Below are 72,089 nucleotides of genomic sequence, written 5' to 3' on the forward strand. Positions count from 1 at the left end.
ATAGACCCTGCAAGAAGAATTAGCCATGGAAGTTTCCTTCGACATCAGCCTGGAGAAGAACTTGTCATCTTGCTTGATTTGGAGACCTTTCTGAGGCTGCAGCTCAAGGTTACTACCGTCACTCAACATTTTGGAAACTGATTGTGGGTGTTAATTGTTTTTTCGGAAGAGTGTCAGCCACACTAAGTAGATCTCTAATTTTTAAAGGGGGCTTAAGATCCGAAGTTGAAGCCTGACAAAGATCAGAATAGAGTATTTCAAGGCCAAATGACTTGTTTAAGTCTAGTCTAGTGGGCATATAATTAAGGCTCATGCATATATATATATATATATATATATTGATATCTTTCATTTATTTTTAAAACTCTTGCTTCATTAAGATTTGTATCAAAATAGAGAATACCAAAGTAAATTAATTATTTTTTAATGTATCATGTTGATGTGTGGAAGTGCATTTTTAAGATCATTTGAAGAATGAATTAGGTTCAAGTTAGGGACGCCTTCATCTTTTTATCAAACAAAAGAAAAAAAAAATTGTAGCAAGAGCTTTGGAATGACTGGGACTTGTTTCAATTAATTTGTATCTAGGGGATTAATAATCTAATTGATATGAAATCTACTAAGAGGAACAGATCTGCGGTGGCTAAGACTGACTGGGAAATTTAATATGGTAGCTATACCTTAATAGTAATTTTTTTGGAAGAATCTGAATCATTGATGAGGAAGATTGATGTGGGTTAATGTGGACCGTCCATAATAATCTGAACAAGGAAAAACAGTTGAGCGTTGAGGAAGTTTGATTACGTACGGGTGAGCAAAAGCGTAATAAATGAGAAAGTTGCCGTAGCCAACGATTCAATCAAAAGCTTTTGGTTTGGGAGAAATATAGATAGATAGATGCTAGCTTACAAAAAATGGCTTGTAGATTGATTAACCTTCCAATGAAATGGTTTAGATTTCAAACACGAATTCCCTCTAACTAATAAATTCAGTTTTACAAGGAAAAAAAATTGAATTATCACTGATCTATATATAGTTTATTTGCACACTAAAATAAAAGATTAAAATAGTTAACACACACACATTTGCCATATTAATTCTGTCAATTGAATGATTATATATATGTACCAAAATCAAATTTATTTGCGAAATTAAAAAACTCGGTTTCGACGGTAAAACATGCAATTTTGTAAAAAATGCATATACATTTTAAAATATTAAGGGCCGGTAAATGCACGTTTTATTTGGTTCACATAAAGCAATTGAGGGCTGTCTATCTGGTTGCTATAGAAAAACAATTAGAACCACCAAGGTTAATTAATGTCATTGAAAATACAGTGGAATTAATTTTTGTGATACAACAATTTGGGTTTTATCTGTTTTCAAGATCGATAGTTGCGTATACATAGCTATCATCAAGCTATAGGATACCTAACATTAATGAATATTTGAGCGGCTAAGAAAAAGCAAACCCATATTTAGCCTCAATAATCCAATTTATTGGTAGCTATTTTTATCATAAAGAGAAAGATTTTAAAACACTCTTTTTATTAATAAGTAGAAAAGGATTTGAATTGGATCTGTTGAGTTTGAGATATATGTATTTTTCATCAAGTCAAATCGTATTTAATTTTTTGTGAAACAAATTGAAACGTGCAGCATGTTTTACATATAACACGTCTTATTCATTTGGGGTGACATCTGATTCCTTAGGTTTAGCATATACCAACACCTCCATACATTTCTAAAATTGCCTCTGTCCGTTATAATGTATTGCTTCATCCAACCGTATCTTAGTACCAATGTAATAACCAACTAAACTTTAATTTTGCTAATTAAATCATTTAAGGTAAAATTCAATTGATATGATAAAAAATGATATTAGAAAATAAAAATAATAAGATTTAAAATTAATAAAAATTATATATAAATTTGGTAAAAATAAAAAATATATTTTATGTTTAATATATAAATATTAATTATAATATTATAATTTTTATATTTCATACTATATAAATATATGAATTACTAAATATAACAACAAATGAAATACGAAAATATTTCAACAATAATTTTTTTATGTCTAGGAGAAATTTAAGATTGGGACATGAATTAATCTTGTTACCGCGTCTTACTGCGGATTCCATGGGAGAAGAAGGAGACCCTTGAATCACTTGCTTTGCTCCCTTGCCTTTGTTTATTTTAGTTTTTGTAATTAAATGTACAATAATAGTATTTTCTACATGATCAATTTTCCTTTTTCGTTTTGTTGAATTGCAGACCAGATTTTATGGGAAAGTCTAGATCATGGGCGACAAACCTAAAAGGGCAACTGATTAGCGTACGTTTTGGTCTAAAGAAACTTTTTTTTTTCTTGCTTTTTTAACCGCGGTTTGACTGATTCTTTCCTTACGTTATAAATGACGAATTAGAGTAGCTAAGGAGAAAAAGATTTTAAATTTGAGACATCTCAATAAAGATTTCAAATTTGAATCATTTTATTTCTTGTGTATATATAAAAGATTGATTAGGATTACTTTGAATTATGAGGTAAATTTACACATTAGCTTCATAGACTTTGGTTAAATTCTCCCATCAATCACATAGTCAAAGTACCCTAGCAAACTAATTTAATCACAACAAATAATTATAGGACCCATCACTTATATATGTAGGTTTTTTAATAATATTTTAATAGATTTTACATAAATTTAAATTACAATTAATTAATCGTTATACAATAATTACAATTGATATTTTTTTTTAAATTCAATTGCCTCTTATTATTATTTATTTTAAATTTATCTCAAGATTAATGCACTCACAACTGTTTTAAAAAATGAAAGCAATATATGAATGAAATAGAGATAAATAAAAAATTCTATTTCTAAAGGTGTTTTCTGTTATTTGCGTCAATTAAATTCAATCTTTTTTATTATTATTTCTTTTTTTGCAAGAAAAAAATCTTCCAAAAGAATCTAAAATTTGTTCTCCGTTTCACCTCTTAATTTGGTCACTAGTGCAATAACCGTCTTACATATTTAAGGTATGAAAACCAGACATAATTAGGTGGCTACTGATGAAAAAATAGATGCAAGTTTTTGGAAGGATTAGCTGCTAGTTAGCTTAATGATAATGAGGAATGATGGGATGGAAAGTGACCCAACCATACATGTCCTTTTTCACTTTAGGCCCGGCCTGCTTCATGCATTTCCATCACTTTAAAGACGGAGGCTTCCTTCCTTCGTAGCCTCACTTCTCCCCTCTTTGATTTATGTTTGAGGTGGAATTTAAATTTTATTTTAAAAAATTTTTTATTTTTTGTTTGAGATGAAATTTAAATTCATGACTCTTAAAAAAAATTAATTTATCACTCATAGTTGAACGGATATAATTTTATCATGATATGAACATATATTTTAACATTATATTGAATGATTAATGTTTGATTATCATGATCAACTTAAGTTATATACAAAACAACAAAATCTTTAAGTTTGATTTAAATTAAAAAAATAAATGTCAAATCCAATTGTTAAATTTTATTTATATAATAAAAATTCAAAAAATAAAAAATTTATATATAATTATAATATTTTAATTATATATTTTATTTGAGCTGAATTTATATTTTAATTTTTTTATTTAAATTTTGATTCAAAATTTAATCAAATTTAAAATTATGATCAAATTTATTTAACAAAATTTAATTTTTTTGTTAAATTCTTTCAAAATTTAAACAAATTTTCAAATTGTACAAATAATTTGACTCTTAGGTATAATCATAAGGTTGTGGTCAAGAGATATTAACTCGAACACTGTTCTCAACTATAGATAATATAATTAATATATGTAAGAAATTTGTTTTAGAAATATTATTTATGACATTTTGTCAAATGTCAACATACATCATTATCTTCAACTTTACGCAAACGTCGTCGTTTACTTCCTTGATTTGATTAGACCCAGCCTGTCATTCTCATAAAGCCTTAACAAACTGCAATTCCCAATATACCTTTCCTTAAAACCGCAATCAACGGCCAAAACCATAGATAAATCAACCCTAACATGCAAATCCAATCTCATGGTACCATGCTGATGTGTCAAAATATTATTGGCCCAAACTCAAAACCCTTAGCCACAAACTCTGAGTCAGCATCCCGACAACCAATAGCAATCAAACACGTCACAAAACTTCAACATTCAACCTCACTGAATCACAAAAGAAGAAAAAGAGAATCAATTTGCCACCTTTTCTCTCTCTTTCACCTAGTGGGACTATGGACACAATCATAACAAACTCGCTCTAGAATTCTTGATTTCTTATAATGTAGTTTTTTGTTTTCTCTCTTTTTCATCTTTAAAGCTAAAATTGCACACCCTTTAAAAAGGAGACCTTTCTTTTTGCATTACACTCACATTCACATTAATATTTTCACATTATTGTTAACTCTTCTAAGCTTAATTTGTGTGCATATGCAATGGCAGCAGAACCTCAAGACTCCCCCATGGAAGGGGTTCCAGGAACACCCGGGATTCAGGAGGTGAGGCCCAAGTCTGGCTCCGAGAATTTCGAGTTTTGCAACGAGACATGTCTTGTGCCGGACGGGGACTCGAACTTGGGAATAAGAAGGGTGAGTTTGAGGGCTGAGATTGATACCTCACCACCTTTCGGGTCCGTTAAGGAGGCTGTGACCAGGTTTGGTGGCAGCGGTCCTTGGTTGCCATTAAACAAATTTGGGGAGGCATGTGTAAGTATTTTAATTTCTGCTTTTGGTCTGGCTACGATGTAAGAAAGGTATTCTTTATTTTGTTGAGTAGTTTTTCTTAATGGAAAACATGCATGCAGTCCCAAAATATATAGTTTTAATATGTTCTTTTGTAGTTTAATTTATGAAGGAAGAAAAAAACAAAAACAAATCGTGGTTTCTTTGTAACTGTGCCACTGACATGGAGTCTTTTTTAAACTTAAAATTTGGTTAAGAGAATTGTGTTTTTACTGTAATTCTGCTCTAGTATTCTTGTCATGATTTCTTATCTTAATTTATTATTTTTTTCATGTTTTTGAATTATGTAACTCTGTTTTATGATAATCCTGAAGGCTGAATCTTGTTGTCTACTTGTTTAGTATATTCTTCCCTCGATTTCATATAATTTTAATTTATATTTTTCTTTCATGTTTTTGTAAATTGTAGATTTTATAGTTGGTTTGGAAATGGCATAGTCGCAGAGATTACTTGAGATGTCAGCTCCTCATAACTTTCGGATTTAGATGCTATAAGAAGCAGGGGAAATCATGAAACTTCGACCTGTTTCATAATCTTAGTTTGCAATTTGCATGTAGCGTTTATTCCTAATTTTGCATATATTTCTTGTTAATGTATTTCTGATGATTAGAGAATTCGTTATGAACAGCATGGAATTGAAGAGTTTGACATAAAAAAAGTGGAGGAACAAGCAGCAGAGCTGGAGAAGGATCTGATTGTGAAAGAATTGGAGACCCTTGATGTGCTTGAAGAACTTGGAACTACAAAAAGGATTGTGGAAGAGTTTAAAAGAGAGCTGCAAAATGAAGCTTTGAAATGCATGACCCGTACTCCAGAATTGAATTCAGATGAGCAGATGCCAGCTACAGGTATCAAAGAAATGAACAAGGACCATTATGAACAGATCAGAATTGGGAGTTCAAGCCCGTACTGCCCAGTTTCATCTCCTGATTTGATCTTGATGGAGTTGAAACAAGCAAAATTGAACCTTGGTAAAACTATCAATAATCTTGGGATGATTCAAACTTCTGTTGAGTCTCTAAATAAGAAAATGAAGAAAGAGAAAACTTTACTTGAAAAGACCCGTGAGAGGCTAACTTGTAAGTTTGCAGGGGTGGCATATCTAGAAGAGGAGCTAAAACGAGTGAGGGTGAAGCCACAGATTGCCAACAATGTGGAAGCAAATCATGGAAATTCTGAGAATTCTTCAACCATTTTAAGGCAGCCTTTTCACAACAATTCCATGCCTGAGCAGTTTAAGAAAATGGTTGATCCTGTAAAAACTGAAATTTCAAGAGGATTGCCACTGCCAGGGAATGAACAGAACAAGCCCTGCATAAAAACTGCTGAAATGAGGTGGGTTGCAGCCAAGAAGATGGAGGAAGCAGCCAGAGCAGCAGAGGCTCTTGCTCTTATTGAAATGAATGCCCTTACTGGAATGAAGGGTTTGTCAAGCAATGAGAACTCATCAGATTTTTCCTTGTCAGAGCCGGAGCCATCTCCTCGAACCCCACAAGCTCAAAGGGCAGAAGAGGTTTCAAACAGGAAAGTAATTCATGCAATGCACAAATTTGCTGAAGCAAGTCTCTCCAAAGTCACAATCCTGAGGAAGTTGGAGGAAGCTTCAGAAGAAGTTAAACGTAGTAAAGAAGTGTTGGAAGAGGCTCTTACTAGATTGGAAATTGCAAATAGAAAGCAACTTGATGCTGAAGAGGTTCTCAGGAGATGGATTCCAGAGCAAGAACAGAAAAAAAGGGTAGTGTGCAATGCCTCCAAGATCAACAATTTCCATCCACCTCATCCTCACCCTCATCATCATCAGCACCAGCATCAGCATCTTCCACGATCACCGCTATATGATCTGATGAACAAGCAAAACCCCACAGTGGATGATGAACCAAAGCCTGTTCTAAGGCCAACAGTGTCAATGAGGGATATCTTGAGCAGCAAACAAGTTTCTCCTGGAGAATGTGTTGTAAGAAGGCCTAATGAAGGCCATAGTACTGAAAGGCAAAAGGTAGCTTTGAGCCAAATGCTTCATGAACTAAGGGAAGATCTGACATTTCCACCAAAACCTGATCAAGAAGATCGTGGAGATGATCCAAAGCAGAATTTCACGCAGAGGAGAAAGTTTGGGTTCATCCAAATATCTCTTCCATTAGCAAGGCAAAGCAAGAAGAAACCACAAACTTTAAACAATGTGATCCAATAGGATAAATAGTTATCTTTGGTTATAAACTAACATTTTCTATTCAGTTTGCTTCATTTGTTTGTGTCGTTTTTGGGTGATTAATTTTTATGTTGTTGGCATCTTTGAATTTATTTGTTTTGAAATCTATCTCTGCTGTAAAGGTGTTTCTATAATTTGTATTCATGTATTCTGCAATCAGCCCTGAAATACTGATGGGGTAGAATCTCATGTTATCTTTATCAAAGGCATTGAAAATGGTGATGAATTCTTTTACTTGGCAGTATTTTCAATTTCGTTCCTCTAATTATTTTTTCAAGAATAAGTTTCAAATCTATCACTTTATTTAGGATGACTGACCAACTTTATAATCCAACTTTAAAATGGATTTGTTCAAAACGGTCAAGAGTTAATGGTTACTATTTTTTTAACCAAATAAAAAATATAATGTTAAAATTACACCTATCCGGAGATTATGATATATTTGATTTATTTTTAGATTAGTAGTGTTAAAATTACACCTATCTAAAGATGGATGACGAATTAATTTATCTTTTTGAATTATTTTAGATTTGGATTGGCTGCGCTTAGATTATTGTTTTTTTTTTTTTTATTAAATTCAATTACATCGCCTTTAAACAAATCAAATAATTTTTCAAATTCTAGTCAACTTTATTTAACTCACTCTTAATTATAAAAACCAACTAGAATTTGACATGTTAAATGTATCCTATATTAGTTTAGTCATTTAACAATGACCATATTTTCATTTTATTATTGAGCCTGAAGTGACAAACATGATAATATAAAAGTAATATATTACAATAAATTTACAACAAACAAATAACAATCAATAATAAAAAATGCAAAAAAAATAAAGTACATTAAAATTTATATGAAAAATCTTTCAATATAGAAGAAAAAAAAAATCACGGACTACCAAAAAAATCTTTACAATCAAATAATAGATATATAAAGTTCTGCTATAACTAAAATTAGAGCTAAAAAATAATTAGATAGATAATTAGAGAAATTTTATTAAATAGGTAACTCAGCAAATACAATTTGTATTTGTTCTTAAAGAGTTTTAAACCCAATTTCCACCATTTAAAATATAAAAAACTAAGTCGTGAATGTGCTGACAAAATTTCAACTCAATCTAATCACAGATCAACCTTCGTTCAACTCATCGTTCAAACTTGTAACTCTCTCTTCTAATTTTCCCTTTTCTCTCTTTCTTTTTTAGTTTCTCTTTTTCTCTTGGTTTTCGTACCATTCAACCTTTTCTCATGCCATTTAATAATAGCCCCACTTTTTTATTAAATGTAAAGCTTGCAGGGTTGCATAAAACAAAAGGCCTATGGCCTTTAATTGGTCCAAAAGAATGAGGTTGGACTTCACGTTCTTAACAATCTCCCCTTCTAGTCCTATTAGGAGGAGATCTATTACCTTAATAGTTTCATTTAGAACTTATCTTGGCCAAATAATCCATTATGGCCAAGTTACTATATAGCTTAAGCTTTTTCCTAAAAAATGTCTTAGTCAACATATTTATTGCACTCTAATTAGTACAGACTTTTTCTCAACTACATCTACTACTTCTCAATCACCGAACATAACTAATGACATCTAACATCAATGTGTTTTGTTCTAGCATGGTACATGGTATTCTTACTCAAATCCAAAATACTTTGGATATCACAAAACACCACATACTCTTTTTTATTCAACCCTAATTTAAGAAGAAAATATTTCATCCAAAGCATTTCTTTACTTGCTTCGATTGCTGTAATATATTCAATATTTGTAGTTGATAAGGCAATGCACATCTATAATTTAGACTACCAAGACACAGTTCTTCCTACAAAAGTAAACAAATATCCTAAAATAGATTTTCTACCATCAAGATTATGTTAGCATCAATAAACCTTTCTAGAATTAGTTGTGTAGTTCTATAACTCAGGTATATTTTTAAAATACCCTTCAAATATTTGAAGATCCATTTCATCATTTCCTAGTGAATCTTTTTCGGATTAGAAAGAAATCTCCTCACTATACCAATTATATGAGCAATTTTAGGTCATGTGCAAACCATAAGATACATTAAATAACCAACAACAAAAAAATAATAAATACTAGATATAGCTAGTTACTCTTTCTTAGTTATCAAAAAAGATTTTTTACTCAGATGAAAATGGTTGGCAAATAGAGTCTAACTGATTTAGTATGCTGGATGTTGAATTTAATAAGGACCCATTTAACATACGTTTCTAATGACAACCATAGCTTTTCAGCTTTTCTATCCCAGATAATATCCATACCAAGAATCTGTTTTATTGGACCTAAATCATTTATTTCAAAAGACTTAGACAGTTATTCTTTCAACTTGCGAACAATACCAGCATCTTATCTCACAATCAACATATCATTAATATATAATAAAAGAATAATAAAGTTACCATTAGAGAATTTTTTGACTTACACATAAGGTTTCGTTTTCATTTTTTAATAAGTATGACTCATTATAAAAGAATTAAACTTTTTACACCACTGCCATGAAGCTTGTTTCAAGCCATACAAGTTTTTTTTTCAATTTGCAAACTAAGTGCTCTTTCCTTTTCACTTAAAAACCCTTAGGTTGATTTATATAAATCACCTCTTGCAAATCGCTATGCAAGAATCAATATTGACATCAAATTGTTTAAACTCAAGATTTAAACTAGCTATTAATCCAAATGCCATTCAAATGGAACTCATTTTTACAACTAAAGAAAAGATCTCATCAAAATTGATGTTGAGTTCTTGAGAAAAATCTTTCACCACCAATTGAGCTTTATGCTTCACTAATTTATCACTATCTTTTTTTATATTGAACACCCATTTATTCTTTAATAGCCTTCTTATTTTTGAAAGTTTAACAAGATTATATGTACCATATTTTATAATGTAATCATTTTTTTCATTACTTTTAACCAATGCTCTCTATCTGGAGTAGTTTATACATCTTAAAAGCTTTTTGGCTCCCTTTCATTGGTAATAAAAATAAGATCTGAACTTAAAAACCTGGTGGATGGTTGATGCTTTTTGTTAGATTTTTTAAATTTGAGATTATACATTACTTGATGCTGAAGGTAGCTCCTCTTAGCTAATACTTTTTGGTTGAGAGGATGGTTTACCTTGTTCAACACTTTTTGATGGAGAAAACTATTTTTCATTTTTAAAACTGATTGTATTTAGCTCATCACTAATTTTGGCTAGCTCATTCATATCGCTAAGTTTTATCTTTTGCTCATTTTCTCTATCTATGGCTTTTCTAGGTGAAACACTTATTGATGTTGTAATATTACACTTAAAAGTAATTTATGTAGTTTTCACACTCTTCTTAAGGTGTGCTATAGTTTCTTTTTTTATGAAAGACCACATTTCTTATTATCTTTTTTTTCATTAGATCCCATAACCTGTAGTCAAATTTTTTATCATAATATATGACAAATATACATTATGTGGCTTTACTGTTAAACTTTGACTATTGATTTATTGACACATGTATAAATGCTTTACACTAAAAAATCTTTAAGTGAAAGTATGAAGCATATTTTCCTGTTCATACTCTTTTTAGAATGTTAAAGCCCAAAGAAATTAATGGTGATCTATTAATCAAATAGTAAGCTATGTTGACTATTTCACCCTAAAATGGCTTTAGTAATTTTGGGATCCTTAGCATACATCTAACTTTTTTCACAATTGTGTGGTTCATTCTTTTAGCTACATTATTATGCTATGGTGTTCTAGGTTTTATCATCTCATACTTGATTTTATGCTTTGAACAATATTATTCAAAGTTTTTGAATGTGTATTCTCCATCATTATTAGTCTGAATATACTTCAAAGGTAACCCTATCATTATTTCCACTATGGCATGGAATTTTTGAAAATGCTGCAGCATTTGACTTTTATTTTTCAGTATGTACAACTAAGTCTTATATGAAGCATCATTAATAAAAGTAACAAAATACCTGTTACCACTTAGTGACTCAACCTAAATAAAACCACATATATCAAAATGAATCAATTCTAATCTATTATTTCCTTTGAAAACTTTTACGAAAAGAAATTTTACGATATTTGTCATGCAAACAACGATCACATTAATTGAGAAACATATCTTTGATCAAATAAATAAGGGACTGCCATACCAAAATTTGTAACACCTTTTTGCTCATGTGTGCCAACCTTTTGTGCCACAGATTTGCTGAAGTATTATCCTCAATGGCATTATCTAATTGCCATTCAATTGCATTTATGTTTTTATACATTATGCAGTATAATTTTTCTATTATAACTATCATAAATCCTTTAATAAATTTTCACTGCTCATTTTTTTGCTAACTCTCATATCCTTCCTTATCAAAGATATTAATCACAATTAAGTTTGTTCTAATATTCAAAATGTGTTTGATATCCCTCAAAGTTAACATATAGCCCACATTAGTTTATACAATAATATCATCAATCTCAATAATTTACGATACACTTTTATTTTCCATCTTGGTGTAACAAAGTCTCTTCTTTTGTAAGTTTTAAACAACTTCTTCTTAGAAACATAATGATATGCTGTTACTATGTCAATTATCCATTCAATGCTGGTTTTACCAATACGATTACAATCATCATGTGTACAAATTAAAGTAATTGAATTATTATTATCTAAATCCACTGCTATAATATTGTCATCATCTAAACTCTTTCTTTTCTCATCTTTCTGCTCTTACTTTAAGATTTTTGCATTTTCATTTTATGTGATTAGGTTTACCACAATGGTAACACTTTATTTTATTTCTAGACTTGAATCTATATTTGTACTTGCTACGGCTTTTCGAATTCTAACCTTTGTCAACAATTCTACCTCTATTCTCTATGTTTGAATCTTTTTGCCTTGCTTTTTAATTAAACATATTGCCTTTACTATCTCCAATATCACATTGTAGTCAAAAGCTGAATTAAGAACAGTCACAACTACAATAATCCAACTATCTGACAATAAACCCAAAAAAAAAAAGGCTTTTATTTCATTATCTATTTTAAGCTCCATAGTAGTCTTTTGATTAAATATATCTTAAAAATCACTAAAGTACTTTGTAATCGATTGTCCATCATTGTAGTGTAAAGTTACAAGCTTTTTAACAAGCATAACTTTATTCATGGTTGTCATTTTCTAATATAATGTTACTAATTTTTCCTAAATAGTGTATGCATTTATCTTCTACGCTACATGATGAAATATGCTAATATCAACCCATTGTTTAATTGTGACCAGCGTTTTTCTACTTAGCTTCTTCTTGCTTCCATATTTCATATTTGTTGGTTTAGTCGAATCATCTAATACCGGTTCATACAAATCTTTGTAATATAAATGATCCTCTATCATTAGCCTTCAAATTAAATAATTTGATGATATCAATTGTATCATGGAACCTTTATCACCTTTTATGATCTCAAACAGAATTTACTTCTATCCTGGGTTGCTACTATATCAATGTCTCAAAAATAACCCTAGCTCTGATACTACTTGCTGGGCTTGAACCAACACAATAATGCAGAAGCTATATATTGTAATAAATTCACAAGAAACAGATAACAATCAATAATCAATAATATAGGAAAAATAAAACACACCAAGATTTGCATAGAAAACTTTCTAGTTTATAGAAAAAAATCATGGACTATTAGAAAAATTTTTACTATCAAATAATAGATATACAATGTTCTCCTCTTGTTGAAACTAAAGCTAAACAACAAATAGAGAGATAATTGAAAGGTATCACTAAATAGATGACTCAATAAATACACTTTAAATTTATTTTTAAAGAGTTTCCAACCTAATCTCTACTGTTCAAAATGTAAAACATTGAGTAGTTAACGTGCTGACAAAATTTCAATTCAATCGAGCCATAGATCGACGTTTATTCAACCTATTGATCAAACTTGCAACTCTCCCTTTTCTTTTCCTTTTTCTTTTTTTTTTGGCTTTTTTTTTTGGTTTTTGTGCCGCTCACCCTTTCCTCGTGCTATTGAACAATAGCCCCATTTTTTCATTAAACATAAGGCTTTTAGGGTTGTATAAAACAAAAGGCCAATGGCCTTTAATTAGTCCAAAAAAATGGGGCTAAACCCCAAGTTCTCAACATTTATTTATTTATGTTTTGTGAAATAATGAAAATTTATTATCTAAATCTTCTTTACCATATCAATTATACACTTGATAAAATTAAGATATGACACATAATCAACTACTTAATAATAATAAAATTGCCATGTCAAATTTGATAAAAAAAAATGTTGAATTATATATATATATATATATATATCCATATCATAATTGTTATAACATATAGATTCAAAAATCTATAGCTAGATTTAACAAATGAATGGAGTCGCCATCAATCTTTTATTAGGTGTGATTGGTCACCTCAGGAATCTATCCTTTTAAGGAACTCCTAAGCTTAGCTAATGATCCCTAAAAGGATAGGTTCGAATCTACTAACCAGAACAGGGTTCAGGAATTCGATTACATGTGGAAAAGGTTATAGCACCCCCACAAGCCCATCACAAGGATGGTACCATATTATTTCAAATTTATCCTAAGGTTTGGAGTCTAATGGTTTCAAATTTTATGTTAAATATTAAAAATAATTTTTAAGATTCTCCATCAATCTGGTAGAACTCTTAAAAAAATACTTTCTCACCTCAAGAGTATTCAAGAATCCCATTTGATTTCTTGAAGAGGCTCCGTCGTTGGAAAAATATTTTTTTATTGGAAATAAATCTAATTATTCCACCATTTGGGCTAAATTAGAAATATTTTTTCTTTTGAATTTCTAAAATTTTCACCATTTGGGTCTATTTAAAAATTTCCTTTTTCTCTTTTTTCCTTGGAAAGAAAATAATATGACAATTATTTTTATTGAAATTTCATTTAAATTATTCCACCATTTGGTCAAATTTAGAGAAAATTTCTCACTTAGAGATTTCTTAAAAATTTACCATTTGAAATTTCTAAGAATCTCATCTTTAGATAATTATCAAATATTTTCAATCCAAAATTTTATATGGAAAAGAATAAAATTACTTGTATTGAAATTTCATCTAAATCATTCCACAATTTGGGTCAAATTTAGAGGAAATTTCTAAGCTAGAGATTTCTTATGAATTTACTATTTAAAATTTCTAAAAATCTCATCTTTGGGTAATTTGTATTGAATTCCAAAAAATTTTCATATTTTTATGCTTTTATGTTTTTTTTTTTTTGAAAATAAATATTAATTATTGTTATTGAAATTTTATCTATACTATTCCACCATTTGGGACAAATCTAGACAAAATTTTTCACCTTAAAATTTTATAAAAATTTTCATTTTAAATTTTTATAAATTCCATCATTAGATAATTAATATTTATTCCCAAAATTTTTATTTTTATTATTTTATTTTATTTTGATAAAATAAAAAAACAAGTAAAACAAATAAAATAAATAAATAAATACCAAAAATCCGAAAATGGCTCGCTCAAGTTTGGGATACGGCTCAACTCAAGACAAAAATCACGACTCAAATGCGCGGCTCGGGATCTCAGCTCGGCTCAACTGGAACCCAGAAGAAGAAATGGGTCGCTGGTTCAGGTACGCTACGGGTCGGGTTGGATCTTGACAAAACACGCGGATCCTGTGGGTTTACTAATGCAAAAATGACGTCATTTTGAGAGGGTATATAAGGCTAAAGATTGATTTTTTTTCAGAATTCCCTTCTCCCCTTCTCTCTCTTCCCTTCTTTTCTCCTCTTTCTCTCTAAATAATTCTAGATTCCGATTGAATTCCTATCGCAATCTGGAAAAAGCCACCGGAATCTTCAAATATGGTCGAAAAACTCGTCGAAAAATTTAAAATTCATCGAAAAATTTCGTCGAATTTCAAAAATTTTCTAGAAAAAAAACTCCAAAAATTAAAAAAAAAAAAGCTTCTAAAAATCCTATACTGCCTTTAGACATTTTTTGCTTATGTTTTACCTCTCTGTTTTCTTTTTTTTTCTCTGTCAATGTGTAATTTATGGACCTATTTATAGGGATTGATTAGAAGAGTTTCTGATCAATCCTAACTCCTTCTGGGATTTGGATTCAATCTTTGAATCCAATCCCAACTCTACCAATTCCCAAATCACGGCCAAATTCATTCTAATTTTTTTATCCTATTCTTAACCGAAAATTAATCAAAATAAAAAGATAAATATATTAATAGATAACAAAAAATAATTAGATAAATAAAAGAAATAGATAAATAATAATAATAATAAATAAAAGCAGATAAATAAAAAAAATTAATAGATAAAAAAATAAAAATAAAATATATATTAATAAATAGACAAATAATAAAAATAAAAGCCAATTGGGCCTGCTAATTGGATCCTGAATCAGACCCAATAGGCTTAAGCCCAAATCCTATTAGACCAGGCCCAATAGCCTTAGGCCCAGACCAAATAGGGTGTCTACAGCTGCCCCTATTTGCACATTTCTTGTGAAACAAAAATTGTGCAAAGACATAGACACCCATTCAAGATTCAACTTGACATTTTTTGCCCTTTTTTTTTTTATCAAAACTCCTCTAAGTAGAGGGTCTATGACTTTGAAAAAATAAACAAAGCTCTTCTAAACAGAGGCTCCATGATGTTGAAAATAAATGGCTCCCATAATCAGAGGCTCAACGACTTTGAAAAATAAATGGCTCCTATAATCGGAGGCTCAACGACTTTGAAAAATAAATAAATTCTCTAAGCAGAAGCATCATTTCTTCAAAAATAAATGCTCCTCTAAACAGAGGCACAACGACTTTAAAAAATAAATTGCTCATCTAAACAAAGGCACCACGACTTTGAAAAGTAAATTTCTCCTCTAAACAGAGGCAACAAAACTTTGGAAAAAATAAATTGCTCCTTAACAATCATGTCCAAAGGAGTTATAGATCGTAACGGAAGGAATTTTGTAATGAGAACTCAATGATTCACAATTTGAGTTCAACATTCAGAGGTTCAGATTTGCAAGAATCTTCCAACTTCGTAAGAATTTACTGAAATTTGTTCTCAAAATTTTAGCTTCATTCAAATTTGTAATATCTCGATATTTGCATTTGCAACTTGCAAGACTCGCATCCAACATTTAAATATCCTTATTTGAATTTTGGAGATTCACATCCAAAAGTTCAAGGCTTTTCAAAGGTTCCCATTTGGCAAACTTGGAATTCATATCCAAAAATCCAAAGCTTTTCATTTGAATTTTGGAGATTCACATCTAAAAATTCAAAGCTTCTCATTTGAGTTCAAAGGCTCACATGCAATAAAACTTAGAGTTTCACATCTAAGTTCAAAGATTCTCATTTAAAACATTAGAAATTCATATCCAAAAAGTTGAAGCTTTGTATTTTGGAGATTTACATCCAAAAGTTTAAAACTTTTCATTTGTTCGAAGATTCATATTCAATGAACTATAGGGTTTCACTCTTCAAAGATTCTCATTTTAAAACTCAAAGATTTTCATTTAAGTTCTCAAAAATTCTTATCAAAATATTCACAATTTATTTTTCAAGTGACTCAAAAATTTGCATGAATGAATGTTATGACAAAAAATGCAAATGCCTTTTTAATGATGCAAATGCAATAACCTAGATTCTCATAGTATCATGCATGTCCAACAAAGTTTAATTCATCAAATTATGTGCATGTACTATTCAAGCAATGATGCCAACATGATACATATAATACAGATATTAATAATGTCATGAAATCCTAAATAATTGTGGTAATATGGCTCTCAAAACTCCACCATTTCGTATTTATTCCTTGTTCAGTTTCTTAATACTTTGGGATAAGTTTCATCAATCGATCATCACTTGACCATCATTCATGGGCTTTTCAACACTAATAAATTTCAGAACAAGTTTCATCCACCATCACTTGGTCACTACTCATAGGTGTCTCAATATTAACTATTCCGAACAAACTTCATCGTCTATCACTAGGTTATACTCATAGGTTTCTCAACCCTAACCACTTTATCCACTGATCCATATTATTTTCATCATTTAATCATAACTCGTAAGTTATGTCGACCAATTCATCACTTGGTCATATCACCTCTTCAAGTTTTTGCATTCTCTTTATTTGTTGGCCAACCCATCACCATTTTCATCATTTGACCATACTACATGTTATCTCAAATCATCTTTCTTAGGCTTCTACGATCTTTTCATTTTTTTTATCATCTTGGATTTCTTTTCAAATGAATACAAGACTATTTTAAGCACATATTCATTCATTTATTATCATTTCAATTCTTGACAAATACAATGTAATCAAGCATTTTCTCAATTCATTTTAGAGATGTGAGAACAAAAGAGCGAAAGGTGTATTGAGAAAATAAGAAATGAGTCTTGGTACCAAAGCAAATAGGGAAAGAAACAAGTTAGATGTATAACATTGGGGTAAATGAATATTCAAACAATTTTGAACATTAACTCAAGATTTTTTTTTTCAAAAACTCATTCCATTGATTGTCAAAATCATTTTGAGCTCATTAAACTTTACCCCAGCTTTGGAGGATCTTTAAATGTATTGATCTTCTATATATTTGAGCTGTTCATCTAACTTTCAGCTCAAAAATTTGGTCTACCCAAATTGCCCTTTCAAATTTTTAATTTGAGTCTTTCTTTTTCCTCCTTTCATCTTTTTTTTCTCTTTTTTTTTCATTTTCCCTTTTTATTTTCATTTTCTTTTTTTCACCTTTCACATTTTTTTTCTCATCTTTCATCCATTATTGATATCTCTCGCACATTAATCTTTAGGGCAATAGCATGATTCCATCATGAGCACATCTTTGCCCAACATATGATTATTCAATTCGAGCATTCACACTTGATCCAAATAGATTTTTCAAGGTTGTAATGTAGGCCATGGTATGGGGTAATGAAAGAAATGGATAAAATAGGCTCAATATATATGTTTAAAGGGTTTAAAACCAAAGGATCATCACTTGATGCAGCTTGACATTTTGCCCTACTCTATATCATTTCACTACTTTTCCATTTTTCTATCTCATTCTTCATAAAAAAATTCTCATTTCTTTGCCCCAAATCATTTGTGACATTTTTCTTTATTTTTTTTAAAATCTTTTAGACTATTTTCTTTCTAAAAAAAAAAAAATTATCCCCTAGTATGGAATGTGATCCTTGGTCAAGGTTTTTTAGAAAAGAAAATCACAGTAGGCTCAAAAGGGTAGCAATGAATGTTTTTTCAAATGGTAAAAGAAATATGGCTATTTTTCATCTCAATGTGGATACTTTTCTTGAACCTCATCTATTGAGCAAAAACAAGCTCATGGATTTGTAAAAAAAAAATTGCCTATCTTCAAGATATATTAATCTCACATCTGTTAGTAGCTGACTTTTTTTTTGCTCCAATAATCTCTTTAAATTAATGTGAATGAGTTCTCAAAATTAAATTTCAAAATTATTGCTACCATTGTCTAAACATTCATCATTCAGAATTCAATAATGGGAACAAAAGTTATGAAAGGTTACAAAGCATGGAACAGTAGTTGAATGAAGAAGAAAATGTAATGAAATACATTAAATTGCCTTTTATTGAAATGATAACAAATGAAATCCTATCGCCTAAAAGAAACCTAACATTACTCTAAAAAAAAATCCTAAAATGACAAGAAACTTTCAATTAGCCTTATCTCTATTCTCCAAAATTATCCCCCTATGTGATCAGGTGAAGAATCTTTATTGACATCTTGCCCCTCAATTGTGACTTTTCGGACCCTTTTTGACCAATGTGTTCTTGATTTTCACTTAGAGCATTATGATTTAGTAATAGGTTGCCACTAACATTAGGTGTTGTTGCTCTTTTTTGATTAAAACTTACCATTCCATCATTGATTAACCGTTACACTTTATGCTTTAAAACAATGCAATTTTTAGTAGAATGGCCAACAATTCCATAGTGGTAGTCACAATGGGCTATAGGATCATACCACTAAGGATAGGATGGCTTGAGCTGCTCCACACGGCTGGGGGCAATCAAGTGGCTATTATAGAGTTCTCGATATAACTCCATATAAGTCATGGGGATTGGATCAAATACATGTTTTTCTTAAGTAATCCATTGTTCTCGTAAATCACTTGCTGGGTTAGTAGGGTGAATTTGGGGTCTTGCCATAGTTTGAATCTTAAGGTTATATGTAAGATCTTGAAGGTTAAAAATTGATCGGTATGTGAATGAATAAGGTGGTTGTGAAGCTAGCTGGTATGGGTAGGATGATGCATTATTCACAGCAGGATAGTATGAAGAGTAACCTTGGGGTGGATAGAGTTGATAACCCCTAAATTGTTGCCTATCAAAGCTCACAACTTGAGCTTTAGTTTCTTTCTTTTCTGATGCCTTTTTAGTTTTTCCTCCTTTTAACTTGCCATTCTTGATGGTACTCTCAATAATTTCTTCAGAGATCACCATGTCGGTAAAATTTTTTGTTACATTCTTTATCATATTTTCATAATATGAAGATTTTAAAGTGCTGACAAATAGCATTGTAGTTTTTTTCTCAGTCAGAGGAGGTTGTACTTAAGAAGTAATATCTTTCTACCTCTGGGCATACTCCTTAAAAATCTCATTAGCTTTTTTCTCTAGGTTTTGTAAAGACAAACGATCAGGGGTCAAATCCATGATATGTCGATATTGACTGATAAAATCATGGGCCATGTCACTCCAGGAACGGATGCGAGTTCTGTCTAACTGGATATACTACCTAACAGTAAAACCAGTAAGACTGTCTTGAAAAACATGCATTAGTAGCTTTTCGTCACGAGCATGGGCTACCATATTTCGATAATACATGGTAATATGAGTTTTTGGGCACTTTATGCCATCATATTTTTTAAATTCTGGTACTTTGAACTTAGAAGGAATGATTACATCATGGACTAAGCAAAGTCCAACAGCATCAATTGAACCATAGAAACCAATTCCTTCCACAGCCCATAGCCTTTGTTCTAGTATACTAATTTTAGAGTTTTCTTGAGCTTTCACTTTTATCTTTTTCTTATCTTTTCCTTTCAGTTCATCCAGATCAAGGATTTGAATTGGTTCAACTACTTTTTCAGTAAAGACAGGATTCACATAGCTATAGTAATACCTTAGATTAGAGGCTGATGGCATTTCAGGATATGTAAGATATGTAAAGTGTTGTGGTAGAACCTCTTATGTATACTGAGCTTGAGGTGGACCAAAATCAGGTGGATATAAGAGGTCAGTCACTTCTTACGATGTAAGGCCTTATTGGCATGTGTTCTCTTCTACTCATTTCCCCTTATTTAATTTGTTGAGAGCATCCGAAATTTTACTTAACTTATTCTCAATCTTTTTCTAAGCTTTTTTCAGTTTTTCAAATCGATAAGAATTTTCTTGCTCCATTTATCTGGCCTTGGCTTTTGTATTATATCGGTGGATGGGGTTTTTATTGGATGGAGCTATCTTTGAACCTTTAGCATCACAATTACAATTAGAAACTATGTATGATATGCAAATGTATGCATAAAATGTACTAATGTTTGCCATATCATCGATATTGATAAAAGAAATCTCCATTTGAAACTTTATTAAATAAAATTTCAAAATTACATCCTAATAAAGTCAAAGCAATATTCTAAAGTCCTAAACATCATTCTTTATTTCTAATGCCTCCTTATAAACTTTCTAGCTTGTTGGTAATGATTTTGTGCCTCATCTAGGAAATCAAGTAAATGTCACCCATGCACTCCTACTGGTTGCACCATAAGCTTCAAACTTTCCATTTTTTCTTTCATTTTTGATGCTTTGTTTGCAACAATGCATATCTGATCAAACAAATACCTTAGATACCTTTATTTTTTTGTACACGTGTCTTTCCATAACTCACTCTATTGAGCTTGTTTCTTACATTCATCAAACAAAGCTTCTACTTGTGCTGTGTGCCGATCCATTATCTCTTGTAGCATTTGGCTATGTCTATTGTGCCCTAACAGTAGCCTTTTATTTTTCCTCTATCCTCATTTTTAACAATTCATTTTCTTTTAAAAGTCGGGCAAGCTCAGGTGTGACTGACAAATGTGTCATATCTAAATCATTAAATAAGGCTCTTTATTGATCTTTTGCTCTGTAAGGCTCTGGATTTTCAATTTTTGAAGTCGTGAACACTCTCCCATTTCTATCTTCAATCACTTTTTTTCTTATTCTAACTCATCTTTTTCAGACTGAAGTTTTCTCTTAGCTGTTTCATTTTAAGCAAAGGATCTTGAAGAATGGGTTTTGGGGAATACCCTAACTGTTCACTAGGAATCACAATGTCTTTTCCCCTCATCGCATGCCATACACTATATTTTTTAGTGATGTCATAAGTAAACCTCCCTTGGTTAACCTCGATGGTTTGCTTCCATGTTTTCTTGATCTTTTCAACCATTTCATATACCCCTTTATCAGTGAATGAGAACTCCCTTCGGTTAAGTCCATAGGTTTTTGGAATGAATTGCTCACACCCGGATTGTCTTCTCACTAAAGCTGAAGCATAAGTAACAGCACCTCATAGGCCTAATAAAAACACCCATGGCTGATTTCCACAACTGTATAACACCGTATCATGATGCATCTAAGGTTCTCTCCAAACTATCATTTGACTCTCAATGGCTCGAAAATAGAAAACTCATTCCTCTTTTAACTTTGCTTGAGCCCATGTGCTATAACAGAATTCTTTGATGGGGATACTGAAACGAAGGTATGGCTTACGAAATTGACTTTCTTTACATTTCATGTGATTCTTGATCCATACATAAAGCAACTGTAAACATCCATTAAATCCATTTTTATCGTTTCTGCGATAAAAGTTTAGAGATCAAATGATTTCTGCCAAAATGGTTGGTGCTGCATTGACCTGATATGCTAACTGATCAACAAAATCTACTACTGTGACATCAACATATCCGATGACTTTCAAAAAGATCACCAATCCATATAAAGCTATAGCCATAGCTACTAATCCCTGATCATCATCTATGTGCCCCTGGATGAAATCTCATAAAAAATTTCGTGAAATAACCTTACTTTCACCCTTTATCTTGACACATAAATCGACTTGGGGCAAACTAAGTCCAAGCATTTGCACTAGTTTTTTACGATAGCCCACCTTGTTGGCCCAGTAAATCTTGTTTGGGTTTGCTAGATCGAAGCAAAGTAGGATCATATACTCTTCAATTGTGGGCACCATGTTTGCTTCATTAAAAACAAAACATTTATATGAAAGATCCCAAAACTGAATGATAGCCTTAATCAAATTATTATCCATTTGTACCTGTAGCAGTGAAGCTATGTCTCTATATCTATTCTCAAATTCCTCATGTCTTATTATGCATCCCCATATATTGCTTAAGTTGTATAGATCATTTTACTGTAGCTCTAAATGAACTCTTTCGGGTAATGATGAAATAAAATCCTTAGGCAAGTAATCTCTTTGTTTTCTTTGACCCTCTTCTGACTTAATTTTTAATTGATGAGCAGACTCATAGTGGACTGATGTAGACTTTGGTTGCATTTGGCTTTCCATGGATGTAAGTGTGAGATCTGATTTATCAATAACTAATATGCGATAAATATTTTCTATATGAAAATGATGCAAATGATAGTGTTAAATATGATCATGATATGATAATGCTAGAACATGAGAATAGAGATGATGCATAGAATGAAATGCTAGAACATGAGAATGAAATGACATATAGATGCATAAAATCAAACAGATAAAATGGTTAGATAACAAATTATTTCTTTATGTGTCCTAATTTTGGGTTGTATCTATTGATGGATAGAAAGGGCTTAAGTTGGTTTCTTAGGGGTGAACTATATATAGGGTTAGAAAATTTTGACCACTAAAAGGTTCTCAAATTGTTCCTTACATCATTGTCCATCACAGACTAGTAAGGTAGTCTAATCATCACCCATCACTGGCTACCAACGGAAAGGATTCAATTTGAGTGGGAGTATTTCGCTAGCCATTACGAAGATTATCATCTCATGAGAGCATAGGTACTTTACTTTCTCCTAAAAGGGACTGAGCCTGGGTATAGAGCTCATGTAATGCAAATGCATGTGATAGTATGTGTGAAGGAACACAAAATTATCAATCCCATAAATCAAATAAGAAACCAAAAAAGGAAAAATGTTAGTAAACAAATAACTTAAAGCAATTAGTTCAAATGATAGGATAAATTCAAAAATTATGGCTTGACTCTCTAATGTCCGCAGCGGAGTCGCCAAACTATCATAACATATAGATTCAAAAATCTATAGCTAGATTTAACAAATGAATGAAGTCGCCACCAAATCTTTATTAGGTGTGATTGGTCACTTTGAGAATCTATCATTTTAAGGAACTCCTAAGCTTAACTAAGGGTCCCTAAAAGAATAGGTTCGGGTCTATTAACCAGAATAGAGTTCAAGAATTCGGTTACATGTAGGGAAGGTTATAGCACCCCCACATGCCCATCCCAAGGATGGTACCATATTATTTCAAATTTATCCTAAGGTTTGGAGTCTAATGGTTTCAAATTTTATGTTAAATATTGAAAATAATTTTTAAGATTCTCCATCAATTTGGTAAAACTCTTAAAAAATACTTCCTCACCTTAAGAGTATTCAAGAATCCCATTTGATTTCTTGAAGAGGCTCCGTCGTCGAAAAAAGATTTTTTTTTATTTTTATTAGAAATAAATCTAATTATTCCACCATTTGGGCCAAATTAAAAATATTTTTTCTTTTGAATTTCTAAAATTTTCACCATTTTGGTCTATTTAGAAATTTCTTTTTTCTCTTTTTTCCTTGGAAAGAAAATAATATGACAATTATTTTTATTGAAATTTCATCTAAATTATTCCACCATTTGGGCTAAATTCAGAGAAAAAAAATGAAAAAAAAGGTTGTCAAATACCACGTTTTTGTTCGAAGAAATGCAGTAAATAATCATAATTATTGCATTTTAAATCATAGAAATGCAGTATTTAAGTGAAAAAATATAAAAAAATTTATGAGTTGTCAAATATTGCAGTTTTGTTCAAAGAAACGTAGTAAATAATCATAATTAATGTATTTCAAAGCCTACAAACATAGTATTTAAATAGGAAAATATAAAAAAATACTCAATTAAAAAAATTTTAAAGCAAAAGCAATCCATAATTATTTGATTTTCATTGGGGGTAAAATAGAAAGAAAATATTTTTTATTCATGTCAAATGTAAGATAAAAGTAATTTTCTTTTCGAAATCTTAAAAAATCACAGAGAGATATGAGTTTTTTATTTCAAGACTTTTGGGTACTATTGAAAATCTAAGATTACCCATAGGAATTAGATACATGTGAACCAAATGTGGGAATCACATTCCAACAAGCAAGATTTATGGGGAAAATCTCAAATTCCCCCAAACCAAACGACCCATAAAAGTTTTACACATTTTTATATTTTTTTAACCATTGGTTTCAATAGATATAAGGGATGAGATAAAATATTTTGGATAAATTATATATATACCTTGTCGTTAAATGTGATTTGAGTTTGCTTTTTGAGATTTAAAATATGACACATAACTACTATAAGATATTTTTTATGTCATTCCGTTAGTATTTAATGATGTCATTAACACCTAAGTCGTATAAACTCGTGCTCTTTCCTCATTTCCTTCTTCTGTAAAAGTTTATTATTTTTATTTTTCTAGAACTAAAAAAATCTAAATTCAAACAAAAAATCATTTTGGTTTTAAACTAGAAAATTGCATTACAACTAAATTTGGTGTTCTTTATATGCTATATATTCTTTTTCTTGATTGATTTAATGATAGTGAAGAGGAAAAAAATCAATTGAAATTGTCTTTTATTCAAAGTAAACAAGGTTAGTTTTTTGTATGATTTGACTTACAATTTGATGCCGTTTTTGTTTTTTAAACTAAATTTGATTTGGAATTTTTTTTTTATATTAATTTGACATTTTTACTGAATAATAAGTTTTTTAGTTGAATTTTTGGATATGGATTCAAAAGTATTTTTTTTTTTTATATTCTAGATGTGAGTCATTTAGCACATAAGCAATTTTTCAACGAATCACCAATAGTTCAACAAGGAGGCACTTCGACAATAAAGAGAGCAATCCAGTAGTAAGCAAATCAAGTAATCCCAGCACGATTGACAAAAGCAATATGACAAGCAAGAAGCAATTCATAAAGAAGCAATCAAAGAACAAAGAAACAATTAAGAGCAATCAATCAAGCATCAAACAAACAACCAATTTCAATTCAGTGGCCACACTAATTTCTAGGGACAATCATCAACAGAGCAAATAGCCTTAAAGTAAACTAGAAACAAAGCTAGTTGTCATTAGAAAAACCTATAGAGCCTAAATCCACCATGAATTACCCACACCTAGTAAACTCACAAAGCAACTACAAATCTACATAATAACCACAACAACTCATCAGCAAAGTTTTTTTTCTGTGGGTTTCGGTTTTAATTTTTTGGAAATTTTTGGTTTTTAAAATAGAGACAAAAAAATGAGGAGGGAAAAGATCAATTGATAGCACAGTAAATGATGAGTGATGCAAAGGTAGTGAAATCGACAATGATTGGTAAAGGCTACGATGGGCTTCATCAGAAACTAGGTTTTGTTCTTGGTGTTAGTTGCATTGAAATAAGTTAGAGAGAATATTAGAGAATGTTGGAGAGAGAAAATAGAAACTAGAAAAAATTTTGAAAAGAAAACAAAAACCATTACAATTTTGGGCAAAAGAATAATAAAATAAATCATAAGATAGTTAAGTATTAACTTTTAAACCTCAAGAGTCACTTTCGATCTGCTTCAAACCACAAGGTAATTTTATATAATTTACCTAAATATTTTTTTTTATCTTTTTGATTTGTTTCTCTTATCCATTAGATCTATTGAAATTAATGGTAAGAAAAATGTATAAGAACATGTAAAACTTTTTTGGTATAAATTGATCATGCCTTATATATATTATATTACAACATACATAAATACCTGATAAAGTTTGCTACATGAACGCTTATATGGATAACCTTTTTAAATGACATATAAGATAGATTTTTAAAGAGTATAATTTTTTTAATTACAAATTGCATAATATTATATTTATTCAAATATTAAAATTATTCAAATTATAATTGGCAAACCAAATCAATCTAGAGATATATTTTTCAAAATTAAAAATCTAAAAAATATATAACCAAATTAATTTTCTAATAATTTATATATGTAATTTAAATATATATCTTTTTATCTTTTAAAACTAATCAAATAAATAAAAATATTTTAAAATTATTAATTATCCAAAAATAATTTACTAACAATTTACATATATATAATTTAAATATATATTTTTGTCTTCTAAAATTAATTTTCTTCTTCTAAAATTAATTTTCTAATAATTTTATGGTATTTATTAGATAAATAGAAGTATTTAAAAATGATTAGTTATCTAACATTAATTTTATAATAATTTAGATATATAATTTAAATATATATATCTTTTATTTTTTAAAATTAATTTTTTAATAATTTAGATATATGTCTTTTTAAATTTAAAATATCAAATTTAGTTTTATCTCAATAGATTTCATAATAATCTTTTATTATTCAAAAAGACCAAATTTAATCTCTTGCTATATATATATATATATATATAATAAAATTAACCCATTTGATGAATAATTTATAATATAATAAACAAGATTACATATCGAAAATAATGCAAAAAGCTTACTTAATTTATAGAAGTATTGCAAAAGCATTTTTACGGAAGTATAATGGAAGCCATGTCGACTTAATTCACTAGTCGAAGATAAGATCACACATTCAAAAATTATCCATTATTCACAACGTAAGTCCTTGACCATACCATACTTTGCTAGAAATGCAGCTACAAAGGAGAGGTGTGAAAAGAAGAAAGGACCTGTTCATTGGGTGTTGTACTCTTGTTGCCATTTTATAAGAGAAGTCATCTGAACAGTCATGTATCATGTCAAAACCTTCTCAGATATAAGATATTAGTCAATCAACAACCATTTCCTACATGCTAAATGTCATAGAAAACAAACACAATGTAGGGGATGCCTTAACCCTGGTGATCTAATGTTGCCTTGCACGTTACAAAAAATCGACGGTACATGAAACTTTACCACATTGGTGACAAACTTTGTCCTATTTAATTTGGGGTTGATATGTTGAGTCACCATCTGCTAGGAAGGAACCTATTTCTCATAGTTGTGTACTTTTTAATTTAGTTTGTTCTTGTAGTTGGAAGGCCATCTGAAACATACAAATCATGTAATGATCAGAAATTGATTGACATTAAAACATGCAGGTATGATCTGGAGCAGGCCGATCTTGTAGTTGGTAACTTTAATGAGCTTTCAGTGATTGATCTTAGGAGATTATTTGCTATTAAGGTTTGTTCCTTCATGGACCGGCAAAAACAGATCATTGAGAAGTCTCCCCCAAAAATGAAGATTACAGTTGATACCATATTCTAATTAACTTTTCACCTTCCTCCCCTGCATTCTAAATTTGTCCCTGTAATTAAGAGGTAGGAGAGTTGTTTACATTTTACATTCACTTGTTAGGAAAATGTTTTGTCATATGTCATTCATTTGATTGTACAGTTGATAGGTTAATTCAGTTCTCAGCATGGTGGAACTTCACAATAAATATAAATGTTTGAACCGTAAATCTTTGGAAAATTCAGATGGCAATTGTAATTTTGTGCAGGATCAGTGAAAATAAATTCCCTTTTTTCCTGAAAACGAGTATGGTTTTACTGCTTTTACCTTGCAATACTTTTAGCCAGAGATATTTCTACTTTCAAGCTCCAATATTATGATATTGATTAACCTGGTTAGGAGGGTAATATAATTATTAGAGCACACAAGAATTTAAAGTGTATTCTGAATCAATTTCCCTTTTTTTAACTGTACACTTTCATGCTTACGTCTCCCTATAAACCAACCTCCCAGATAAATTGAATGTCTATATCCACCGTCGGAGAACCTCAAATCTTTCAAAGTACCCAGATAACACAATTAAGTATCAGGAAAAATGTTGACTTTGGATGCAAACAAGCATATAATTATTTCAATAACACATGAATAGATTCAGGACCAAGTTCACTATAACAGTTCACAATCGTACAAGCTCAGTTTACAAAAAAAAAAAAAAAAAGATCGGAAAAAAAGGCCATAGTTTGCTTGCACTCTACTTAGCATGCAAATGAGTACTGGTTCGATATCGAAAACTATTCATAGAGGAAGATAAAATCTCACTTTTCCCCTTCACTTCCTTTTTTTTTTTTTTTTTTTGCTTTCTTGTCTTTTTAATAACTATGCAGTTCCAGAGAAAACCCAGTATAAAGCTAACCTTGATTCTATTTGGTGTCATAACAATCTCTCTTCTATCATTCAATATAGAATTAAAACTAGCTCAAGCTTTGTGGACAAATAATAGAAAAAAATCCGGTACATTTTTGCTTTAACAGTAGGCAGAGGAAAACTAAAAACAAACTAATTTCAGTTGAGTATGATGTAATTTTTTTTCACCATAAAGTAAAAATAATGATCAATTTGCTATCCCATCAAGCATTATCCATTTTAATAAGAAAAATCAACTAATCAGAAACCTTAAGTTAGGAATGTCAAAAAGAGCACTAATTGAAACATCAGAAGAGGAAAAGAATATCACATTCCAAAGAAATGTCTAACATCATCCTAAAACTAAGCAAAAATTGCATAATTTTGTACCATAAAAAATCAATGCTACCGAAGTTAAGAGTCAGAATCTATTGTATCCAGTTATCATATACAGTATACTAATAAAAGTCAACTAACTTCACTTTTTATTTGGGCTTCAGAAACATAATTATACATAAAGGTGCTTGAATTATTCCCTAGATGAGAAGAAGAATTGGAATCGGGCTTCCCATTGTCACCTAATCCTCCAGGATGCTGCAAATTTTGCAAAACTTGAGGAGGCAACTCCCCCCCTAACCAGCTGCTAACCCATCATTTGCTGAACCATAAAACTGACAAACAAGCCTAGCCATAGCCCCAAAAATCTGCATTTGGTTCTAGCATGTATCCATATGTATTTGCATCATTGCTTTCCCATGTTCAATCTGCAATCCCACCTACCTATCTTTCCACTCCATCTCCTTGTCTTCGTGCTTATCCTCCACTACTCCTCCTCCTCCTCTCCTCATCCAATTCCTTCTCTAACCTCAATCTTCTGTACCTTTCTTCCTAGCCCAAGCCAACTCCCTTTCCTCCAACTCCATTTCTCTATCCTCCGTCATCTCCTCCCTCTCACTCCACCACTTTTCCTTCCCAAACTGCAATTCCCTCCTCTTTTGCTCCCTCTTCCTCTCACCTTTCTCTCTTACAAACTCTCTTTCCTTCCTTTTTTCTTCCCTCGTCACCACATCTCTCAGCTACAAACTTGTTTTCCAAGCAATACAAATCCCTTACTTCCTTCTACACCCTCCTTGATTTTCGAACACGAGAAATACCAATATCACCGAATTCCTTCTCTCCTCCAAACTCGCCGTCATCCCCATCATCTTCCTCTTCCTCAAAAGCTTCATTATCAATTCCAAAACCCAAGTCACAACAATCCTTGAACAAATCTCTCCCATTACCATGACTTTCACTTCCTTCTTCCCTTTAACTTCAAGTTCCACATCACCAAGAACCCCTTTATACTTCAAAAAATTTTCCGAATGATTCTCACCGTCTTTCCAATTAAACTCATCCTTTGAAATCCTAATCTTCTGCTTCACCTCCAAATACTGGTGCCTCATGTTCTGAACCTTAATAGACACATTACGTTAATACCATATGAAAGGAAAAGTAACAGGATCTTGGAGATGATGAACTGAGTTAGCATGGTCAGCTATGGGCTTGAACTTTTTCTTTCTGGTTTAAGTTCCTAAATTGAGAAGATCAGAGTATTCGGACAAAAGGGTTTGTTCTTCAAGCTCTGACCACTTCTTACATTTCATTTTTGTTCGAAAGATCTTCTGGAAGGTTTTGGTATGCTAAGCTAACAATTAATCGGAACTTATTTTAAGGTTATGAGATATCATGATTTTTTATAAGAAATTATAAAAAATTATAAAAAATAGAAAAACAATGAAAAAAGGTGGAACACGTTAATAGGTCAATAAAAAATATAAAAATTATTTTATTTATTTGGCAAATAAAAAATTACAAATTATGTATTTTATACTTGTTTTTATATATTATTATAAATAATAACATTAAAATAAAAATTCAACTATAGTTATGTCATATATTATTATAATAAATAATATTTTTGTTATTTCTTCATTATTAACATATAACAATATTACAACAATAATTAATACAAATTTTAGTATTCATTTTAGTAATTTTTATTTTTTTAGTTTTAAAATATCAATTATTTTACATTATCTTTTTAATCTTAAAATTATTTTTTAGTTATTTATGTTATATATTTTACAATTTTATTTGTATGATTTTCTTTTTAGTCTTAGAAATTTATTAACATAAATCATAAAAATGAAAGTTACCATTGTACCATTTTATTAGATTACAAATTTTGATGTATTTTTATCAAACAAAAGTTTACGTTATTTATTTAAATATTTATGTTATAATAATATCTTTTTTATGGTTGTTCTTATCATTTATTATGTTTAGAATTATTATTACTTTTTCTTAGTGTGTTACAACACTTCTTGCTTATTTTACGTCAAATGATACTAATTTTACATTTTCTCTCACTTGTTTACATTATCAAAATTTTTTAATTTCTAATTATTTTCCTTATATATATATATACAATAACAATAATTAATTAAAATTTTACATTGTTGTAATAATTATTTATGTTACAATAATATAGTTTTACTGTTATTCTTACTTTTCATCATATTTAGAATTATTGTAGCTTTTTCTTAGTGTGTTTTGACACTTCTAACCCATTTTATTCTAAATTATATTAATTTTACGTTATTGTTACCTGTTTATGTTATTAATTTATTTTTGTAATTTTAGCTATTTTTCTTTTATGTTTAAAAGAATAATAGATAATTAAAAATTTACGTTATCAATATAATTATTATCTTTACAATAATAGGTTTTAATGGTAGTTTTTACTTTTCATTATTTTTATAATTGTCGTAACTTGTTCTTAACATGTTACAACACTTTTTATTCATTTTAAGCTAAATATACTAATTTTCGTTTGTTCTCACATATTTATGTTACCAAATTATTGTTAATTTTTAGCTATTTTTCTTAGATATTTATAAAATAATAATTAATTAGAATTTTATGTTATGAATATAATTATTTATGTTACAATAATATATTATTATGGTTGCTCTTAATTTTTATTATGGTTAGAATTGTTATAACTTTTTTTAGCGTATTTATGCCAAATTATACTAATTTTATGTTTTTCTCATTTGTATATATTACGAATTTGTTTTTTAATTTTTAACTATTTTCCTTATATATTTACAAAAAAAAATAATTAAAATTTTACATTGATAACTTAATTATTTACGTTATAATAGTTTCTTATTTATAATTGTTCTTACCTTTAATTATGTTTAGAATTGTCATTATATATTATGACAATTTTTTTACTCATTTTACACCAAATTATATTGATTTTACCTTTCTTTTCACTTGTTTACGTTACCTATTTATTTTTCAATTTTTAGTTACATTCCTTGTATATTTAACAAATAATAATTAGTTAAAATTACAAAATTGCCAACATAATTATCTATATTGCAATAATTTTTTTTGTTTTACGATTGTTTTTATCTTTCATTACGTTTAAAATTATTATAACTCTTTCTTGGTGTATTATAACACTTTTTATTCATTTTATATCAAATAATGCTAATTTTATATTTCTTCTCACTTGTTTATGTTACTAATTTATTTTTTAATTTTAGCTATTTTTCTTATATATATAAAAATAATAATAATTAATTATTATTTTACAATGGTATCATAATTATTTATATTATGATAATATATTTTTATTGTTGTTCTTATTTTTCATTACATTTAAAATTATTATAGCTCTTTCATAATGTTTTACAACATTTCTTACCCATTTCACATCAAATGATACTAATTTTACATTTTTCACTTGTTTACATTATCAATTTTTTTTATTTTTGGCTATTTTCTTATATATTTACAAGAAATAATTAATTAAAATTTAAAGTTGTCAATATAATTATTTATTTTACAATAATACTTTCTTACGGTTGTTTATTTTTTTCACTACTTTTAAAATTGTCATAATTTTTTCTTAATATATTACCATACTTCTTATCTATTTTAGGCCAAATAACACTAATTTTATGTTTGTTTTCACTTATTTACTTTATCAATTTATTTTTTTAATTTCTATCTACTTTTCTTTAAATATTTACAAAATAATAATTAATTAAAATTTTATATTGCCAACATAATTATTTACACTACAATAATATATTATTATTATTCTTTTTACTTTCCATTATGTTTAGAAATGTTATAACACTTTTTAGTGTATTACGACAATTTATACCTATTTTATGCTAAGTAATATTAATTTTATATTTATTCTCACTTATTTATATTATCAATATTTTCAAATTTGAGCTATTTCTTATATTTTTAAAAAATAATTAATTAAAATTTTATGTTGACAACTTAATTATTTACATTACAATAATTTGTTTTTATGATTGTTCTGGCCTTTAATTATGGTTAAAATTGTAATAATTCTTTTTTAGTATGTTACGATATATTTTTTTAATTTTATACTAAATATACTCATTTTATGTTATCTATTTATTTTTCAATTTTTAGCTATTTTCTTTATATATTTAAAAAATAATAATAATTTACATTGTTAACATAATTATTTACGTTATAATAATATTTTCTTACAGTTGTTTTTATCTTCTATTATATTGAGAATTATCATAACTTTTTCTTGGTACATTACGATATTTTTACCTATTTTATACTAAATGACATTAATTTTATATTTTTTATATTTGTTTATGTTATCAAATTATTTTTTTAATTTATAGCTATTATATATATATATGTATAAACAATGATTAATTAAAATTTCACATTGCCATCATAATTATTTACATTACAATAATATATTTTACGTTTGTTTTTATTTTTAACATATTTAGAATTGTCATATTTCTTTTTTAGTGTATTATAAAATTTTTTACCCATTTTACATCAAATAATATGAATGTTACGTTTCTTTTCAGCTATCCATGTTATCTATATTTTTTTATTTATTTGATTTTTTTATATATTTATAAGAATAATAATTAATTAAAATTTTACATTGCTATCTTAAGTATTTATATTATAATAAAATCTTTTTACACTTGTTTTTTTTATTTCATTAAGTTTAGAATTATTATAATTTTTTCTTAGATGTTATGATACTTCTAATATATTTATGCTAAATGATACAAATTTTATAATTTTTCTAACATGCTTATGTTAATAAATTTTTAATTAATTGTTTTTAAATATCATTTCGTTTATGTTAATTTTTATCCATGAAAGTATTTTTAACTATTTTTTTTTATATATTTATAAGAAAAATAATTAATTTAAATTTTATGTTGTTAACTTAATTATTTCATTAAAATAATTTTTCTAAAGCTTTTCTTACATTCAATTATGTTTAAAATTTTTATAACTCATTTTTTAACATGTTATGACTTTTTTATCTCATTTTACATAAAATTGATATAAATTTCATTATTTCTCTCATTTGATTATGTTAATAATTTTTTATTTTATTTAAAATATAAATTCTTTTAAGTTAATTTTTTTTCTTTGAAAGAATTTTATGCTAATATTTTTAATTTCTTTAAAAGTATTTTTTATAATATTTTTTAGCTATTTTCGAAGATATCAATTACATTAAAAAAAATTTTTAAAAATTTTTAATTATTATTTTTTATTTTTAAGTAATTTAATAAACATGCAATGAAATAAAAAATAAAAAACTATTACATAAAGTGAATATTATTTAAATTATATATAAAATTTTATAAATTTTGTTTTACAATCCCATTACTTGATAAATAAGTTTCATTTTTTTATTTTAAAATTTAATTAATAATTAAGATTGAATTATATAAATTTAATAATTATTATTTATCGACCTTATTGTAAGAATAAAAAAATTAAACTTACTATAAAAATCCTCGGATTTTGAGTAAAAGACTTGAACTTCGCAAGCTGTCTGAAAACCGAAGGACAGAACTCGGAATTCAAAGTAGCTTTGAGAGATTTGGGGATTGAAATTTAAAAGTGGAAAATGCGAAAAAAAAAAAAAAAAAGTAAGTAAACCAGTACACAAAATGGGCTTGACATTGGGGCATTGGGCATGGGGCATTGGGCTACAGTAAAATAAGTAAAGTACTTTGACAAAAGTAAAGCTGAGGTGGCAAAAATAGACAACATTCGGGGCATCTCCAAAGATTACCTATTTTTATTTTCCTTATCTTCGTTTTATCTAAGCCCTGTCAAAGACCCAGCAGGATGGAAGAAACTTCATAGATGAATTAAGAGTTGAGACCCTGCTTTGAAAACAAACCCAACGACTAAAACTTTTCAGGCACTTCTAATCGAAACCAAAAACAATGTCTTGTAGCTCAGTTTCTTCTTTTACTTCTCTTTTTGTCCCTCCAAAAAGATCATCTTTGTCCAATCCTAAGCCCAGATTCATCCACTGTTCTCTTGGAGGTACTCTTTTTTTTTTTTTTTTTAATTTTCAGTTTTGGTTTCCAATGTTAAGATTTTATTTATTACTTTTTTCTGTTTTTTTTTATTAGTGGCAAGAGACCAAGTATAGAATTTTTGGAATTGTAGAAAATTAGGGGCCTAAGTCTGTAAACCTTTTTGTCTAAGCTGAATTGTGTTATTTAATTTGTTTTAGTTATGGGTTCATGGGATCTAATTGAGATGCAACTATGTTTTTAGTGAATGAAGCTCATTTGATGTAGGGGCTTCTTTCTGGAAAAGTGGCTTGAAATTATCAATGGGCTAATATCAGGTGTGAGATTTAGAAGCCATTGTTAGATTTCATGGTGATTAGTTAATAATGTATAAGTTTAAGCTGAAGTATTGGGAATGGTTAATTTGAGTAGGAATGCTGAAGGGTAGAACTAGGAATTTGTTGAAATCACCATTAGCTATGATGACGAGACCATGACAATATGAGAGGACAATGGCCTCTTGCAAATGAGAACAACCATAGCATAGAAAGACATTGGGACTTTTTTTTTTTTTAATTTCTCTTGGGGAAAATGGAGGAAAAAAAGGGGAAAGAATTCATTCTACGTTCTTTGTTCATTTTCTGTCATCATTCTTAATTTTTTATTTTTTCTGGTAATATAAAAAAAAAAAATTGAGTAGCATGCTCGTTACTAATGCATGATCATGATCATGATCATGATCAATACAATTCTGTGCTATGGTGGCATGTTTGATGTTTGATAATTGATTGAGAAAAAGTGAATAATAATGTTCTGGTTGAAATTTCCTTCTTTTGGTCTAATTTCAGCGTGACATATTCTGATAGCTTCCTTACATTAGCGTCCCCTTGGTGTGAGCATTGCATATATCCTTGAACAAATTCATGCATACTGCTAATTCCCTGCTACTCTTATTCCTCAACTACTGTCTTTGATCAGGCCTGACTGCTATGTTGAACCATATGTAAGTTTTTCTGAAAATCGCTGATTTATAAGTTTTATCTGTAAAATTCTCATTTAGGGACTGTAGTAGAACCAAAAGCTACTGCTGCTGCTGAACCCCTGTTGCTCAATGCTGTTCGAGGGCATGACGTTGAAAGACCACCAGTTTGGCTTATGAGGCAAGCAGGGAGGTACATGAAGGCAGGTTCTTAAATCTGTGTGGTTCCAAAAGAATTTTTTTTTTCATGTGATGCATTTGCTTTGGAGATTGCATAACTCAATCATAAATTTTAGACATCTGCTCAATTTTTCCGCTATCAAACCCTTTTTGAAAAAAAAAAAGATTTATCAATTATTTTGTTTAATAATCTAAGAGAAGGATCACAGTAGGCTATATGATATTTCAAAATGAGGATTTTATGGTGGACAAAGTTATAGCTTAATTCCTAGACACGGTGTTCTTTTTAAAGGAGGCTCCAACTTCCAAGTTCTAATAATTAAGAGTAAAAAAGAATGAAAAAAAAAAAAAAGGAAAGAAAAGAAAAGAGAGAGTAGATCACTTGATGATGTGGAAAGAAAATTTCCTAAAAAATAGCCATATAGAACTTGCTAGGTTTTAGTAACTTACCTAAATCCCTTGCTTTTAATGCTTTTGTGAGAGTAAGAAGAAATGAAAAGTAGATGTTTTTCAATATTTTTGTGGTATTGTTTCACTTGCCATTTATATGCTAGTTTTGCTGGCTTTTTGCTAATCTTATGCTCTGGTGCTATCTTTTACATCACATCTTATTCACATGCATGTAGATCATTTTGACTTGAAACCCATGTTTCTTTCTTGTAATTTCAATATTTGTATCTCTCCTTTTTGCATCTCAAAGAAGAGAATAGGTCATTCCTGTTTGGTTTCATATCGCATCTCCTTTTCAATTGTCTTACTTTGAGTGTTTCATCTTGTAGAGCTATCAAATTATCTGTGAAAAGTATCCTTCCTTTCGTGAAAGATCGGAAAATGCTGATCTTGTCGTTGAGATTTCACTGCAGCCGTGGAATGTTTTCAAGCCTGATGGGGTAAGAAAATTTTTTTTGCAATCCTTCTAATAATTTTTCTTGAATGAAAATTTATGGTATAGAGAAGTTTCAGTTGACTTTTACATTCTTTTGACAAGAAAGCCAATCCCCCTACCCCCCCCCCCCCCCTCTCTCCTTATCATATTCTTGTTGCTCTTTGCAGATTGCAAGTTAGTATCTTTTTGAATCAATCGTGTATTATGACAGGTGATTTTATTCTCAGACATTCTTACTCCTCTCTCTGGGATGAACATACCTTTTGACATTGTGAAAGGTAAAGGTCCGGTTATCTTTAATCCTCTAGCCACTGCTGCTGATGTTGATCAAGTGAGAGAATTCAATCCTGAGGATTCAGTACCATATGTTGGTGAAGCATTGACAATCTTGAGGAGAGAGGTCTATATTTACATTTCCTATTGTATCTTAATTTGAATTTCTTATTTTTCCCCTTATTTTCAGTTCATTCTTACATAAGTGAAACATCCATGTCTGGCCATGTACCATATGGACATTCGGCATACAATCAGTTGTGCATTTGGAATGTTCTTAGGGAGGAACAGCAAACAAATAGTGGAGTTAAACAACAATGTTAACTAAAATTAAAGATGGCTAACATTAATGTTCCCAAACAGAAAGGTTACTGTTAGGCCTCTCTGCAGTAGTATTTTTGCTTCAATGATGCCTAATTTTTTAATTCAATGTAATCATCCCCGAAGCCTTTCTTAATCCCTTGCATTTCCTCTCTATGTTTAGAAATAATTAATTATCTAACTTTTACTATTGTTTTGAACTATCATATTAAATAAGGATGGTGTTTGATTCTTTGAGAACTGTGGAGAAACACCTATAATTCACTAGCCTATTCAATTTTACTTGTGGGTCCGTGAATGTAAAAGCCGCATAGACTCATCCCTTTTCCTTCCTTTGCCAGGTAGATAACAAAGCTGCAGTTCTGGGTTTTGTTGGTGCTCCGTTCACTCTAGCATCATATGTGGTTGAAGGTGGTTCATCAAAGCACTTCACCAAAATAAAAGGATTGGCCTTCTCTCAACCCAAGGTAGTTTAAGTTCTCTTTCTCTAGCATTTGAGACCAAACGGAGTGAAGTTTGTCTTCTTTGTTTTCATCTTGAATAGCATCCATAACTGAAGAAACGAATTTTAAGCCACCAACATAAAAAGTTGTGTGCTACTTCCAAAGTTAATTGCCAGAAATTGATTACTTATCATTTTTCTTATTTTTCTTCTGCTTTTGAAAACATTTGTCAACTACCCTCCATTGGAACAATGATATAAACTGGATTCCTATTGACCTCATTTTCCTTCTACAGGTACTTCATTCTTTGCTTCAAAAATTTGCAACCTCCATGGCAAAGTACATTCGGTACCAAGCTGACAATGGAGCACAGGCTGTTCAAATTTTTGACTCTTGGGCAACAGAGCTCAGTCCAGTGGATTTTGAGGAGTTCAGCCACCACTATTTGAAGCAAATTGTAGATGCTGTAAAACAAACTCATCCAGATCTTCCTCTAATCCTTTATGCAAGTGGATCTGGGGGCTTGGTAGAAAGGTTAGCTTTAACAGGTGTGGATGTAGTTAGCTTAGATTGGACTGTTGACATGGCTGAAGGTAGAAGGCGACTTGGACATGATATTGCTGTCCAAGGAAATGTTGATCCTGGTGTTCTTTTTGGTTCGAAGAAGTTCATCACTGATCGGATACATGATACTGTGAGAAAAGCTGGTAGACAGAAACATATATTGAATCTAGGTCATGGAATTAAAGTAGGTACACCTGAGGAAAATGTTGCCCATTTCTTTGAGGTTGCTAAAGCAATCAGGTACTAGAAAAGTAGAAGCAATACGGGATTAAACTAATTTCCTACTGAGTAGAGTTTGTATCTTTAGGTTCTTTTTTTTCCAGCCCTTGATTCTTCATTTGTATTTATGTTGTTCCTTGGTGGAGAAACATAGTACAGTAATAAACTTTTGTTGACAGCTTCGGTTCTTAAAGTGTTGATAAAATTTGGCAATCACTCCTCAGTGCACAGAGTCCTGCCTAGCTGTCTATTCTACTTTGCTGTTCCTTGCCATTCTTATTCTAGCATGTTGCTATCTTATAAAGTCTTGTGTGTGTTTTCTTAGTTATATCTAACCAAAAGCTTTAAAAAATCATATTACTATAATTTCCTTTATCATATATATATATATATATATGTATATATATATTTTTTATTTGATGTCAGTATCTTTTTTTTTATTATTATTAATCTTGAAAACCTTAATAAATCTATGGGTACCCATTTTTTTTTTTTAAATTCCTAATTTATCCTTAATTTTTCAATTCTATTTCCTTTAACTCAGACATCACCCACTTAATCTTCCTGAACTTGCAATCTTCAAAACTATGTTCAACCTGCATATTATCTAAACTACTGCTTTTAAATTATATAGAATTCAGTCACGTTGAATATGATGAAGAGAGAAATCTCAAGCCAAGAATACAGTATCAAAAGATTTTTAGTTTTGAATTGGAAATTTGCCGTAATTACTTTTTTTCAAATGAAATTTCTTTTGGGTAATTATCCATCGTTTAGCATCACTGGCCAAAAAAAAAAAAAAAATTCAAATCATTTAGCATCAGTTTGTTTCTTTCTCAAGAGGCAAAATCCAACAAGTTATTCTGGTCAAACCTCCAAAGAGTTGTAATAAATAAGTATACACTTTAATTCTCTCCAAAGAAAATAAATATCCGCAATAAATATTTGAACATATTAATGGTAAGTTAAAAATAATAAACAAAGGACCCACACTAAAATACAGAAATTTTGATACAAAAATTTCCTCCCATTAAGTTTCCTTGGCAAATAGGAATTCTACATCAAACAGGTTTAGGATTTACAAACCCCACAGTTTTTTTTTCCCCTATAAATACCCTCTCTTTAGTCTTCCATACCATTTAACATCTCTGTTTGATTTCGTCTGCTTTCCTTTCTGTTTTCGTTCCGTCCTGTTTTCTTCTTTGCTTCTCGTTCCGTTCTGTTTTCTTCCCTGCTTCTTTTTTCATGGCTGAGGCAAAGGCATGTCCATTGCCATCCTTCACGCCACAAGAAGTGGCTACCGCCTTCGTCAAACAGTACTATTTTCTGCTCCGTGATTCTCCAGGAGATCTTTACAAGTTTTATCAGGATTCAAGCGTGGTAAGCCGGGTGGGATCTGATGGTGCCATGACCAGCTTCACAACCATGGACGAAATCAAGAAACAGGTCCTCTCTTCCTTGGATTGTAAGGAATATGATATTTTTTCTTGTGATTCTCAATTCACCGAAAACGGGGGAGTGTTTGTTGTGGTCGTTGGTTGCTTCACTACAAAGAATGACGAGATGAGTAAATTCAATCAATCCTTCCTCCTTGCTCCGATGGAAGGAGTCAATGGTTACTTTGTCTCCAATGATATTCTGAGATTTTTTGATGAGCAAGAAACAAAAACTATTCCTACCGAAGATGTCCCAGCTGCTTTTTCAGCTTCAACACCTGATGATACTGCGTCAACCAATGATGCTCCGGAAGAAGTTGTTCCTAAGAAGAGTTTTCTATCGGTGGTGAATGCTCTGAATGAAAACAACGCTCCCTTTAAGGCGCCGCCAGTGAAAAAATCTGCTGGCAAAGCACCCCAGGAGTCCAATCTTGACAGGAAAAGTGGCTTGGAAGGAAAGAAAAACACCAGGAATGTGGAGAATGTCAAGGGAACATCTATTTTTGTTGGGAACTTGGCCATGGATTCAAAGCCTGAAGAACTCTATGAAGCTTTCAAGAGTTTTGGACCAATCAAACGTAATGGGGTTCAAGTTAGAACTGATAAACAGAACAGATGGTTTGCTTTTATCCAATTTGAGTCTTCTGGCTCTGCACAAAGTGCAATTCAAGCTTCCTTTATCAGAATTGGCAATCGAAAACTGAATATCGAAGAGAAAAAACGCAATGATTACGAAAATCGCAAGTTTTCTCAAGAGTCCATCAATGGCAATGCCAATGGCCAGAAAAATTTCAAAGGCGTTAGGAATTTCACCGGGGGCAATGGACCTGCTAATTGATAAGAATTTCCTTTCTTTTTTTTTTTTCTTTTTTTTTATCATAAAACATTCAACTTAGTTTATCTTGTTTTAAGATTAAACATTATGAGAAATAGATTTTCAATTTTGTTTGTTTTACTTTCTTCAATTCAAATGCAGCAATTTTAGAAGTTGTGAATTTTAATTTTATTTTGTCAAATCCCCATAAAATTTGTATAAATAATTTGACATCACAGCATGATACTTCTAGCCTAATTCCTATAACAATGGAAAAAAAAAAAAAAAGGAATTTTGTAATTTTTATATTCAATTTAATTATTGCTTTCTTATATGAGATATAATATTTGGTTATGATTTTAATATATCAATTTTTTTTTTGTAATTTTTTGGAATCAAATCTGTAATGCCTTACGGTACATTTAATAATGTATCTTGGGTGACATTATTTTCCATATATATGAAAATTTATTTATTATTGTATCTTGGGTGAGATTATTTTCCATATCTGAAAATTTTATTGCACATTTATTATTGTATCTTGGATGACATTATTTTCCATATATATGAAAATTTTGTTCCACTCAAAAATAAAATAAAATAAAACCCCATCATAGTGGACAAGTGGGATTTCCAAATTGAGAAATTTACCAACTTTTCCTTTGAATATTTCCTTAGAAATTAACAGTGCTTCAAATCTTATTTCAATACTTTTATAATGGTTGGAAGTTTATTGGTCTTTGCAAGAAAAAATGAGATTTTTTTTTATTATCTAAGAGGATTCGAACTCATTTATTATTAATTTATACATTTATCATTAAGTCAAATATTTAAATATAAAAAAAATCATATTAATGTAAACATTGCTAACTTTCATCATTTGATATAAATAGCAGAACAAGTCCCCTTACTTTTGAACCCAAATTAGATTTTTTTTTTTTTTAATACTTAGAATAACATTTAGTTGACTATCTTGGAATTTTTAAAATTTTATGTTCAAAATATATATTTTTTACTATCTTGTTATCTCCCTTTCTTTTCTGTTCATTATTTTCTCTTATTTTCTTTCCTTAAAAGACCAAAATTGTTTTTTTATGGACATTAAATTTAAATTGTAACTTCTCATGAAACAAAATTATAAGAATAATTTGACTGTCTCCGGCTCTGAGCAAAATAATAAGAATAATAGCTTGTATATTACTGAATTATTCAATCGATTACGCCTTAATGGTTTGATCAAAAACCGATAAGCTTGAATTATATATATATAACTTTTCAATTATTTAAATTTTATTTTAATTTCTTTTGATTGGTGAGAAACTTTGAAACACTATGAAACTTGATGGACATAATAATTTCAATAAAATTCTACTTTTTTTAATAACACGTTTTTACGTGATTTACGGTTTAGATACAGACATAAATTTAGCCTAGATACACTATTTTGATAAAAAAAAAAAAAAAAAAAAAAAAAAGAGATACATTTTGGGACTAATTTTGAACTGGCCGCTTCTTTTTTATATATATTCTAATTTTTAATCCAATGGGGAATGTGAGCCCCACAGTGATGCGGTTCTTCTATTCAGTTAATTTGAACTTCTAGTGACTAGCGGCCTTCACCGGGACTTCCACAGCAAATTTATTTTGCCCTTATTATAAGATTATTGAATAATAATCATTAAATATGAAGAATTAATATAAATTATTAATTTTTTATTATAAAAATAATTAACTATCTGTTATTTTGTTAATTTAATTTTAATTAATTAACATTAAATATTATTTATTAAATAATATAAAAAATTTTACAAATAAATACAATCTGTTTAAAATTCTTAAAAAAGAGAACAAGATAAGATAATATTTAAAAAAATTTAATTGAAAATAGGTTAACATAAAAATATGAGAATTATCGTAAAATTGATATCATTTAACATAAAAAAATATTAAAAGTATCATAATATCTTACAAGAGAGTTGTGATAATTTTAAATGTAATGAAAATAAGAACAAGCGTAAAATATATCATTATAACATAAATAATTAAGTTGATAACGTAAAAAAATAATTACCTTAAATCTAAGAAATAATTCTAAACCAATAAATAAGTGTTATCATAGTAATGTGTGAATAATCGTAAAATTAGTATCATTTAATGTAAAATAAGTTAGAAGTGTTTAACACCCTAATAAAAAGTTATGATATTTATAAACGTAATGAAAAATAACAATATGTATAAAAGATATTATTGTAACAAAATTAATTAAGTTGGTAATGTAAAAAAAATATTATTACATATAAAAAAATAAATTTAAACAAAAAAATAAAAGTTAATGTAAAAAAAGTAAAAACAATTGTAAAATTAGTATTATTTGACATAAAATGGTTACAAGTATTGTTATACTTTAATAAAACATTGAAAAGTAAGAACAAGTGTAAAAAAATCTTATTCAAATGTAATAATTAAATTGGTAATGTAAAAAATTAGTATTATAAATAAAAAATAATTTTATACTAAAAAATAAGTGTTAATGTAAAAAGATAAGAATAATCATAAAATTTATTTTTTTTTTTTTTGCATAAAATAGTTAGAAGTATCATAACATCTTTAAGAAAAAATTATGATAATCTTAAAAGTGATAAAAAGTAACAACAAGAAAAAGAATATTTTGTGATAGTTTTTTTATGGCATTTATGAGTAAATGCCACAAAATCCTTTGTTTTTTTAAATCTAAATGCATTTTTGTAAAAAACGCCTCTAATTATTTATATAGCGGCGTTTATGTTAAAAAAGGGCACTAAAAAGCCTTCATTTTATGACATTTTGTTATAAAATGATGCCATATAATTATAAAAATTTATTAAATATAAAAATATTATTTTCTAGAAAGGAAAGCGTGGTATGCTAAAATAAAAAACGTCGCTAATTATCTATATAGCGGCATTTACGTTAAAAAAGCCACTAAAAAGCCTTCATTTGTGGCGTTTTGATATAAAACGCCACTATTAATTATAAAATTTTATTAAATATAAAAATATAATTTTTTAAAACGGAAAGTGAGGTCACAAAAATTTTTATTTTTAACGAACGCCACTAATTTTTAGTATGTTTGTAAATTTAGCAGCGTTTTTGTAGTAAAGGCCGCTAAATTATCTTCAGTAACATAAAATTCCTCGTTTTAAGTGTATTTTAGTAGTGTTTTTCAAAGAAAACGCCGCTAACTAAGGTATTTAGTGGCATTTTTTAAAAGAAAATGCCACTAAAAATTCCCCCAAATTCCGAAACCTCTTTTTTCTACCATTTTCCTTTGTTTCTCCTGCGATGTTCTACATTTTTTCAATTGATTTCTTTCATTTTCAGCCTATTTCCTTTTATTTTTTGATGGATTTTCTCTCCATTTACGGCATTGGTCTTCTTGTTTTTCATGAATTTCCTCTCCATAATCAGCATACGGCTCAGCTTACAATAACTACCTCTTTCTAACTGAACAAACCTTCCTTGGAATCCTCTCTTACCAGCTCTTACCAGCCGCCACCCACCATCACCAAACCCTCACTTCCCTCCACCCCACCCCTTCATTCTCCGTTGGGTCCCTGACCCTCCCTTTCGCACCCAAATCAACTCAGCCTTTCGAGTCATAACTCCCCATCAACATAATCCCCAGAACTATGAAGAACAGCTATTCCTCAGCTCGACCCAGTTGAGGGAATAGGCAGTGGTGTTATTCGTCGATACTGTCATGGGAAATGCCAACGAGGCAATTTTGAAACAAGTGCCAGTTTTGATTTGGGTATTATGGGGATTGGAGTAGCGACGGAGTTTGGAAAAGAGGTTGTTGGGGTAGCAATTGGGGGGTATGCCCTTGGTGTCGCTGCTTCCATTTAGGTTACTACCTACTGATACATGAGGTAAGGTTTAATCCCATTGTTCACATGCATTTGCTTAATTATTCTGTATTTCAAATTTTTGTTTTATTCACAAACTGGCCCTAAATTAAAATTTTCTTATGGCTCTATTAGATTTATTTATTTATTTATTGTTTAACAGATTCCTTTCCATCTAGTAACCCGTTTGTAGGACACCTATCTTGCCGAAACATAATATGCTTCGATGTTGGATGCCTCTAGAAATAATGTTTTCCTTTATGATCTTGATGAATTACTTGATATGAGACCCAAGGCACTCACAGCCAAACCCATTTGATTATTAGGATTACTGGCTGTTTACAGTTAGAATGAATAAACATTTCCACCTATGTTATAAGGACCTAGAAATTTCTAAGAGCAAGTGAGTTAATAAGGATCACTAGGATCATTTGTTGCAAGTGATTTATTGCAGATATATAACATAATATATGAGCCAACTTATTTTTTATTTACAATGCTTTTAACATTATATGTTCAAAAAGAATAATTTAGTTAGCTTAAAAAGAATAATTTAAATATTATCTTTTTCAGTCAATTGAAAGAGTCAAACAAAATTCAACTATGGCTCAAAGATATTGTTAAGGTGGTTCATTTCACCTTATTGTTAAGGATGGTAAAGATAGAGGTGTTTTAAACAGCTATTTGTCAAATGCTTTTTTGTTGAATGGTATTTTTTTTTGCTTTTGTTTGACTATTTGTTTTCAATTTTTTCTCATTTTGTATATTAATTTGTAAAAATACTAATATGTTTATTTTTTTGTTTATTTTTAGTTTGAGATTAAGGTTTACTCATCATTAATTGCTCAATTTCTATCAATAATGTCTTTGGCCACTAGTGTTTTGAATTTGTGAAGGTATTTCACTTTTCAACAAATAATCACCTTTGGTTAATTCAGGTAACTTGTTAGGAAATCTAAGTTTGTTATTAATTTAAGTGTAATATTTAGTTTGTTTTCATATAATGAATTATATAATTTTAGTTTGATAATGTAGCAAGTATAAAATGGATAAGAGTTGGATGCAAAAGTCAAGATTAAGTCAAGAGTATCGAGATGGAGTAAGAAATTTTCTTAATTTTGTATTTGATAATGCAAGTGAAAATAATATGATATTATGCCTATGTTTGAGGTGTGCTAATATTGATTGGTAAATCCGTGAAGTTTTTTTGGAACAATTAGTTTGTATTAGATTTATCTCGAGATATATTAATTGGTATTTTCATGAAAAATCTATATTGTCAAGGTTAGTGACTAGAGTTTTTTTAACTTCAAGGGCACCTCAACACCAACATGATCCTATTAGATAAGATGACAAATAATGCATGTTACAGGATGCTTTCAACATTTATAACCAACATTTTCAAAATCTATCTCTTCAAAATGATGGATTTAATAAGTTAAATGTTGAAATGAATGATTTTGGAGAACATGGGATAGGTGTAAGTGACCAACAACCTAGTGGAGAAGCATCAAAGTTTTATAAGTTGTTTAAGGATATGAATAAAGAACTTTATAAGAGATCCAAACATTCAAGGTTATCTTTTTGTGTGTGTCTTTTTCATTTAAAATGCTTATATGGATGGACATGAAACTCTTTGACTTTATTATTGGAGTTTATGAAAGAAATGTTTCTTTTTGCAAAACTTTTTGTATCTTATAAGGATTAAAAAAAGATGATTAAAGAGTAAGATCTTGGATATGAAAAAATTCATAGTTGTATGTTATGTTGGGATGATAAAAAAAATCAACAATCTTGTCATATGTGTGGTAATTCTCATTGGTTGGACACAAATCTTAAAGAAAGGTTAAATGAGGATGATGATGAAGTCCATGTCAAAAAAAAGCCTGTAAAGGTTTTACAGTATTTTTTTATTAATACCAAGGTTTCAATGACTCTTCATGTCTTTCAAAACTACAGATTCTATGAGGTGAAATCATAATAAACGAATGGATAATGGATCATTGAGGCATCCTACTGATTTTTTGGCATAAAAATCATTTTACTTTAGGTTTTTAGACTTTGCTTCTAATCCTCAAAATGTTATGCTTGGACTAGCATCTGAATGATTCAATCCATTCAAAATGATGAGTACTTCTTATAGTACCTGACCAATTATATTAATTCCTTACAATTTACTAACCTGGATTAGCATGAAGCAACAATCATTTATTTTGTCTATGATAATTTCTGAGGAAAAAGTTTCAAGAAATGATATAGACATGTACTTACAACCTTTGATTGAAGAGTTATAGTAGTTATAGGAAAGAGTTGAGACTTATAATGCTTCAAAAAAAGAAAACTTCAATATATGTGTTACCTTATTATGGGCTATCAACGATTTTTTTGCTTATGCAAATTTATCTGGTTAGAACACCAAAAGTCGATATGTTTGTCCATGTTGTGCTATGCAGACATGTTCGAAGTGATTACATAATGGTAAAAAATTTAGTTATATGGCACATCGTAGATGATTAGATGATAATTATTGATTTAAATTTCAAAAACATCTCTTTAATGGAATTGAAGAGTTAAAAAGAGTGCCATTACCGATTATTGGGTGTGATATCTTGTCAAAATTAAAAGATATTAATTTCATTTATGAAAAAATAACTCAATAAAAAAAAGAGTGAGAAAGATCATTGAAGGTATCCAACCTCATATTCCTTAAATTGGTGATGCTGATACTTAAGTTGGTAATATTGATATTCAAAGTGATAAGGAAGAAGATAAAAAAGATGACTCTAATAAGTCTGAGTTGTGAAAAAAAGAAGTATTTTTTTTACTTGCCTTGTTGGAAATATAATTTATTATGTCATAACCTTGATATGATGCACATAAAGAAGAATTTTTATAAAAATTTTATCGAAACAATACTCAATGTGAATAGAAGATCAAAAGATGACTTCAAGAGTTGGTTTAACCTAGTTGACATGGGGATTCACCCTGACCTTTATCTAAAGTTGCTTTCTCATGACAAATCCCAATTGCCTCATGCTTGTTTTGAGATGTCTAAATGTGAAAAAGATGCGTTTTGTAATATGTTGAAAAATGTGAAAGTCCCATATGGCTATGCATCAAATATATCGAGATGTGTGAATTTGAAAGAACAAAAACTTTCTTCATTAAAGTCACATTATTGCCACATCTTAATACAAGACTTAGTTTCCCTCGCTTTAAATTCATCAATATCAAAGCAAGTCACTTCAGTTGTAATTGAATTAAGTAACATATTTAAAGCTCTCTGTGGGAGAGTTTTGAATGTGAAAGACCTTAACAAACTTTAAGATCGAGCTACGATTACTTTATGCCAGTTAGAGAAGATTTTTCCTTTAAACTTCTTCATTATTATAATACATTTGGTTATCTACTTTCCATATGAAGCAAAAGTTGATAGATCGGTTTATTGTCGATGAATGTATCATATCAAAAGGTTTTATTTGTTAATAATGTGTTAGTATTTATGATACCATTCTAATTAAAAAGATATATGATAAATGTTTTATGCCTTAGGATTTTAGGGAGGTTAAATTCTTATTGTCGCAACAAACGCTATCCGGAATGTTCTATTGCTAAAAGATATTTAGCAAAGAAGTGTATAACATTTTGTTTTTGGTATTTGAAAGATGTTGAAATGAGATTTAATAGACCATCAAAAAATCTTGGTATGCAACATATTGACTTTGTCTACACTTATCTTTTTGAAAGTTTTGGACAACCAATAGGTAAAGCTGAAGTGGTGGAGTGAGACGATAAATCTTGGGCATGGGCACATCGATATATTCTTTTGCATCATGACTTAATTGAATCATTTCACACGAAAGTTATTATGAGATGAAATCATTCATTCTATTAAGCATAATTTATAAACTTTGCTTCTTTTTGTTAATCCTTTATTTTAATACATGTAGTGAGTATAGAAAAATTAAGAGCTCATGCACATTATCGTCGATCAAACATTCGAGAGCATGATAAGTTGTTCATAAAAAATAATCATGAATGGTTAGGAAAAACTATAAGTAATATCATACTTCCCATTTTGAGAATTATACATAGAATGCTTAGGGTATAAATAAAATTAATAACATATATTTCATTCTACCTTAATAGGTTTGGAATGGAAGGCTTGTTAGTAAAGAGGTGAAGTGTCTTTTATAATGTTTGAATAGGATTGTGAAATGATACAAAGGGTTCATCATCAATGGATTTAGATTTCACACTAAATTCCATGAGAGATTTAGAAAAATAAAAAATTCAAGAGTTGTTGTTATTTCGTCAACTACTAGCTCTGCTAGTGCTAAGGACACAAATCCTTTGGAGGAAAATGTTGACTACTATGGCATGATTAATGAAATCATTGAGTTGGATTATTATGTTAAGAAGAAAATTCTCCTATTTCAGTGTAATTGAGCTTATGTGAATAATGCGATGGGTATTAAAAAAGATCAGTTTGGACTTACAATCGTGAATTTTTCTCGATTAATTCACGTCGAACAACAACTTATTGATGAACCTTATGTTTTTTTCTCTCAAGTCAAACAAGTTTTTTATTATGAAAACCCTAAAGAATTACGTTGGTTTGTTGTTCTTTGTAACACACCTAGAGAATTATTTGATATAGGGTTAGATAGCAAAAATGATGTTGAATATCAAACTGAATGTTTTTCTTTTGTTAACCAAAACTTGGATGGAAATATCTCTAGTACCTCTACTCAATGAGTCTGCAAAGTTATTGATGAAGACATTTATGAACCATGATGGATCATTTTATATTTTGTATTTAGAATGTTCAAAACATAATATAATAAATGCTTTTATGTAATTTATGATATTCGCTTTTGTGTATTTATTGTGCTGTACATTCACATTATATTTAATTTAATTAAATCGATATGTTCTTTATATATCATTGGTTATGATTTCTTAACTTCTTAATGTCCATATATGTTCTTTATATATGTTATTTATATATAGTTTTTTATATATACAATGTCTGAACTTTTTAATTTTTAATTGATTTTCTTTTATAATGCAGCTAAATTACAATGCCGAAGAATAGAGAAGGGAGTAAATATCATAGATATTAGTTTAAAATCATCTACGACACCTATTGATGTTGGCCATGGACTAAATCTTTTGAAAGGAAATGTGTCTACTGTCGGTTGTAACTTAGTCGCTTCTAATCCTTCAACTGATATTGGATCTTGCAATATGATAGGTCTAAGTTTAGATAGTATCTCACCAATTGATTTTGCTTCTAATTTGAATACAAGTATCATAAACCCCATTTTTAGATTTTGATTATAATCATTAAAGTATTGGTAATTTACTAATTAACATTTTATTTTTTGCAGTCGATAACAATGGTTAACGAAAGACAAAAGACATGACAACTTTGAAGGAATTATGGATAGTGCCTTCGAACGAGCGTATTGTAGTGTCTGTAAACTTTCATAGAAAACTAATTGATGAAGAGTGTCAATTGCTAGTTGCATTTTTAGGAATGATTGCTCGTAGTGGCATGAAATTATCTATTCATTATGAAACATGGCATAAAGTTCCAGCAGAAGTTAAGGCCGGAGCTTTAAACTTTGTTAAGGTATTAGTATAATTAATTATATATTAGAAATATTAATTCTTTTAAAGTTGGTTTATAAATTGTAACTTTTCTTTTTGTATTATTACAGATAAGATTTTTACAGGAAGTACCTACTACACTTATGCTTAAGTCATTGGGAAAGAAATGAAAAGACTATAAGCATAATTTGAAAAAAAAAATTTCGTCAAAATAGTACTATAGAGACCACAATAGATACTTTATCTTGTGGTGTGATTAGGTGGCAATATGAGCAGTTGGTTAAATTTTAGTTCTTAAGGAAATTAGAGGTTTATCTTTTAATATTATTTTTAATAAAAAAGGTGTTTTATGTTTTTAGTTGGTAATATTTATATTTTTGCTATATATGAGATTGTTTTTTGTGACAAGAAAGAGAAAAAATTGGGATTGCTAGCAGAAAATAATAGAAATATAGCCACACAAATGGATCAAAAAGCTTTTGCAAGAAAACAAAAAAAAAGGTAAGTAGCTCATCAAATAAGGAAGTTGTTGTTTATATTCGTTTAGCACTTTTTGTGTCATTAAAAGGCAAAAATATAAATATACAGTTATTTTTTTTATTTTAACAATTTGAAAGCTTCAATACATTATATTAAACTTGCCCAAATGATTAAACTTAGTTTCCAAGGTTGATATGTGTGAAAAAGTTATCATTGATATCTTTTTAGGACTTTGTTATGCTGTTAAGGGTAAAAATTTAATTTTGTAGTTATATTCATGTTTTAATAGTTTAGATAGCTTAAATACATGATATTAAACTTGTTCGAATGATCGAACTTGGTTTTCACGATTGATATGTATGAAAAAGTTATCGTTTATGTCTGTTTGGGACTTTTTTGTACCATTAAAAGGCCAAAATGCAAATTTGTATTTATTATTCTGTTTTAATAGTTTAGATAGCTATAATACATGATATTAAACTTGTCCAAATTATTGAACTTGGTTTTCACGACTGATATGTGTGAAAATGTTACCGTTTATATCTTTTTAGGACTTTGTTACAACGTTAAAAGGCAAAAATGTAATTTTGTAGTTATATTTATATTTTTACAATTTAGATAGCTTCAATACCTTCAATACACGATATTAAACTTATCTTAATGATTTAACTTGGTTTTCATAATTGATATGTATGAAAAAAGTACCGTTTTATGTCTTTTTAAGACTTTATTGTACCACTAAATGCAAAAATATAATTTTACAGTTATATTTACATTTTAACAGTTTAAGTAACTTAAATACATGATATAAAACTTGTCCAAATTATTAAATTTAGTTTCTACAATTTGATATGCATGAATAAGTTACGATTTATGTCTGTTTAGGACTTTTTGTAATGTTAAAAGGCAAAAATGTAAATTTACAATTATTGTTCTGTTACATGATATTTAATGTGTCCAATCATTATTGCCACACTTGATACGCATAAATAAGTTATGGTTGATGTCTGTTTAACAAAAATAGTGTTTTTTATATAAAAGATTGAGTTGGGTGAAAAAATTGGACATGTAAAACTTTTTCAATTAACCCACACGAAAAAAGACTAATCTTACCTAAATAACGAAATACAAGAAATTATGATAATTTTTTAGATTCATTTTATGTAGAAAGTAAATATTTACTATATCAAATATATTATGAATTAATTATTAAACTTGATAGCTTTATTTGATTAATTTACAGAAGAAAGCAAAAGAGAAAATGACCATTGAGATTTAAATAGCATCTGATTGTTCTGTCAACATTTAAGAATTGAAAGATCAGATTTTCACAAAAGTTATCGAAAAAGAAAAACATGGACAGGTCTGAGGCCTTGGATTGGGTCCAACACTATCTAGCTACTATAGAAATAGCTCATAGCAATTTACATTCTCAACAAGTCAATCTTCAAAAGAAATCTCAATATTGAGAGAGGAGTTGCAAAGTATGCAACAACATATGCAGCAAATGGAAGCAAAAAAAGCTAAGGAGCATGCTAAAATGGATGAGCAGCGTAAACAGTTGCATGATCGATTCAATACTCTTATGAATTTTGTGCAACAAAAATTTTCAGGGAACAATCTAACTGGTTCACAAACTCAAGTATTATATTTAGTAACTATTTATATTTTTTAATATTAGAATTAGCTTATTATTAAGTGTAAAAACTTGTTTTATTTTTTTTTCAATAGGTTCTTGAGCAAGCTAGTGATTGTGGTGGAAAAAGCGTTTCATCAAATGGCAGTGCTCTAAATCTAAGTAGTCATCAATTTCATACATTTTAAATTTCTAGTTAATGTACTTTGTGTTAATATATATTAATATGCATTTTAAATATTCATACAATTTGAATATTAATATATTAAACTTTGTGTTACATGTATACTAGAACAAATTATGTATTTAAATATTTACAATATTCAATTTATGAATTTAAATTTATTTTTATGTTTTTAAAAATATTTATCTATTTTTTTATTTAATTATAGTAGTAAATATTAAAAATAAAGTAAATTCTGTAATTTAGTGGCGTTTGAGTAAAAAATGCCACTAAGTTAAACGATGTTTCTTGACATAAATATTGCTAAAGGATGAATTTAGTGACGTTTTTAAATATAAATGTTGCTAAATTTAGTGATATTTTTTTGACTCAAACACCACTAAATTAGTGGCATTTTTGGATACAAATGCCGTTAAATTAAAAAATTTAACGACATTTTTGTAGGAAAAACACCGTTAAATTTAGTGATGTTTGTACACAAATGCCGCTAAGTTAGTAGTGTTTTTCCTAAAACGTCGCTATTTTTTTCGACACGGGTAGAGCCGGCACTTTTAGCGACGTTTTTGACAAAACGACACAAATCGTATAGTGGCATTTATGAATGCCGTTAAATATAAAAAAAAGCCACTAAATACCTATTCCCCTATAGTTAACAAACGTAAAAAGATATTATTATGATGTAAATAATTAAGTTGACAACATAAAAAAAATTTATTATTATAAAGAAAAAATAATTCTAAAAAAAAATGTTAACATAAAAAATTGAGACTAATTGTAAAATTAGAATCATTTGGCGTAAAAGTATGTTAAAAGTGTCGTAACATAAAAAGGTAAAAATAGTTATAAAATTGGTGTTACTTGGCATAAATTGGATTAGAATTATCGTAATATCTTAATAAAGATTTGTGATAAATGTAAAAGTAATAAAAAGCAAGAACAAACGAAAAAAAATTATTGTAGCATAAAAAATATTTTTGGTAGTATAAAAGAATTATTACAAATAATTAATAATCCTAAATCAAAAAATAAGTATTAGTATAAAAAAAAAGGTGAGAGCAATTGTAAAATTGGTATTATTTGGTGGAAATGGTTAGAAGTGTCGAACACATTTAAGAGTGTCGAACACATTTAAGAAAAAGTTGTAATACTTCTAAACATAATAAAAGGTAACAACTAAAGGTGATAAGGGTTCGGTTCGGATCGAATTCGGTTTGACTTTTCAGATATTGTATAATATTAAGAAAATTTAAAATCCGATCCAAATTTGAACCGAACTAAATTTTATCGGTTTGGTTTGATTTGGTTTATCGATTTTTAATTTTTAATTTTTATATATTATTTTAATATAAAATTTTAATATATTTAAGTAGATTTTGATATAAAATTATTATTTTTTATTTTAAAAAATTTTAAAAATATATAATTCATTTCGGTTTGGTTTTTTTTCGATTTTTCACCTCCCAATTCGAAAACCGATCCGAACCTAATATATACATTTAATATTTGAATTTGAACTGAACCGAATGAAAAAAAATCGATTTGAACTAAGCTGAACATTATAGTTTCAAATCGGTTTTCAGATTTCTTGATTTGTTTTTAACCCTAGTAACAACAAGCGTAAAAAAAATGTTATTAGAACATAAATAATTAAGTGACAATATTAAAAAGATATTATTACAAATAAAAAATTAAGAGTTAATGTAAAATGGTGAGAATAATCGTAAAATTAGTATTATTTAACATAAAATAGTTAGAAGTATCCTTATATCTTAAGAAAAAAATTTGTAATACTTTTAAACGTAATAAAAAGTAACAAAAAACGTAAAAAGATATTATTGAAATGTAAGAAATTGGTAATGTAAAAAAATTAGTATTTAAATAAAAAATAATTTAATCAAAAAATAACTGTTAACGTAAAAAGATGAAAATAATCATAAAATTGATATCATTTAGTGTAAAATATATAAGAAGTATCATAATATTTTAAGAAAAACTTGTGATAATTCTAAATATAACAAAAAAGTAAGAACAAGTGTAAAAAATTCTATTGTAACATAAATATAAGTTGACAATATAAAAAATTTATTATTATAAATAAAAAAATTCTAAATAAAAAAAATGTTAACGTAAAAATATGAGAAAAATTAAAAAATTAGAATCATTTGGTGTAAAATATGTTATAATGTCGTAACGTAAAATGATAAAAATAATTGTAAAATTACTGTCATTTGGCATAAATTGGATTAGAAGCATCATAACAAATTAATAAAAAGTTATGATAATTTTAAATATAATAAAAAGTAGGAACAAGTATCAAAAAGTATTATTGTAACATAAATAATATTTTTGGCAACATAAAAATTATTATTACAAATAAATAATGATTTAAAACAAAAAAAAAAGTGTTAATATAAAAAAGGTGAAAATAATCATAAAATTGATATCATTTAGTGTTAAATTATTAGAAGTGTCATAACACTTTTTAAAAAAAATTATGATAATTTTAAACGTAATGAAAGGTACAACAAGCAAAAAAAGATATTATTATAACGTAAATAATTAAGTTGGTAATATAAAAAATTTATTATTGCAAATAAAGAATAATTTTAAACAAAAAAAGAGTTAACATAAAATGGTGAGAATAAGTTTAAAATTGGTATTATTTTATATAAAATAGTTAGAAGTATTGTTACATCTTAACAAAAAAATTATAATAATTTTAGACGTAATAAAAGTAACAATGAATGTAAAAAGATATTATTGAAATGTAATAAATTTGTAACATAAAAAAATTAGTATTATAAATAAAAATAATTCTAAATAAAAAATAAGTATTAAAGTAAAAAAAATGAAAATAATCATAAAATTGGTATAATTTGACAAAATATATTTAAAATATTGTAATACTTTAAAAAATTATGATAATTCTAAATATAATAAAATATAATAACAAACATAAAATATTTTATTGTACTATAAATAATAAAATTGACAACATAAAAAATTATTATTATAAATAAAAAATAATTCTAAGCCTAAAAATAAGTGTTAACATAAAAATATGAGAATAATCATAAAATTGGTATAATTTATCGAAAAAATGTGTTAAAAGAATGTAACGTAAAAAGATGAGAATAGTCGTAAAATTAATATCATTTTATGTAAAATAGGTTAGAATTATCGTAACATCCTAATGAAGGGTTGTAATAATTCTAAACATAATAAAATATAAGAACATGTGTAAAAAATATTATTTTAACATAAATAATTAAGTTGACAATATAAAAAAATTATTATTACAAATACAAATAATTTAATAAAAAATAAATGTTTACGTAAAAATGTAAGAATAATTATAAAATTTATATAATTTGGCATTAAGTGTATTAGAAGTATTATAACACCTTAAGAAAAAAGTTGTGATAATTATAAACATAATAAAAAAATAAAAACGAGTGTAAAAACATATTATTACAATATAAATAATTAAATTCATAACATAAAAAATTATTATTATAAATAAAAAATAATTTCAAACAAAAAAATAAGTGTTAACGTGCAAAAGTAAAATAAAAATAAAGTAAATAATTAACTCAACAATGTAAAAGAATTGATATTTTTAAATTAAAAGATTCTAAATAAAAAAAAATTGTTATCTTTAAATTCATATTATTAGATATAAAATAAGTTTGAAATGTCTTATCATCTAAAAATTTTTTAATAATTCTACATGTAATGATAAAAAAATAAAAAAATATATTATTAAATGTAATTAAGTAAATTGATTTCATAAAATAAATTGATATTATAAAATTAAAAAATATATCAAAATTTATTTGTTAAATTAATAAATTAAATAACATTATTTATACTTTTTTAATGGTTACTTGTTAATTTGTTTTTTCTTTTTTTTTTAAGTTATATTATTCTTACAATTTATCATGATATATCCCGAGATATCATGATATCTTATGATCTTAGAATAAAGTCAGATATATTGCCACCTTATAGACAAACCTGGCATTTATTTATTGAGAGAAAAAGGCATGTTGTATTTTCCTTAATGGAGTAATTGATTGGTGCAAAATGCTTGAAAAAAGATAAATTAAATGATATTTTTTAAAAAATAAAATCATAAAAAGTGTTTATAATTAAAGAATTAAAACACACATTAACCCTTTTATAAACAATGGGCTTGAGCTAAATTTGGGTTCTAACAAAGTTACCATGAAATGGAACCTTGGGCTTTACTGCCTTTTAAACCGTGGAACGTGCACAAATGTATTTACATCTCAGACTATGCTATTATGGCTGAAATAGCTTCATATTTGAAATAGTGGTAAATTATGTTGAAAACTTCCAAAATTTTGGTTCCTGTCCCATGTTCAGATTTTGGATAAGAAAAGCTTTTGAAATGTTTGCTTGTTTTTGCAGGTAGCAAACTGGAAGAAATAGAGGTCAGCTAAGAAAAGGAGGTGCTGTTCTCATGGTGTGCAAGATATGTGGTAAGAAAGGTGATCACCACTGGACTTCCAAATGTCCTTACAAGGATCTTGCTGCTCCGTTGAAACCTTTGTCCATAAACCAGCGGCATCCGAGACCTCTATGGCTGCTTCTGGAGCTGGAAAGGGAGCCTATATGTCCCGCCAACCATGAGAGCAGGTGCTTAGAGAACTGGTGGATCAGATATGAGGCGTTGGAAAGATTATAACTCCGTGACTTTTCCGCACATTTGGTCCCGTGAATCCTGTCTATATTGCTCTATGGATCAGAAGACAGGCAAAAGTAGAGGATTTGGTTTTGCCATCTTTTTAAATAGAGAGGATGCTCAAAAAGCTATTAACAAGCTCAATGCATATGTTTATGACAATCTCATCCTGCGAGTTGACTGGGCCACACCAAGATCAAACTATTATCTTCGTGGCATTTACATTTTTCCAAGCATCGTCTACAGTTGCAATTCACCACCTGTAATGCAAATTTTGAACTTTTTTTTCTTTTTTAATTTTATATTCCTGCGTGATTCTGTGATTTGAAACAGAAGATTTTATTTATTTATTTATTTAATTTGAATTCTTGGTTGTCATGTTTAGCTTTTCTCTATGTGTTATTGTTTTCTCTCAATTAAGAAGTGGTTAAGGTAAGTGAAGGAATTGGAAATGTTAATGAAATTATCCAGAGTTTCATTGGGAGCTTCAAGAACTGTGCATGATCACCCCCCCCCCCCCCCAAAAAAAAAAAAAAAGAAAATCATTTGTCTCACCGAGAATGTTGGTTGCACAATGAATTTTCCATATGATCAATATATAAGAAGGTTGTTGGTATAATTAGAGACTTTGATCAGGAAGAGTAACTTCTTTTTGTGGTTAATGAGTTAATTTTTTTTATGTTAAATATGACAGGTCTAATTATTTTTAATTAGTTACTAAGATTAGTTAGGAAAAAATTATTAAGGCATGGATCGATTGGCAAAAAAAGGTCATGGATTGATGTGTCTAATTAGAAAATAATTTTTATTAAGATTAATTAACTTTTAATTTTAGAAATTATTTTTTTGTTAATATTAGTTAACTTTGTTAGCAGAATAATTATTGTTAGCTACTGGTATACTGCTTAAAATAATTTATTAGAAAAGTAAAAAAAAAAAAAAAAAGGCTATATAACCCAAAAAAAAAATTTGGTTGTCCCAATGAATTTTCCTGAGTTGAAAAATAAAAAATAAAAATAAAAAACTGGCCGGACACCACCCGGCTAAGGAAAGAAATTCTGAAGTGGGTCACTCTGGGGCTCGTTGTTGTCAAATTGATAAGTCACAGGCAGTCCCCACGGAGACATTTGGCTGTTACAAGGCAAAGTAGCGGGCGTTCACGAAGCCGAAGCCTGTCGTTGTGAAGCTAACCATGTGGCTTAAAGTGTCGAACCGGACCAACACTTTCTTAAGAAAGAAATGGTGCCCCACCGGACCATCAAGCCAAGTCTACAGCTAGAGTAACAAGCTCGCGCTACCGAGCTCAGGCAGACTTCAAGATCAATGAAAATTATTTTATACAATTCTGTTTCTTTGAGATAAGCCGATGTGGGATCGTTTTCCTTCTGTTTTACATGGCCTAGTTTTACATTTTTTTGCTGGGTTAATAAGCCTTTATAGGAGATCAAATGGGCAGTCTGCATAGGGCAAACAAAGAAGATAAGGATTCTTCATCTTCGGTTTGGTTCCATTCCTTTCCTTGGAAAATTTTCAATTTTGTTATTTTCATTCTTAGGTTTTAAACTTTTAAGGTGGGCAATTAGCCAGTCACATTTAGTCCATTGGCTTTTTGTGTGTGTGAATGGTCAGTATCCCACCAATATCAGTTCTTTCGTTCCCATAAACTGCCAGCCAGGTTCATATCGTCTGTATCACTGTTGAAATTTGTCGTCTTTTGCGAAGTTAAAAAATATAACAAAATAACCCTAAATCTGTAAACATGACTGTTATCAGTGATCAACTGATAGTTCCTATATCCAAGGTTGATACGTGACTTATATCTGTACGAGTCAACTTAGATAACTCGAAATTGAAAATTATAGCATTCAAGCTCACATCAAGTAGGACGTTACTAGACTTGACATTTCCGTGATATATTTGAGAGACTTTTTGTTATATTTCATACAATTGATGTGTATATACAGCCATATAAATGATGATAATACCCAATTAATCCCTTACTTTTTTTTTAATCTCTTAAAATTCAGATATGAGATCTCCTACAATAAATGTGATCTCCTATAATCAAGCAATATTAAAAAATAAAAAGGAATATCAAAGAAGACAATCCATAACAATTACACCTCCAAGCTTTTCAAGGCAGCTGATTCCTTATTATAGTTTGAATTACGTATGTACTACAAATATACACAATGGACCTACTTATGTTGTACATCTTGATTATAAGAGTCAACCTAATCATGGTGAAAGAATCATAACATGCAAATATGTATATACAAATCATAACATATAGTATGCATATACATATATATAATTTAAACAGGAGATTAGGTTTTTAGTGACTTTTTTTTTTTTTCATATTTAACGAAATTTATAAACATCACTAAAAGATTAATAGCGTTTGCCAAAAACGTCACTAAGAGTGCTGTCTATACTTGTATCAAGAAAAATCGCGAAATTTTTTTAAAAACACCGCTAACTTAGCGGCATTTATAATAAAAAAATACCACTAAATTTAGCGAAGTTCATAGTAGAAAATATCGCTACATTTGGCATTTAGAGGTGTTTTTAAGCACAAACGCCGTAAAATTAAGAAATTTATTTTTTAAAAATTTTCTTTTAATATTGATTATTATCATTAAATAAAAAATATTAAAAGAAATAAAAACAAACTTAAATTTATAAACTAAATATTATAAATACATAATTTGTTCTAATATTGATGGAACATAAAGTTTAATACATGCAATAACATTCAATTATTTTAGTACATTAACAAAAAATTTAAAATGTATGTAATTGATGACTACATAGATTTGAAACACTACCATTTGATGAAAGATTTTTTTCACTTTAGTCACTACCATCTTTTGTTGTTGATGGTTTTCATGCACAATGAATCTTTTCTAGCAAGATTAATTCGTTTAATCAAACACCATAATCTGAAAAAACAAACAAAACAAATTCCAAGATTAGATGAAAAAATTAATAAGAAACTAGTTCAAAATAGTTTCCTAAGAATATCTTGAATGACTCAATAAATTTATGTTAATAAGTAACAATTTTTTAGTAAATTAAAAAATATTCTATTGAAAAAAAACTAAACCTAAAATTTCATTCGTATTTGTAACTATATTCAATATTCAATTTCAAGTTTTTCAAAGAAAAATCCTATTTCTTTTACTTTCCGTTCTATCTTAATTTTTCTCATCAACCAAATAAAACCAAACTCAAAACTGTAATAACGAAATAAATTGATAAAAAAAAAAACAAACAAACACTGAAAATTGCCAATGTTGAAATGAAGCTCACCAATGGAGCTTGAACGATGGCAAAAATGAAACAAATTAGATAGGAAGTTTAAGGATTTGACTCAACAAATCAGACAAAAATTTAAAGATTTAACCCAAAATTCAAGAAAGTTAACATGAAATTTGTAAATGAAAGGAAAAAAGATGAAAATTGATCACAGAATAATTGAAATTTAGGCAAAAAATGAGAAGAAAGCGACCTAAAATGAGCAGAAATAGAAGAAATGAATAGGGGAAAGAAAAGCAAAAAGAGGGTCTTGCGAGTTTGAAATTTAAAAAAAATTTAACAGTGAGAAAGTGTTATTATTGAAGGTATTTTTGGCTAAAAATGTCTTTAATAATCCTTTCCAAAAAAATTTTTGGATTATTAAAGGTATTTTTAGCTAAAAAAACCTTAAATAATCTCTTCCATTTTTTTTTTGGATTATTCAAGGCGTTTCTAGCCAAAAATGCCTTAAATAATCTCTTTCTATTTTTTGGGGATTATTCAATGCGTTTTTTGCAAAAAAAAAAATGCTTCAATAATCCCCTTTCATTTTTTAGGGATTATTCAAGGTGTTTTTTAACCCTTAGAAAAAAATGAATAGATTATTCAAGGCATTTTCTGATCAAAAACGCTTTCAATAATCCCCTCCAATTTTTTTTTTTTGAGATTATTCATGACGTTTTTAGCAAAAAACGCATTAAATAATCCATTTTCATTTTTTTTTGGATTATTCAAAGCATTTTTGGTCAAAAAATACTTTGAATAATCTCTTACAAAAAAATTGAATTGTTCAAGGTATTTTTGGCTGAAACGCCTTCAATAATCCCCTCATATTTTTTTTGGGTTAATTAAAGCGTTTTCTAGCTCTTACAAAAAATTGGATGGGTTTATTAAAGGTGTTTTTGGCAAAAAAAATCTTCAATAATCCCCTTCCATTTCTTTTTTAGATTATTCAATGTCTTTTTGACTAGAAAACACCTTGAATAATCTCTTACAAAAAATTAAATGAGTTATTAAATACGTTTCTGGCCGAACCCATCTTGAATAATCCTCTTTCATTTTTTTTGGAATTATTCAAGGTATTTTCTGTAAAAAAAGCCTTCAATAATTTCCTTTCATTTTTTTGAAATTATTCAAGACGCTTTTAACCAGAAAACATCTTGAATAATATCTTTTAATTAAAAATTAGATATTTTTGACTAAAAAAGCTTTCAATAATCCTCTCCAATTCTTTTTAAAGATTATTCAAGACATTTTTGGTCAGAAAATGCCTTGAATAATCCCAACAAAAAATTAAATGCGATTATTCAATGCGTTTCTAACAAAAAAAATGCTTTAAATAATTTTCTTTAATTAAAAATCAAAATATATAGTAAGGTCAACAAATGTTACAAAAATATATTTTTAGTAAAATTTTAAAATTCAAACGCTGCTATGTAAGAACTTAATGGTATTTTATAAAAAAAAAACCACTAACCTTATAAAAACATAAAATTTTGTGGTATTTATTAAAAAATACCGCTAAAATACAACCCATTTCGGTATCATCTCAAAACAACTGCTTCTGCTAACCTAACAAAACTGTTTCAAGGATTGTAAAAAGTCATGGTACTCAAGTGGGTGACTTAGCCAGAAGCAGGGTATCCCCCCAGACGTATGCGAGACCATAACCCTCGAAATTAAAGTAACTTGAGAGGGAATATTGCGATCAATCACGTCACCCAGGCCGAGCTGTTTCAGACAACAAGAACTTATGATTTTAGTTTTAGTTTTATTTTACTAAATTGGAGCAAAATATATAGGAGATGCAGAAATAAACTTCTATTTATCCTATTTTGAGAAAGTAAATAAATGAGGGCTTAAATGCCTTAGAAGGTTTATCCAAAAAATATATATAGAAGAAAATCAATTTGATATGAAAAACAAAATCCAAGATATTCCAATGTTATAAAGTCCAGCTGCCCACTAGTTTGATCACTGATCAGTGTAAGCATGATACCTGGCCATACTTGTTCCATCCCCAGTAGAGTACTTTCCCATCCTCTTCAAGCAACAGAAGCACAGAATCAAGAGAATAGAACAAATGAAACATGAAGGTTTTCAAATGGATGACTGGCATACCTTTGACTACGGCACTGTGACGAGCTCCGCAGAAGACAACTAGTACATGGGTATTTTCCAAACTTGGAGCATCCAAGAGCCTGGGGAAGAGTCTTGATTTTGAAAGTTAAATACTGAGGTTAATTGCACAATCTTTCTTGGAATGAAAAAAAAAAATCACATAAAACCTGGGGGAAGAGCCAATTGTTTTTAAAGTGTAAGATAGTGCTCAAACTAGCAAAATTGGCATCTATGATTTCTATCTTATCGGACCCTAGTTGTCTATTTTCATTATCATTTGAGACACGATCGTAATCCTTGCACTAATACATCATGGAAATCTGCAGCAAGTAACTGATTTATGATGTGTTAAAACTCAGATTGATTCATGGAATAGAAACTTGGTGCATACATCCGCTTGATCACTACCAGTTCCCAACCGCATGCCCAAACTGATTCCCACCAAATTGCATACGCATCACCATCGGTGGATTCACTTGTGGTTAATGAGTTAATTTTTTACGTTGAATATGACATGTCTAGTTATTGTTAATTAAGATTAATTAGGAAATAATTTATTGAGACATGGATTAATATGCCTGATTAGAAAATAATTTTTTTGTTTAAGATTAGTTAACTTTTTTAGCAAAATAATTTTTTTTTATGTTTAAAACAATTTATTAGAAAAGTAATAAAAAGTTTTATGTTTGTTTGTCAAGTAAAAGAAATAAAATTTATTCATAATTCTATTAGGATTTAGAAGATTCGTGACCAAAAAAGGTTTTGGTAATCCCAATAAATTAAGAAACAATTAGCTGGACACCATGCCGGTAGGGCTCAGGAAAGATAATTGAATATAGGCCACCGTGAGGCTTGTTTTTGTGAAATGAATGAGCTAAAGGCAGTCCAACGTGGACGCTTTGATTATCATATCATACAGATCTTTCCAAAAGCCCAAGCCAATCGATGTGGGGCTGACCATGTGCCTGGAAGTGCCTAACCGAGCAAACACTTTTTCAAGAGATTTTTAGCAGAGAGTGCCCCCCCTCCCCTGGTGTGTCTGTGCTTAGCATCGTTGCCAAAGCTAAACTTGATTTTTAGTTAGGGTAACAAGCTCACGCTAAGGGAAAGCACTGGGACAAATGAAGCTTATTTTGTACAAGTCTGTTTCTTTGAGATATGCCGCTATGGGATTGTTTTCCTTTCGATTTACATGCATGTCTTAGTTTTGCAATATTTTGCTTGGTTAATTAAGCCTTTACAGGGGATCAAATTTGCAATCTGCTTAGGGCAAATAAAGCTAAGGCTTCTTCATCTTTGGTTTGGTTCGTTCCTTTCCTTGGAAATTTTTCAATAGTCAATTTTCATTCTTAGGTTCCAAAATTTTAAGGTGAGCAATTAGTCAATCACATTTAGTCTATTGACTTTTTTTTTTTTTTTTTTGTGAATTGTCTATATCTCACCAATATCAGTTATGTTCACATAAACTGTCAGATTCAGATCGCCAGCATCCCTATTGAAATCTGTCGCTTTTTGTGAAGTTAAAAGCTCCGACAAAATAACCTCAAAGTTGTAAACATCACTCTTATTAATCAACGGATAATTCTTATATTACTCGAGATCAAGATATCCAATGGTACCTTGAGTACAAATTGATACGTGACTTGTATCTGTATAAGCCAACCTAGATAACTCCAAATCCTAAAAACAATCTTCTTGAGACATGTAAGGCCAACTTCATTTGAAGTTAAACTTTGAGCCTCTCACCCTGGCTCCAACCCAGTTAATGATTTGATTTCTAGAAATAGCCCAAGTCAAAGCCTCACAATTTTAGTTGAAAAGGGAAAAACTAATAAAAAAAAAGTATGCCTTTAGAGTTTAGATTGACGAAAATTGAAAAAAAAAAAGATGGAATTGAAAGAGAATGCTTAGAACTACATGAAGAAATTTAGGTTGTTGCTTTATTTTTTTTATCCAATTTCATAAAGTAACTAATAATTTCTTCATGTACTAATTGGTTATATATTTTTCATTTAATGATGTAGCATGGTGGCATGGTATGAGTCATCTGAGATTAATGTCAAGTTCGAAAACATTGCAAGCAATGATGAGCCCACATATCCAGAAAATGTACAAAAACCAAAAAATAAATTGTTCTCCCCCACTTTCCCCTTCCATGACAACGAAGATAAACGAATTGAAAGGAGATCTCATCCTGTAGAAAGTTAGCCTCCAACCAAGATGAGGTTTCCACTTGTCAAAGCATCATTTAATCCACTAACTCACAAATATGAATTGACATCGCCCTTCCGTCCATCCTATCTCATTTTTTGCTTTAAGTTTGCAAGCCTTAACTACCATTCGTAGTATGCTTTAAGCATATACCCATTTCCGGTGTTTAAGTTCTGTTAATATTATATTAACCTTTCTAGAGTTAGTAAAGTCTTTTTTTTAACTTGATTTGATTAAAAAAATAAATAATATATATTTGTTCGATTTAAACTCAAAATATTCTAATTTTGACTAATTTAAATTCAAAATGATTCAAAAATAAATAAACTAAAAATTTTACTAAAACTTATCCATTTATCACCTCTATGTATATAAAATCATTAGGACTTAATTCAAGTATTAGGTGAAGTTTAGTAGGAGATTAGCATGTCTTTGATGCAATTATTCTTGATTTAAGCCTCATTTATAATTAAATTTGATAATTTTAAATACGATACAATAATATGATACAAAAATAAAAATAAAAAATAATTTAATATAATTTAAAATTTTAATAAAAACTTAACAAAAATAAAAAATATATTTTATTTTATCTTTTACACACATTTAACATAATACACATATTATATAAATACATAAATTATCATTTTTTCTTGTATCCTGTCTAATGGAGTTACTTCCTGACAATTATGCTTGGAGCATGTCCATTTTTTCTACCAAAAAAAGGAAATGTATATTTTTAAGAGTTACCAACACTATTTTCTGTTCTGATAATAATTGTATGTACCCTCAAACATTTTGGTTTTAAATTTTTTTTGTTCCTCGTCCTCTCCAACATTTATGGGCACTGCATAGAAGTTGCCAACTTGGGCCTGCAGCAAACAGCACCTGTCGGGTGGGGACATGCTGCGATGGATGATTTGAGAGTAACTCGATGGTGTTAGCTTTAGCTCTACTAATTTATTCCTAGATTCCATAATATCTATTTCATGCCTTGACAACAATCAGCAGATTCCATAGCATAGGTTTCTTGCACATTCTTAATGTCCAAATTAGAGAACTCCACGTTTATACCCAAAGATAAGCCCTTGCCTAGGTTGTAAGGTTCGGGAATCAGTATAATTGTCAAAAATGAAAATTACTTTTTAAATTTATATTTTTTATTTGAAATTATTAAAAATTAATTTTTAATTAAAAAATGGGACACTTTATCATTCACCTTTTTTATCAGTATGATTAATTGTCATGTTTCACATTTTTAAATGTATCCTGTGTGATTATGAGTGTCTGAACTATTATTTTTATCAATCTCAATTTATAACATAATTAATCCCACAAAAGTACTCTTAATATTATGATATCTTTTTCTTTCAGTGTGAACTAAATTCTTTGTCCACAACCAATCTCAACTCTAATATAATAAAAGATATTTAGTTTATGTTTAGTATATAAGATTATGATATGATAAAATAAGATGATATTATGAATATGGTTAGATTAAATAATATTATTTTATTTTATATTTGATATATACAAGGATTAAAATAAGATAATTTATTTACTGATCAAAATTACTCTTACTCAAAATTTATACAACTTAAATTATTGATGTAATTTTTGATAGTATAATAAACCAACAAAAATGGGGTGGCACTAGTAGATATTTTGACTGGTTTTTTGTAAGCATGCAAAGCAACAGACAATTTTCCATGTCAATCATTATAAGTATCAGTAATCTTTTCTAGGATCTTCTTGATATTATAGTTTGCAGCCTCTACTGCCCTATTCATCTTCGGATGATATAGTGTTGAATTCTGATAATGGATCTTAAACTAAGTGCACACTTCATTCATCATTTTGCTATTCAAGTTTTTGGCATTGTCAGAAATGATATTTTTTGAAAGCTAATATCTACACATTATCTCATTCTTTATAAATACACCGTCAGGTCATGCTAACATATGATGTTGATTATACCCATTTTGTGAAATAATTAATTATCATAATAGATGAATCTATGCCCATTTGAAGCTTTTAGGATGATAAGACCGATGACATCCATGCTCACATGGATAATGGCTAAGATGGTGCCAAAAATGCAAAGCCAATAGAGGAGCATGAATTTTATTAGTATAACTCTGACACTTATAATATTTTCTAGCATAATCAATACAATCACTTTGCATTGTCAACCAATAATAACCAGCCCTCATAATTTGTCTAGCCATCATGTGACCATTCACATGTGCCCTACAAACCTTGTCATGTATTTCTTTAAGAATCTTTTTGCTTCTATTGCATCCACACATCTTATAAACATCTGACTTCGGCTTCTTTTATAAAAGATATCACTATCAAAGAAGAAACACATAGCTAACCTTCTGATAATCCTTTTATCGTTTTCTATTACATGCTTCGAATATTGTTGACTTTTGATGTATTACAGAATATCATAATACCATGGCTTTCCATCCACTTTTTTCTCAATACTTGAGTAATGTGCTGGTACATCTTCACATAAAACTTGATGGGTTGGATCTCAATATTTGTATCTATTTTGATTATTGCAACCAAAGTAGCCAGTGCTTAACAATCTGGTTCTTTTTTCTATACAAATGCTTAAACTAAATTTTTTAAAAGTATTTGACCAGTTTAGAGATATAATCATAGTACCAAATCAACTTTGGATCTCTTGTTTCTCATTCCCCTCGTAACTGATATATGACCAGAGTTAAATCTCTAAATACATCTAACACTTTAATCTTTTTTTTTCAATTGCTGCTTGCAAACCCATAACTCAAACCTCATATTCAGCCATATTATTTGTGTAATTGAAATTCAATCTAACTATGATGGGGTAATAGTATCCATTAGAAGATATTAAAATTACCCTAATACCATGACCTAGGGCATTCGTAACTCCATCAAAATACATTTATCAAGATATTTCAATAGGTTTTTTTTCTTCACTTTGAGAAACAACTATCACATCTTCATAAAAAAAATCCAGCTTCATTGGTTCATAATCTTCAGCTGTATGGTCAATACTGAACTTAGCAATTGCACTTCCTTTAATTGCCTTTTGAGTTACATAAACAATATCATATTTTGAAAACATAACTTACTATCTTGCTATCCTCCCTATCAATAAAGGTTTTTTAAAGATACACTTGATTAGATCCAATTTTGCTATGAGCTAAGTAGTGTGATCAAGCATGTGTTGTCTGAGCCTTAAAGTTGCCTAAGCCAGTGCACAACATATTAGACTCATAATCAATGAACTTCTTGCTTAAGTAATAAATCACTTGTTCCTTTTTGTTGGTTTTATCTTTTTACCCCAATACGAATCCCATTGAATTTTCATGTATTGTTAAATATAAAATTAAAAGTTTTCCTGAACTTGCGACATCAACATAGGTAGATTTGACAAGTTACTCTTTAACTTTATCAAATGCTTCTTGACATTCATCATTCTATTCTCCTAGATCATGTTGTCTAAAAAGCTTGAAAATGGGATTGCACTTGTAAATGAGTTGAGGAATGAAACGAGCAATATAATTCAATATTCCCAAAAAGCCTCGTACTTTTTTTAGAGTATAAAAAGGGGATAAGTTTTGAATGGCATGTATCTTATTCAGATCTACTTCGATTCCTCTTTCACTAACCACAAAGCCTAAAAGTTTTTTTGATTTAGCACCAAATGTATACTTGACATGATTCAACTCTAACTAAAATTTTTTCAATCTATCAAATGACTTTTTAAGATTGACTACCTGATGCTTTTTTTCACGAGACTTTGCAATCATATCATTCACATATATTTCTATCTCTTTATGAATCATGTCATGAAAAAGAGTCACCATTGCTATTTAATAAGTAGCATCAGCATGTTTTAATCCAAAAGACATAACTTTGTAGTAGAATGTGCCCTACATGACTATAAATGTTATCTTCTCCATATCATCTTGAGCCATTTTGATTTGATTGTAACCTGAGAAACCATCCATAAAGGAAAATGTAGAATGATGAACATTATTATCTACTAAAGTATTGATATAAGACAATGAAAAATTACCCTTATGACTTACCTTATTCAAATCCCTATAATTGACACACATTCTTACCTTTGTATCTTTTTTAAGAACTGGCATTATGTTGGCTACCTATTCAAGATATTTTTCATCTTTTAAAATCCAAAATAAAATTGTTTATTTCTTTTTTCTTTAATTTTTAGTAGCATTTTTGGTTTCATGCATCTTAACTTTTGTTTTACCAGTTTGCATTTTGATTTCAGAGGTAATTTATGCTCTACAATATCAATACTAACTCATGAAATATCTTAGTAAGATCATGCAAACACATCCACATATTTTCAATACAATTTTTTAACCTTTACTTATTAGCTGGTAGAAGAAATATACCAACTTTAACTTATTTTCTATTTTTATTATCTCTCAATTTTAATAATCAATAACTTCCTGATAAGGCTTAATTGACTTATCTTCTTGCTTTATTAGTTTTAAAAAATTAGAAGGTAAAGTGTAATCATTTGAGTTATCTTCATTATTAAGTTCATCAACATGAATTGTGTTCTTTAAATCAAATCCAAGATTATTGTCATGATAATCTTCATATTCTTTATTTCAAAGCTTGCAAATGGGTGATATCAAGAGAATATTGGCACACAGCACTGGCATGGCAAGAAAAATAAAAATGGGAGAATGAATGAAAATGAAAACAATAGAAGAAATGCAAATACATCTTTTAAGTCTTTTATTAAAATGACAAACTTAAAACACAAAAAAGATCTCTTAATGCTTATAGAACAAGTAATTAAGGACTTCAAGTTTCACAACACATTACTTTTCAAAAGTTATAAAGATAATAGACAAAAGCGTATGAACAGATTTTCATCCTGACTTTTTTTTCTTCTTCACCCACCATCTGAATAGCTAACTCAAAAAAAGCTTTAAAAAATTCTACATTTAGGGTTTCAGTTGAATCTGAATAGATATATCCTCCCAATAGAAAAAAATATTAGAGGTAAGAAATGACCATTGGCTCTGACACTCACTCATATTTCTTGAGATTAGCCATTCTTTTTTTTTCTCATTTTTCATTTTTCATTTTCATTTTATCCTCTTTTGTTGGCTTATATCCCAAGCTGAATTTATCTTTCTTGTCATATATTATTAGTGACTCCATAATTCCTTATAGATTTTTCCCTAATCTGGTTCAAGGTTGCCATCACATTATTATAAACTGCTTGACAACCATCTGAGTAGCAGTAGACATGTATTATGAATATAATTTAGATATTTTATGAGTATTGACAATTTTAAAATATCTATAAGAGCATTTCCAAGCTTAGTTTACGACTCTACATAAAGAGTATTCACAGGTCGGGTTATCAATAAATCTTTTTTTCTTACTATGCATGTTAGCTTTCTATCAACAATGAATTTAACTTTCTAGTGTAGCGAAAATGGAACAACATCTATTATATGAATCCGTGGCCTACCTAATAAACAACTATATAAGGGTAAGATATCTATAACTTAAAATTTCACATTAAAAGTGCAACGACCAATCTGTAATGGCATTTTTATGTCCCGTAATACCTCTTATCGGGTTTCATCAAAGGTCTGAATAATCATATGACTGGGCTTCATATAAGATATATCAACAGATAGTTTCGTCAATGTAGTTATAGGTATAACATTAATTGAAGAGCTATTATCAACTAGAACCTAGGCTATTTGTCGTAACGGTTTTATGTCCGCCCGATGAATTTGGAAACAAAATAAAAAATAACGGAGTCGCCACCAATCTTTTTTGGCTAGGTGCGATTGACCACCTATTAAAACATATCCTTTTAATGAAATCTTAAAATTAATTAAAATTTATTAAAAAGATAATTTTACGGTCTGCGAAACAGTCTAGGTTCGGGAGTCGGTTACGTGTGGGGAAGGATTAGCACCCCCACAACGCCCGTTAAAAACAGTACCAATTAACAACGTGTTATCCTTTGACTTTGATACAAACAATCTTATTTTCAATATTCGAAAAATAATTTCTTGGATTTTTTTTTATTTATTAAAAAAAATTATTCTCGAGAAAAATAAATCAAAATCTTTTTATTGAAATAATTCTTAAAATGTTCCAGTATGTTAGTAACATTAAAAGAACTCATTCTCACCTAGAGATTTCTTAAAGCATCTCTACTCGGAATACTTTTAGAATCTCATCTTTGGAGGCTCGAATTTATTTTTCGTAAGAAAATGTCATGTTAAAAAAAATTGTTCTCGAGAAAAATAAATTAAAACCTTTTTATTGAAATAATTCTTAAAATGTTCCAGTACGTTGGTAACATTAAAAGAACTCTTTCTCACCTAGAGATTTCTTAAAGCATCTCTACTCGGAATACTTTTAGAATCTCATCTTTGGAGGCTCGAATTTATTTTTCGTAAGAAATTATGTCATGCATGCCATGCAAAGTATTTTCATGTTTATGCACACATTTTATTCTCATTCAAAAATTTTATTAATTATTTTATTAATTCTTTTATTTTAATTGAAATTTTGAAGAGAAAAAAAAGAATTTAATCATATTGAAGATTTTTTTTATAAATATTCCAATACGCTGGTAATATTTTACAAAAAAGAATCTTCTCACCTAGAGATTTCTTAAAGCATCTCTACTCGGAATACTTTTAGAATCCCATCATTGGATTAAATTTCTTTTCTTTCCATTTTTATTATTTATATTTTTTTAATTTATTAATCAATTTTTATTTATTATTTTAAAAAAAAAAAATCCTTACTGTATTGAAAATTTTTTATAAATACTCCAATACGCTGGTAGTACTTAAAAAAAATCTTCTCACCTAGAGATTTCGTAGGCATCACTACTCGAAATACCTTTGAATCTCATCATCGGATAAAA

At 28.9% G+C, this 72,089-nt stretch overlaps 4 protein-coding genes and 1 pseudogene across 6 annotated transcripts in view; 3 read left to right on the forward strand and 2 right to left on the reverse strand.

The window, feature by feature from the left end:
• LOC111295114 (uncharacterized) overlaps positions 1–492 on the reverse strand; it is a 1,443-nt gene extending 951 nt beyond the window's left edge. Inside the window, exon 1 of one of the 2 annotated variants that reach the window (XM_089743507.1) lies at positions 1–492. This exon is cut by the window's left edge and continues 951 nt beyond it. In XM_089743507.1, coding sequence (XP_089599633.1) covers positions 1–129 — 129 coding nt within the window. In that variant the 5' untranslated portion in view covers positions 130–492. The other variant, XM_022888485.2, reaches the window with a different exon arrangement.
• A 3,860-nt stretch (positions 493–4,352) lies between these two features.
• On the forward strand, positions 4,353–7,232 carry LOC111294336 (WEB family protein At2g40480-like). Of its 2 annotated transcripts, XM_022887609.2 has the most exons (3): positions 4,353–4,751; positions 5,416–5,758; positions 5,879–7,232. In XM_022887609.2, the coding sequence occupies exons 1-3, from the start codon at positions 4,482–4,484 to the stop codon at positions 6,976–6,978; spliced, it is 1,713 nt and encodes a 570-aa protein (XP_022743344.2). In that variant the 5' UTR covers positions 4,353–4,481; the 3' UTR covers positions 6,979–7,232. The 2 variants fall into 2 exon arrangements, with proteins under 2 accessions (XP_022743344.2, XP_022743341.2); XM_022887606.2 differs by having other exon boundaries at positions 5,416–7,232.
• A 21,604-nt stretch (positions 7,233–28,836) lies between these two features.
• Positions 28,837–30,133, reverse strand: LOC149515036 (uncharacterized; annotated as a pseudogene).
• A 4,481-nt stretch (positions 30,134–34,614) lies between these two features.
• On the forward strand, positions 34,615–38,972 carry LOC111293965 (uroporphyrinogen decarboxylase-like). The gene is made up of 6 exons (XM_022887050.2): positions 34,615–34,919; positions 35,952–36,073; positions 36,830–36,940; positions 37,148–37,336; positions 37,872–37,997; positions 38,269–38,972. The coding sequence occupies exons 1-6, from the start codon at positions 34,817–34,819 to the stop codon at positions 38,782–38,784; spliced, it is 1,167 nt and encodes a 388-aa protein (XP_022742785.2). The 5' UTR covers positions 34,615–34,816; the 3' UTR covers positions 38,785–38,972.
• A 788-nt stretch (positions 38,973–39,760) lies between these two features.
• LOC111294424 (nuclear transport factor 2-like) lies at positions 39,761–41,193 on the forward strand. The gene has a single exon (XM_022887718.2). It carries the CDS (start codon positions 40,002–40,004, stop codon positions 41,028–41,030), a length of 1,029 nt encoding a protein of 342 aa, XP_022743453.2. The 5' UTR covers positions 39,761–40,001; the 3' UTR covers positions 41,031–41,193.
• Positions 41,194–72,089: the final 30,896 nt, after the last annotated feature.

This window comes from Durio zibethinus, chromosome 14 (assembly GCF_047325235.1).
Source record: "Durio zibethinus cultivar Kanyao isolate XHJ-2024 chromosome 14, ASM4732523v1, whole genome shotgun sequence".
Classification (NCBI taxonomy): Eukaryota; Viridiplantae; Streptophyta; class Magnoliopsida; order Malvales; family Malvaceae; genus Durio; species Durio zibethinus.

What these genes read in the sequence shown, in the direction of transcription:
- LOC111294336 (XM_022887606.2), top strand. Translation starts at nt 4,482, where the DNA reads ATGGCAGCAGAACCTCAAGACTCCCCCATGGAAGGGGTTCCAGGAACA. An exon ending in ACAAATTTGGGGAGGCATGT is followed by an intron (nt 4,752 to 5,415) that starts GTAAGTATTTTA and finishes CGTTATGAACAG; the next exon opens with CATGGAATTGAAGAGTTTGA.
- LOC111293965 (XM_022887050.2), top strand. Translation starts at nt 34,817, where the DNA reads ATGTCTTGTAGCTCAGTTTCTTCTTTTACTTCTCTTTTTGTCCCTCCA. An exon ending in CATCCACTGTTCTCTTGGAG is followed by an intron (nt 34,920 to 35,951) that starts GTACTCTTTTTT and finishes ATTCTCATTTAG; the next exon opens with GGACTGTAGTAGAACCAAAA. An exon ending in ATGTTTTCAAGCCTGATGGG is followed by an intron (nt 36,941 to 37,147) that starts GTAAGAAAATTT and finishes GTATTATGACAG; the next exon opens with GTGATTTTATTCTCAGACAT.
- LOC111294424 (XM_022887718.2), top strand. Translation starts at nt 40,002, where the DNA reads ATGGCTGAGGCAAAGGCATGTCCATTGCCATCCTTCACGCCACAAGAA.